Here is a 60948-nt window from a genome sequence, read left to right as displayed (position 1 = left end):
AGACTCAGAACTGCTGTTTATTTTCCCCCTGTGTGTTTCTTTTTAATTTGATCTGCGTTAAAGCTGGGTATTAAAGATTAGTGATCCATGTAAATGCCATACTGCATGGAGCCAACTGCATGGGCTTGGTCTTTCACCAAATAGGGCTCTCCTCTGTATACCAACCCTACCTTGTCACAATGCAACTGATTGGCTCAAACGCGTTAAAAATGAAATTAATTTCACAAATTTACTTTTAACATGGCCCACCTGTTAATTGAAATGCATTCCAGGTGACTACCTCATAATGCTGGTTGAGAGAATGCCAAGAGTGTGCAAAGCTGTCATCAAGGCAAAGGGTGCTACTTAGAAGAATCTAAAATCTAAAAAATATTTGGATTTGTTTAACACTTTTTTGGTTACTACATGATTCCATATGTGGTATTTCATGGTTTTCATGTCCTTACTATTATTCTACAATGTAGTAAAAATACATAAACACTCTTGAATGAGTAGGTGTCCAAACTTTTGACTGGTACTGTATGTTTAAGCAATAAAGTCAGAGGAGGTGTGGTATATGGCCAATATACCACGGCAAGGGCTGTTCTTACGCACAACACAATGCGGAGTGCTAGGACATAGCCCTTAGCCGTGGTATATTGAAATTATATCACAAACTCCCAAGGTACCTTATCGCTATTATACACTGGTTACCAACGTAATTAGAGCAGTAAAGACATTTTTTTGTCATACCCATGGTATACAGTCTGATATACCACGACTTTCAGACAATCAGCATTCAGCGCCCGAACCACCCAGTTTATAATGACATTGACATTTTTTACAAACATTGGACTAATACCAGCTTATATTTTGGGTTCTGATGGGGTACAACAATTGAACTAAGCTCCTGTGGCATTTATCCATAGCCTATTATAATATGCTAAGCATTCTGAGTTGTGGGAGGATCTCCTCCTACAACTTTGTGCAGATTTTCTTAATTTTAGGCTCAAAAGAAGTGTATCATTCTCTTACATCAGACTGGCCACTTTATATTCCACTGTTTTGTCTTTTGTACCCATAATGCTCATTGACTTGACATTCCAAAGTATTATTAAATAAAGCCCTGAGTGATTACTTCTACCAGGTTTCATTGAGTAGGCCTAAGAAACGGAATGCTATATACATTTGCTAAATCAAAAATATCATCCTGCCAACGCTACTATGACCTCAATGAAGACAATAGTTTAAACAATTCTTTCATTATTGTGTCATAATTTATCCCATGATGACGTCACTCCCGCACCCCTCCAGCCATATGAAAGGGACGCTTCTAAAAGTCATTCATAGTCCGCAGGAGGGGTTAGACTGGCCGGGTAACATACCTGACCTAACTGCCCAGTTTCGGTTCTCCAGACCCCTGTTAGTGTTAAAGTCTGCTTAAATAAAAGATGGGCTTTCAACTAAAACTGTTATGACTTTGACTTTTTATTATTTGTGTTTTATAAGAGTTTTAGGCAGTTGAGTTAATAATAAATAAGTAGATAATAGCCTAATCGGTTAGGGACATACATATACAATTTTAAATAATGAATAATTGTATGCCTATCTATTCCTTACAAAGAAATAAATACATTAAAACAATTTTATATTTAAAACATTGACACATTCAATCATCAACAGTCAAGTCAGATGGATTGCACCATAATGATTTAGTTTGCGCTCATTTACAGTATAAGTCCATCATTTGGGGCGGCAGGGTGTTTAGAGCATTGGACTAGTAACTGGAAGGTTGCAAGTTCAAATCCCTGAGTTGACAAGGTACAGAACTGTTGTTCTGCCCCTGAACAGGCAGTTAACCCACTGTTCCTAGGCTGTCATTGAAAATAAGAATTTGTTCTCAACTGACTTGCCTAGTTAAATAAAGGTGAAATAAAAAATTCTTGGTCCAACCATTATAGGCAAATCACTATAGCTATAATTTTGGACAACATTAACAGACACGGGAATATAAATTAAATAGGCTATTAGTTCATAGAGGTTCATTTCAAGATCCAACCATTATAAATAGTAAATCATCTATATTCTAATACAGTGAGGCTCTCAGCTGCTGTTACAGATGAGGCCTAAATGACATACCGTACAGGAAATACAGACATCAATATAAATACAAAAGAAAAACAAGGTCAGAAAAACCAAACACATTCATCAGTAGTAAGGTCCTCAGTCAGCTGTCTGAATTGACCTAGAAGCACCAAAACATCACATTTAACGTTTAAGAACATTTTGGAGATTGTTCCACAAATAAGGTGCAGGAAAACTAAAAACTGATTTACCTAACTCCGTAGAGAAATTTTCCCTGACACCGGGTGTGGTAACTCGTATGTCTTTTAGGTACAGTGGGACTTTTTGTAAAAAAGGCTTTATAAATGAAAACATATGGCAATGTAGCAACCTAGTAACATGAAAGAGGGCCAACTAACTTTCTGCTAGAGAACGCAGTGATGAGTTTTAGAATCAAAAGAAGGGCATCGCCCTCTTACATGCCACTGCCCACTTTATATTCTGTTGTGTTTTGTGTATCTGTTCATTTTCCCGGTTTTTGTTTTTGGAATGGCGCGTTTACTGTGGCAGATTCAGCTGTCTTAATGCAAACGTATATAGGCCCATTTTGAATCTGTAGAATGACTGCTACCATAACCAATTGACTGGACCTTCCAAATTACCATGGTAATTATGCATCACAATAGTTGTTATATTTATTTCTATGGTGAAGGGCCTTCTAAGTTCTAGGACAAGCCAGTCATTTTTGCAACCAAATTATTTTACTGTCCCTGGTCGCACACAGACTTTTATGGTCACACAAAGTGCAACAGGTGTATTCAAAATGAGTAGCCTAATTATTATTTACATTTTGCATTTGCAAACAAATATTTTTACTGTGCCTGGTCGCACACAGACTTGTATGGTCACACAAAGTGCAACAGGTGAATTCAAAATGAGTACACTAATTATTATTTACATTTTGCATTTGCAAACAAATATTTTTACTGTGCCTGGTCGCACACAGACTTTTATGGTCACACAAAGTGCAACAGGTGTATTCAAAATGAGTACACTAATTATTATTTACATTTTGCATTTGCAAACAAATATTTTTACTGTGCCTGGTCGCACACAGACTTGTATGGTCACACAAAGTGCAACAGGTGAATTCAAAATGAGTACACTAATTATTATTTCATGGCCCCAGTTGCATTTGCAAACAAACTGTTTCTGTATGAAATCAATAATAAGCCTATAGTGTGACAGTGAGCAAAATAACCATAGTTGGCATTGGCTTTTACTAGGCAAAAATACATTGTATTTCTATGGTTGCAGTCCTCAAAGATGGTATTGCATTGAATCAAATTAATCAGATCCAATGATTTACCGCCCATAGTAGGCCTAAGTTATATTCTTCAAGAATAAATGAGTGCATATTATTAATTTATAAATCCCAAAATTTCAGCGATGTAGCAACTAATGATTCTAGTTTATGCAAAGCACATACAAATTAGAATTGCTGGCAATCATGTTGCTTGTCTTATATTTGACATTTTCGTTATTTAACAGACAGTCTTATCCAGAGCGAGTTACAGGAGATAAGAGCCTTGCTCAAGGCAGGTGTTTCAGCCTAGCTCAGTGCTTTCTGTGGTTGTGGGGCAAGACAACAGAAAATAGGAGCATTGCACCGTGATTATGAAGTGTTCTGTCACTCATGGGGACACTACGTCATCGCCTTGTTTAAGTCCTTAGTAAGGGTAGACATCCAAAATGTCAGCCCTTTGGGTCCTGCATAGAGTTATACTACAAGTGCCCTTCCAAGAAGTCTCAAGGTCATTGGCAACAGATAAAATGACTCAAATCCCATTATGTGCAAAGTAGCTTTGAAAGGACTGATCAGTCATCATCATGAATCAAGTGAACAATATACTGGGAAATCATTTTTAATCCTTGTCATGTGAAGAGAAATAATGAAGAGAAATGATCGATAAACCCTATCGGTGCACATCGGCCATTGGTCATAAACATTACACAACAAGTTGGAAATCGCAAATTCAACAATGAGTGGTTTGGATAGAATCGGTGACAGTGGTTAACTGCAAGTGTGAAATCGGGAATAAATGAGCTCAAAATACATTTTGAACGGTCATCCAACTTGGAATTGTAAATCCTTTCTCTTTCTTTGATGACAAAATTTGCCCACGAAGGACCGCTGCGCCAACTTCCTGTTCAAGTGAGCACAGCACAAAAAGGTGAGCCCAAAAATGTCTTATATGCTGCTACATAAACTATGCAATATGCCAGGGAGACATGTATACAGTAGCTAAGAAAGTCATACTAAGTGTATGTTGTATGTAGTAAGCAGTTTGTAGCCCATGTGCCTCACCCTAATAATTTGGTCTATTTTCACCTCGTAATTTAGCCTAATGTTACTGTTCTGACTTGGTGGTGCACATGGAGTCAATAACCTGTTTTTGAGAAATGTCATAATCTAATATTGTAAGAGCTTTCATTGTCTGCTTATATGCCTCTTTTATTTATCTAACGGTTCTGACTTGGTGTACAGGGAAATACTTTAAGAGCAGCCCATGTTCTGCATTCTGTCGCTGTACATTTCAAAATTGCTGAACACATAGTTATATTGACTACGTCTGTTTTAGCTCGCTCATTAATGTCGTAATCGAATTTACAGAATGCCTCTTATCCGCTCATCATTCCCTTATGCCATAGTTTGTACATCTCAATTGTCAGTAGAAACCACATTTGTATAAGAAAGTCCGCCATATCAGCTATGTGTTTTTAAAAGGCAGTAATCGAGGCTGAATGAATTGTTTCGCTGCCAGACAAGGCTCCGCTGATAGCCAGGTGTAGCAGTGGTATAGTGCATTTTATGTATTGTTTAGTGTTGTAGTGGCTTTGCTGGCATGCGTCCCACTTTCTTTCTTTCTTTTTTTGCCCCACCAAGGTTTACATGCTAAAATCGCCACTGTCTAGAACTACACAATTACTAAACATTTACTTACTTTGAAATATAATAAACCATTTTTAAAAAATGGTTTTGTTTGCCCCACCAAGATTTACATACAAAAGTCGCCACTGAGTGTGAGACGATTATTTACACCTGCTACATTAGGTTACCCTTCATTCTGTCACAGTCCCATGTCACTGTCATCCTCATTGGCTCATGCTCTGGCTTCTAACCAAGCCCACAGGTAGACCAACACAAAGTACCAACACATGTTATTGACTATTGGGCTCCGCCCCTTACCTCGTTGTAGCCTAATCCAATCCCATGCCCTGTCACAGGTAAAACCGGCCACATATTCTCACTCTACACTCCAAAAGCGAGAAAAGCCGACAAAACCCGTTCGTTCAGAGACACCTTTGCCGTGGCCCTCATCGTGCTTGAGTTTTTCTGGTGAAAGTAGACCGATCGGATTTACAGTACCAACTAGAAAGTCCAGTTCCACCAACCGAGATGTCACAGGATCATGACAAGTAAGTGTTTTTAGTTACCACTGCAAGTCCAGCAGAACCAACGTGTTGAGCTCTAACAGTTTATTGAACTTTGGTGCAAAATGACCAATGGATATTTTTTTAGATGGTTTACCCGCGCAGGTGGATTCTAACGGAGTTTCCTGGACTGTGGGAAAGTTAACTTTTTTCCTGCCAGACAAAACGAGTATGATTCAATCTCTTTATTTATTGTGCTTAGTGATTCAATCTCTATTTATCGTGTTTAGGATCCGTGTGAGCGCCGTTTGGGGTTCATAGCTACAAGCGCTGTTTCTCTGGTCGGGTTCCAGCCTGCACAGCACAGGTGTATATCTCGCCACCTGTCGTGCTAGTTCAGGCGCCTGTTCCGAGTAACGTTCTGCCAACCCGTGTGTTATTGATGGGCGGTTCATTATTTGATTTGGCTCACAGTTATGTGGTTAGACTTTATTTTGTTTGTCGAAGATATTCGTCTTAACCCCCCACCCATATTATTTTCCTAGTTGAGGTTTGAAATGTGTTATCTGATGCCCTAATCCATGGTTGTAATGGCATATCTAATCGAACATGGTACTTGAATCGAAAGAATATCATACTTTTTTGTAGGATTTTTATCTTTGCTCCAGAGTGATAATGTGTGAATGTATTTTGACCGTTTTTGAGGGCAATGACAAGGAGACTGTTGACTCCAGTGAAATCGTACACCTTTTAGGCGTTGGCCCCTTTAGTCAGAGGAACAATGTAAGCAAGATTTTCTCCGTTGTATTGTAGACACAGTCACTGGACGAATAATTCATGTTGACATAATTATTTAATTGATTGAGATAGTCAATACGAAAATGTTGTATTAAGAAAATGGATTATAATATTCACAAATAGGCCCTTGTTAAGAAAAATGATACAATGATAAAGACGGGCTTTTTCGTTTTCTTTTCTTAATCTCATCATTTTAAAACGTTTAATGTAGGCCTTACTGCATAGGCCAGCCTGTTTCACGTGATATCAAAATACGGTGTGAGGCACATGGGTTTCTCTCGCTTCAACCTTTCAGGAAAAACAATTTAGGCTGTTTTTGTTCAGTATCCAATTTAATGATTTTTTTCCACATTGAAAACTTTTAGCTATCCTCTTTTGTTTTACAGTGGATTACATATCATCCAATTTTTCTTGGGGGGTGGGGGAATGCGGTGAATAACGGATCTATCGGGTTGCAAATCCCTAACGCCCCAATTCGACATTTTGTGAATGAAACAATTAGATATTGGATTACTAATAATACGTTTGCCTTGACCATACCGAAAAAAAATAATCTGCTGTAGCAACTATAGCTTGGAAACCATCCTTACATTCTGTTTGTGCCACTCTGGAGACGCTTTTGTGTGAATTGAGGACAGAAAAGGTATGTCTCTTATCACACACTAGCCTCTATAGCATTTTGTTTGTTCATTTAAGAGAGTAGATTTAAGGAATTAAACAAATAAGGCGTGTCTTTATGTCTAAGATGTCATCATTGTTTGCACTTTAAATATTGTGCTAAAAATTAAACCTCAAAGGTTCTGTTTGTGATTCAGTTAAAAACAAAGGCAAACTATTTATTAAAACAATATTTGTGTGATCATCATACACATGTATATAACATAGAATTACACCATGCATGTTAGCCTACATTCAAATCACTGAAATAATACAATCTAATTGTTCAATAATGTAGGGCTTGTGGGCTATGTAACACCCTCTCACATTCTATGCAATAAATCTTGGTAAAAATGAATTATAGGTACCAAAAACGTTGTTATTGTAATAATGGAATAATACGTAGGATCACCAATCCTGTATGCTCACTTGTACGTAATCGACCATGACTGACTGACTGTCTGATACAGTACAGAGAGGATGACTGATTCTCTTCGGCATTGAGTCAGTTAAGGGCCTATGATTATGATGATGACGATGATTGTTCCAAACAGGTTCTTTAAGAATAAAACAACAACCCAGTCATATAAACTCTGGAATGTTGTACTAGATCCCTCCCTGGAGACAACAGACAGGTAACCAATAGGAAACACTTAACAGCAGACAGATAACCAATAGGAAACGCTTAACAGTAGACAGGTAACCAATAGGAAACACTTAACAGCAGACAGGTAACCAATAGGAAACACTTAACAGTAGACAGGTAACCAATAGGAAACACTTAACAGCATACAGGTAACCAATAGGAAACACTTAACAGCATACAGGTAACCAATAGGAAACGCTTAACAGCATACAGGTAACCAATAGGAAACACTTAACAGTAGACAGGTAACCAATAGGAAACACTTAACAGTAGACAGGTAACCAATAGGAAACGCTTAACAGTAGACAGGTAACCAATAGGAAACACTTAACAGTAGACATGTAACCAATAGGAAACGCTTAACAGCAGACAGGTAACCAATAGGAAACACTTAACAGTAGACAGGTAACCAATAGGAAACGCTTAACAGCAGACAGGTAACCAATAGGAAACACTTAACAGTAGACAGGTAACCAATAGGTAGCCAATAGGAAACACTTAACTGAAGACAGGTAACCAATAGGAAACACTTAACAGTAGACTAGTAACCAATAGGAAACACTTAACAGCAGACAGGTAACCATTAGGAAACGCTTAACAGCAGACAGATAACCAATAGGAAACACTTAACAGCAGACAGATAACCATTAGGAAACGCTTAACAGCAGACAGATAACTAATAGGAAATGCTTAACAGCAGACAGGTAACCAATAGGAAACACTTAACAGCAGACAGGTAACCAATAGGAAACGCTTAACAGCAGACAGGTAACCAATAGGAAACGCTTAACAGCAGACAGGTAACCAATAGGAAACACTTAACAGCAGACAGGTAACCAATAGGAAACACTTAACAGCAGACAGGTAACCAATAGGAAACACTTAACAGCAGACAGGTAGAGCAGTAGAGCATCTTTTCTCTCACAGGTAGCTGAGATTTGTTGCACAATCGACTTTCTTGTACAACAGGTCAGGAAGATAAAGAGTGACGTTGTTGATATCTCCAACCTGTTCGTTGGTTGTGAACAATGCAGTGATTGTTGCTCTGACTGTCTGTTGATTTACGTGCTGTCAGTCTGGCCTATCCATCTGATGTGAGTGACTCTCTGTCTGAATCTGAAGTGAACCAGTTAGAGAAACAGGACCATATTAACTAAATATTTATAACTCAGTCCGTCTTTTGTGTGTAGCTTATAATTATGCAGCTCCTGGTTTTGACATACACTTTATCTAGCTAGCACATGTTACTTTCCTTCAAGAAATGTGTCACTGCACTCCTGCTAACATGTCTCTCTCTCTTTCTCTCTCTCTTTCTCTCTATCTCTCTCTTTTTTCTCTCCCTTCTCTTTCTCCCCCTTCCCAGTAAGAGGCCGGTCCTGTTGTTGCAGAATGAGCCCAGCTACGGTCAGCGTCGGCCCTACACCAACGAAGACGAGGCGTGGAAGTCGTTCCTGGAGAACCCCCTGACAGCCGCCACCAAGGCAATGATGAGCATCAACGGGGACGAGGACAGCGCCGCTGCCCTGGGCGTGCTCTACGACTACTACAAGGTAACACAGGACCCAGGCTGGTCGACTACAGGCTGGTATGACTACTACAAGGTAACACAGGACCCAGGCTGGTCGACTACAGGCTCTACGACTACTACAAGGTAACACAGGACCCAGGCTGGTCGACTACAGGCTCTACGACTACTACAAGGTAACACAGGACCCAGGCTGGTCGACTACAGGCTCTACGACTACTACAAGGTAACACAGGACCCAGGCTGGTCGACTACAGGCTCTACGACTACTACAAGGTAACACAGGACCCAGGCTGGTCGACTACAGGCTCTACGACTACTACAAGGTAACACAGGACCCAGGCTGGTCGACTACAGGCTCTACGACTACTACAAGGTAACACAGGACCCAGGCTGGTCGACAACAGGCTGGTATGCCTACTACAAGGTAACACAGGACCCAGGCTGGTCGACTACAGGCTGGTATGCCTGCTACAAGGTAACACGGGACCCAGGCTGGTCGACAACAGGCTGGTATGCCTGCTACAAGGTAACACGGGACCCAGGCAGGTCGACTACAGGCTGGTATGCCTGCTACAAGGTAACACAGGACCCGGGCTGGTCAAATACAGGCTGGAACGTGTACAGGACCCAGGCTGGTTGACTACAGGCTGGTATGACTATTACAAGGTGGCCTAAAACAACAAGAATCAGATGAGTTATTACTGATAGAGGAGCCATGTTCACCCACAGTTATTACTGATACAGGAGCCATGTTCACCCACAGTTATTACTGATACAGGAGCCATGTTCACCCACAGTTATTACTGATACAGGAGCCATGTTCACCCACAGTTATTACTGATACAGGAGCCATGTTCACTCACAGGTGTTGCGACACTGTTCCACAACAATCCGAGCCATATAGATCGACAGCGTTGGAGAAACTAATTGAATGAAGTAGCTTTAGTTCTTGCATCTGTGAAACAGCAAAAACTAGTAGTGTTGCCTATGTAGATATGCTTCTATTGGATGTGGTCAGACTCACAGCGGCTGTGTTTACCTTCCCATGCAGGTGCCCAGAGAGAAGAGAACAATATCCCAGACCAAGACAGAGTCAATGGGCTCTGATGTGGATCCCAACAAAAGGTCCATGTAGGTAGAACATCCCTTTACAAACCACTGGGGAGGGCAAATGTGCTGTGTGCGCATGTGTGCATTTATAGGAACTACTAGGAATGTAGAAGTGAGAGGAATACAGGTCCTCCACGCACCTCACCACACCTCGCTACACCTTACCTCACCTTGCCACACCACATCTCACCTCACTACACCTTACCTCACCTTGCCACACCACACCTCACCTCACCACACCTCACTACACCTTACCTTACCACACCTCACCACACCTCACTACACCTCGCCTTGCCACACCACACCACACCCCACCTCACTGTTGGTTTGGTCCTTGTGAAATTTCATCATAAACTGACATTTTACCTGCCGTGTTTTTTGTTTTTCTTCAGGCACTTGATGGCCCCCCTGCAGGAAGCTTCCATGGCGTCAGTGGAGAGCAGGATCCAGTTCCTGAAGGGCCCCATCAACATCCTGCTGCCCAACCAGCTAACTGGCCAGGACAACAAGAGAGGGGTCCTTTTCCCCTCCCCGGACACCACTGTCACAGTCTCCATCGCCCCCAACTACCCCAATGTCAAGATGGAGGTGCCCTCCCACAGCTTCCACTGTGCCGAGTCTGACAGCCACACGGCAGAGTTCGCCAGGCAGCTCACACACAGCCAGTTCAGCCCTAGCACCCAGCCCCGTACCCCCGACTCCACCTTCCCAGAGACCTACAAGGATGGTTCCCAAGAGGTGTGAACACAACAACAAGAATCCAATAGCCTCTTCTCTAGTCTAAAACCCTCACCACCCTCCTCCACACCCCCCTCTCAGATCTCTCTCTCCAGTCAGACAATAACCCTTTCACCTGAGCCTCTGGAGCTTACAACAGTGGGTCTCAGCCCTCCCTGTTTTTATTTGAACATTCCAAAATAGCAGACCAGTGTGTTATTATGCCATTGTCTGGCCCACACAATAAAGTGCTGTACTATTTCCCCCCTTCAATAGCCCAGGCCTTTATCTCTCCTCTCTCTCCATTTAACCTGGAGGGGGATTACCTTGGAAAGGGATAACCCAACACAACCCCCTTCACACGGGGAGAAGAGGAAGGAGTGAGGGAAGGAGAGAGGGAGGGCAGGATGGGACGTGGTTTGTTTCCACTTCAGTGAGAGAGAGAGAGAGAGAGAGAGTGTGTAACAGAGAAATATAATGAGAGAGAGAGAGAGAGAGAGAGAGAGAGAGAGAGAGAGAGAGAGAGAGAGAGAGAGAGAGAGAGAGAGAGAGAGAGAGAGAGAGAGAGAGAGAGAGAGAGAGAGAGAGAGAGAGAGAGAGAGAGAGAGAGAGAGAGAGAGAGAGAGAGAGAGAGAGAGAGAGAGAGAGAGAGAGAGAGAGAGAGAGAGAGAGAGAGAGAGAGAGAGAGAGAGAGAGAGAGAGAGAGAGAGAGAGAGAGAGAGAGAGAGAGAGAGAGAGAGAGACCTATACTCCCTGTAACCCCTGAGAGCGCTAGCTTACAACCCTTGTCATGGATGCTTGTCTAAATCCAGACCCTCTCTCCCCACTTCTCTGTCCTCTTTGTGTGCCACAGGTGTTCTCCTTCCCAGGGGATCTCCAGTTACGCATGGCCTCCATCTCGACAGAGGAATACAGCGTGTTTGACACCGTACCGGGGTAAGCCCTCCAGCCCGGCGCCTGCCCGCTGTCGCTCGCACCCTGCCATTCAGCCCCTGATAGGAGAATAACCACATTCAGTCAGCAGATTCCCTCAGTTTAAAAGCTACAATGCCAAACATAATGTTATCAGGGGCTCAGTGACACTACGAGGATTCGGGGTCACAATCTAACCAATGGGAAGGGACTGATGAAGGTGGTCTTATTCAAGGGGTGACATTTGCAATGTATTTCAGATGTGGAAAATATAGATAATCAATATTTGCATACGGTATTTTCATAAATACTGAAAACACATCTAGATTGTTTAGAATAAAGATAGATACCAGATAAACATCAGCTGAATACTAGATACATCACTTTTTCCATCTCTAGGCCTTCTCTTTCCCTAACCTGAAATCCAGGCCTGTTTTGTGCCAAACATATGACACGGAGTACAAGGAGTGGAATGTCAGCACAAAGCAGGTCTGGATTTCAGGCTACTCTTTCCCTAAAGTAAAATACAAATGTAGCCTACTGTGGTTTTGTCACTAATATCTATTTCCTGATTAGGAATCATTTTGAGTACACCCTGGATGCTTCCAAGTCGCTGCGTCAGAAGACAGGTGACGGTACCATGACGTACCTGAACAAGGGCCAGTTCTACCCCATCAGCCTCAGGGAGATCGACAACAGCAAGCTGCGGCACCCCATCAGCAAAGTCAGGGTAAGACCACACCACCAAGCTAGTTAGTTGTTCTACAGTAGTTCATGGTCAATAACAGAAAACTTTTAGATTGGTCCTTGTCTGTAACTAAATATGTGCAGATAATTTGGCTAGGTCTCTCATGTTAAAGATACATTTTTTGACAGAATAAACAGAGAAATCTTAGGCTAGTTGGTAGCTATTATGCTAATAGTAGCTAATGTACTAACAAGTAGGAACTTGTTAAGTGGAATGTGTCAGTTAAGCTAAGCATGATTGATGGCCCTGGGGTTGTGTGCACCATTTCAGAGTGTGGTGATGGTGGTGTTCGGAGAGGAGAAGTGCAGAGACGACCAGCTGAAGCACTGGAAGTACTGGCACTCCAGACAGCACACAGCCAAACAGAGGTGTCTTGATATTGGTAAGAGCCTATGCTACTGAAACCTACATGGAACACCAGTCCTCACACACTCTTGAAGAAGATGCTACACCAAGACATGAAGCCTAGTTTACGGTGCAAAGCACAAGTTACTACAAGTTTTCAACTGTTATTATCTAAAGCGAGGAAAGACAAAAAACTGGCTAAAACATGAGTTGTTTTACCCTTTAAGATTGTTCATGAAGCTTAAATGTTTTATTACCTCTGGGGAAATAACAGGTGCAAACTTCACATTACAAACGCTTATTAAATCAGGCCATAGTTTTTATGTCACATAAAGTCACCAGAAGTTCTCCCTGAATGGTTCCGAATACATTTCATCATATTTACCTGACACTCTTCTTACCATACAATCCTGCGCTGTCACGAGTCACTGTTGGTTCCTGAGTTGTTGTGCAACAGTCACCCTCCATCTCCTCCCCCGTGTCACATGCTGTCTCTGTCTCAGCTCAACTCTCATGACCTAGGAGGAGAAGCAGCCAGCTAGCCAAGGAGCCAGGCAGACAGACCCACCCAATGAGCCAAAACCTCTATGCCACCTTAAATAAATAACTTAGTAGAAGATCTAGGATGATCACGTCCCTCTTGTCCGTATACTCTTATTCTAAAAGGGAAAAATTATCCTGGATCTGATTGGATGAACCTTTAACAAACCTCTTTAGAACAATACATATGATTGGATGAAGGAGGGTGATAATTTGAGTGGATATGAGACAAGGCCAGTTTTCCTCCTATTTACATTTACTTCACCACATTCCTAAATAAATGAATGTACTTTTTACTCCATACATTTTCCCTGACACCCAAAAGTACTCGTTACATTTGGAATGCTTAGCACACAGAACAATTGTCAAATTCACGTACTTATCAAGAAAACATCCCTAGTCATCCCTACTGCCTCTGATCTGGCAGACTCTCTAAACACAAATGCTTAGTTTGTAAATGATTTGTGAGTGTTGGAGTGTGCCCCTGACTATCCGTAAAATGTGCTGTCTGGTTTGTTTAGTATAAAGAATTTGAAATGATTTATACTTTTACTTTTGATACTTAAGTATGTTTTAGCAATTACATTTACATTTGAAACTTAAGTATTTTTAAAACCAAATACTTTTAGACTTTTACTCAAGTAGTATTTTACTGGGTGACTTTTGCTTGAATCGTTTTCTATTAAGGTATCTATACTTTCACTTAAGTATGACAATTGGGTACTTTTTCCACCACTGCCTATTTGTTAATGATACCTGTGTCAACTGAGCTCTATGGTGGCTCCCTGTCGGGACAATACAGCAGCCTAATTCTCTGGAGGTAGACTGGTCAATCTTACTCTGCACGCACATACTGTGAAAGGAGAACTTAGTTCTGCTTGACAGAGGAAAGTGTATTGTCTCACTTGCAGTCTGACTTTGATGGAAGGACTGTGGGCGAAAGGTGACCATTGAGACAACCTGCTTGCTTTCGATTAAAGTAGTCAGTCAGCAACGTAGAGGTGCCCTACTAAAACAGTGTGGTTTATGGCATAAGGGCATAGGCCTAATAAGGGACTTTGATGGGGTTGGTCAGAACCTAAAGTTTGGAGGCAAGTGCCTCAATTTCCGAAAAATGGCATAGTGAAAACGTTTTCTGAAGGATTAGACTCATAGTACAACAACGCAAGACTACGAGACCAATACCACGGAGCAAGCTTTTTAAGCCGCACCTTTTGAGGACAAAAAGCTTGTTTGTTTATCAAACATCTAAGATGTGGGATGAGACCTCACCAGGGTGGGAGCACATTCTCAATGGTTGTATCTGATACAAGCTACTGACCTTCACGTCATTCTTATGCAAGGCTTCTAAAACCTTTAATTCAGCCCAGTCCTAATAATGATAATAATAATACTAATAAAATAGCCTTCCACCTCTCCTCACTTAGCCACCGCCGCCCTTATCTTAGCACCCTCTCTTCATTGAATGTCTTATGTCAGTGCTAACTGTACTAACAGTCCATTATGTGTTCCATGGTTCCCAGCTGACTACAAAGAGAGCTTCAACACAATCAGCAACATTGAGGAGATCTCCTACAACGCCATCTCCTTCACCTGGGACATCAATGAGGAGGCCAAGGTGAGGTATAGGAAACGTACCTTTTGGTATGAGGAATCAGAGAGAAAAGGTGAAGAGAGATGGAAAGATAGTTGTAAGCCTAGTTGTTTATCCCTAGATCACGTGATGATGCCAAGTGTTTCTGGAGGATTCGGGTCATCTGATCACAACTTCTTCATCAACATTCTGTGTAAATGTGGCTGAAGATTCTTCCAAAAATAGACTCCCTTCCCTTGCTCTGTAGGTTAGGGTGTGTTTTGGCCATCACAGAAAAGGTGTCAGGTGATGCTAACCAATTTGTCAGCAAGCGATTGTCACACGCTTTGTCCTTTGTTTTCTTCTAAATGCCTTTTATGTAAAGTGGTCCTTCGAGTTTTGATCGAAAAATAAAGACATTTATTGGCCATTGGGGAGTAAGGGGAGTTTTCCTAGTGTTTTGGGTCCTTTGGTTGCTTAGAGACCATAGTGAATAGGTACATGTGTAGGTGTTTGTCTGCCGTCGAGGCCCCATTCTAAACTCGTTCTACGTCACACCAATTGCTGAGCTAAAGTGATGCACGTACAATGGAGGCCTAAGGATCTAGGACTTGCCTACTGCCTAACAATGGGAGTTGGAATGAGGAAACGCGGCAGGGGGGCAGAACTGGATTTGACAGCTAGCGATGGAATCCCGTCCGACCGGGTACGAGGTGACAGACATAATCCACCGTCCCTGACCAGTTTGTTGGGTTGTGAGGGATGGCGTCAACAGACAATCTCACAGACTCTTTAGCTTGCGCTTTATGTTCATGGGGTGCTATGACACTGCTACTGTTGACTGTTGTACTGTTAGCCTGGGATGCACAGACAGTTCATCTATCCCTTCCATCTCCTTGCTCTTTGGTTTTCACTGAGGGACACACACACACACACACACACACACACACACACACATGCATACATATAACCAGAGTGTGGATCTTCTCATCTCATGACCTGAGGCCTGTGTCCATAGGACCGAGGACTTCCATCCTTGTGTTTGTACTGTGTATAATCACTGTTTGTTAGAACCACAGATGAGTCAGGTGTAAGGTGTCACAAGGATGGTTTTGTGTGTGTGTGTGTGTGTGTGTGTGTGTGTGTGGGGGGGGGGCTGCTCCCCTGATGATTTAATAACTTAGGCACACACAGTTTACTCAGAAGGAGGAAATGAAGCAAGGAAATGAAACAAGGCAGAGTAGGAGCAGCCTTTCTCAAATGTTGACGCGCTTTGGGCTTCTTGACAAAACACTCTCCAATGATCATGAGAATAGAGCATTATACGATGAGATCATCTTTACTGAAGATGAGCAATTGCAAAAATGTTGAAATGCAACATACTTACATATGTAGCTCGTGAAACTATGTTGCACCATACATGACTTTACATGAAGTTAGCAACATAGTTTCTTGCCACATTGGGTAACCAGCAGGCTATTTGATTAAACCAAGGATCTAATTTAGAAAGCTAGTTACATTCTGCTTAAAATGAACTGCAAAAACGAGTTACTAAATAGTTACTAGGTGGCTATTCCAAAAAATGAACAGTTCAGTCTAACTACATCAAATCTGTGCAACTTGCAGTAAAGGTTTTTCAGTATAGTGGTTATATGTTAAGTACGCATATTGAAATAGGTATTTCTCTAGAAAGTGATCTATTGAAATAGCTTTCCGCAATCTTGTTTTAATGGTTGGAAGTAGAACTAAGAGTCAACATGTAATTACCACTCTCTGCCAAAAGAGGGAGACACACACCAGTTCAGTGAAGACAGCATGTACATAACAAGGAACCAGACAAAGCGATCCTTTGCGCCTGAGAATTCAGTGGGAATGCTCATGAATAACTATTATCTAATTTACTGTGTATGGAAAATCAGTTAATGACAAAGAATGGAATTAACATTTTACCCATTTGCATTATTATTATTATTTTATTTAAAAAATCTATTTCTTTTTTTAATCTGACCTTCATTTAACTAGGCAACTCAGTTAAGAACAAATTATTATTTACAACGACGACCTACCCCGGCCAAACACGGACGATGCTGGGCCAATTGTGCGCCGCCCTATGGGACTCCCAATAACGGCCGGATGTGATACAGCCTGGATACGAACCAGGGACTATAGTGACACCTCTTACATTGAGATGCAATGCCTATATTCTGTATCCAAAATATATAAACACGGTATATGCCTGAAGTGTAAGATACCATACACTGTGCACAATCACTATAATGTTTAACATAGAGGCAATGCAACACATCTCTTTTGTTAATGTATGAAACTCCCCCTCCTCCTCCTCCCTTCTGTCCGCCCCATCCTCCTATGAGCCAGTCAGGAACCACCTCCTATGTAATTCCAATTTGCATGTTATGTGTTGCTATGCACAGTTTTAATGTACCTGAATTACTCCACAAACAAAATTTGAAAAACAAAGTCATAAATCTTGCTCCTCCTCTTCCGCCTTCATCATCCTCTTCTTCCTCTTCCTCATTTTCCTTCTCCTCTTCCTCCTCCTCAGATCTTCATCTCGGTCAACTGTCTGAGCACAGACTTCTCTTCTCAGAAGGGTGTGAAAGGCCTGCCCCTGAACCTGCAGATAGACACCTACAGCTACAACAACCGCAGCAACAAGCCCATCCACCGGGCCTTCTGCCAGATCAAGGTGTTCTGTGACAAGGGAGCTGAGAGGAAGATCAGAGACGAGGAGAAGAAGCAGTCTCGTAGGAAGGGCAAGAGCACCGACCTCAACCCCAGTCTGGGATCATGTGAGTTCCCACTGAGTACAGACACACACACACACACACACAGTCAAAGCATGTGTATACGCGCACATTTTGTGCTATATTTTTTGTGATCACACACACACGTCTATCTTGCAATGATGTACATCAACTAATCTCATTATTTGTCAATTTTGCCCCTCCATAGATGTGGACGTTAAAGTCCCTTTCCTTCAGAAGCGTAATGATGTCACAACCTTTAAGATGATGTCTGACTTTGAGACCCAGCCGGTTCTCTTTATCCCTGACATCCACTTCTCCATCTTCCAGCGCCATGTGAGTACCTAGCCCCTAAACACTGACATGTGGTCAGTTTTTCATTTGACCCTCTAAAGGTTAAGGTTAGGACTTGGGGAGGGTAAGCTGATCCTAGATCTGTGTCTAAGGGTCAGCATTCTGGGCCAGGTCACGGAAGACAGGGTTATGCAGAGTATAGCTACCACATAAATCATGTTAATCAACGGTACCTGTGACATTCAAACTGATATAAAAACACAGTTTGGTTTTCCTAGTATAGTGTAGTTGTGGTGATAAGGCTGTTATCAGAATCATTGGAACAAAATGATAAACCCCAACCCTTTTTTGAATGCATTCTGCAAAAATGTAAAAAAATAAAAAATAAATCATTGTTTTTATCTATGTACACTACCTTTCAAAAGTTTGGGGTCACTTAGAAATGTCCTTGTTTTTGAAAGAAAAGCACATTGTTTGTCCATTAAAACAACATCAAATTGATCAGAAATACAGTGTAGACATTGTTTATGTCGTCAATGACTATTGTAGCTAGAAATGGCAGATTTTTAATGGAATATCTACATAGGCGTACAGAGGCCCATTATCAGCAGCCATCACTCCTGTGTTCCAATGGCACGTTGTGTTAGCTAATTTAAGTTGATCATTTTAAAAGGCTAATTGATCATTAGAAAACCCTTCCGCAATTATGTTAGCACAGCTTAAAACTGTTGTCTGATTAAAGAAGCAATAAAACGGGCCTTCTTTAGACTATTTGAGTATCTGGAGCATCAGCATTTGTGGGTTCGATTATAGGCTCAGAATGACCAGAAACAAATAACTTTCTTCTGAAACTTGTCAGTCTATTCTTGTTCTGAAGAATGAAGGCTACTCCATGCAAGAAATTGCCAAGAAACTGAAGATCTCGTACAACGCTGTGTACTACTCCCTTGCACAATATTCCATTGGAACACAGGAGTGATGGTTGCTGATAATGGGCCTCTGTACGCCTATGTAGATATTCCATAAAAAATACAAATAAAATCTGCCGTTTCCAGCTACAATAGTCATTTACAACATCAACAATGTCTACACTGTATTTCTGATCAATGTGATGCTATTTTAATGGACAAAAAATATATATTTAAAAAACAAGGACATTTCTAAGTGACCCCAAACTTTTGAACAGTGGTGTATATTTGCACAAGTGGTTAACAACAGCCATACATTTAGATTACATAGTAGTTATATCTATTCAGATAATATACCGTACTTGGTGCTGATTCAATCATAAAAACCTTATCAAAGGGCATTTGAATGCAACTTCAACCAGCCTCTGACTACCAAAGAGTCCAGTCCACCCTCTCCGTGTCTCTTTCAGACTTCTAAAGAGCCACTCATTCTGGCAGTCCTTCACTAAATACCAGGAGTTCTTTCGAGAGTGGATATCCCTTAAGGCAATCTTACTTTAGGGTGTAGGGGCTTTTGCCTATTGTTAATAGATGAATTAGAGACCAAACCCTAGTGTTTGAAGTCTAAGCCCTGAACACCATTGATGTCCAGTGCGTTATGAGGGATCAGAGTTAAGACATTTCAGAAATGTTCCCAAAAATTCCAGAAATCCTGGTTGAATTGACAGAATAGTTTATTTTGGAACTCTACATTTATTTATTTTTTTAACCTTTATTTAACTAGGCAAGTCAGTTAAGAACAAATTCTTATTTTCAATGACAGCCTAGAAACAGTGGGTTAACTATCTGTTCAGGGGCAGAACAACAGATTGGTACCTTGTCAACTCAAGGATTTGAACTTGCAACCTTTCAGTTACTAGTCCAACACTCTAACCACTAGGCTAACCTGCCACCCAAGAGGGATGTGCTATGTCATTGCCATGTTATGACCTTGTATAGCCCGCCCAGCACTCCTCATGACAGTCATTCCTCTCCAGCTGGTTGGGCCAGGTGACTGGTCATTCCTCTCCAGCTGGTTGGGCCAGGTGACTGGTCATTCCTCTCCAGCTGGTTGGGCCAGGTGACGGGTCATTCATCTCCAGCTGGTTGGGCCAGGTCACGGGTCATCATCTCCAGCTGTTTGGGCCAGGTGACTGGTCCCAGACCTCCACACTCTGTCAGTCGCCGCCTGCAGAGTGGTGTTCTCTGGGATATATATATGATCACCATGGACAAGCAGCTCTTTCTGTTTTCAAGACCTATTAGAAAGAACGGACTAGTCGACTGGTGCCTGGCCAATATCAGTGTAACTTTGTCACTATGAGATCAGAGGGTTTGTCCCAAATGGCACCCTATTTACTATGTAGTGCAGTACACTACTGTTGACCATAGCCCTATAGGCCTCAGTCAAAAGTAGTATTTCATATATAGTGCACTACTTTTGACAAGGGCCAAAAAGTAGTGCACTATATAGAGAGCCTTTTCAGACACAACCATATAATTTGTTTTTAACTGCCTGTTCAGGGGTAGAACAACAGATTTTTACCTTGTCAGCTCTGGGATTTGATCTTGCAACCTTTCGGTTACTAGTCCAACACTCTAACCACCAGGCTACCTTGGTCACACCTTATATGGTTCCTGGCTGGTAAACAGTTTCAACTCCTACTCAGGACAAGGTGCAGGTCAAGGTGACTAAAACATACAGTGTAGACCTGGCAATTGGCCAGGATACTGTAATCATGTAATATCATGGGATCGGGTGTTGGTTATATAACCTGGGAGGTTCCAGTGTCATCTGATAGGTGGAGATGGCCTTGGGATAGATCCAAAGGTTTCTAGGTGTGTGAGTCAAATTATCTTACACAGTGCTTCAACGAATCCAAACATGTTTGGAATCACTCTCATATGCGTGAATATCTCATCATTTCAATATCATTGATTATGGAAGCCCAGTGGTTTCTTAATACGGCACCTAATGTAGTATGTCTAGAGTAGACTGCACCTGTTGCACTTGTGACTTGGCTTGATGTGAAGGGGACAGGAGACAGAGGGGAGTGTAGCACACGTCTGTCTACGTGTGGTATGTCAGGTCTCTCTCTCCATTCCCCAACAACACACCTCTTCCTGGCACTAGCAGTGCTCCTAGCCACGCCTGGACTCTGAACCCACCTTGGCTTAGCAGTGTGATATCACATGGCCCTCAGGGTGGTTGCTGGAAGCCTAGAGTGAATCATTTTCCCTAGACCTGGAAGATGGGCAGACAGTTGTTTTAATTCATCCCTGTGGCTCTGTAGAAAGTGACTGCCCCACTTTGACTGCCCCCTGTTGGCCACAGTGGCACCAGTGTCCGTTCATGAGGTTTGCGTATTTGAAAATATTATTGCTACTGAAAACAAACATGAGTGTTTCACATTGGACAAGTCCAGGTAGTCCCTCCCTGTTTCAGTCCATTTGGTGCATAATGAACATGACCCAGCTGAGCTGACTGAGTTCTCTGGTTTCTGGGCCACATGGTGTTGCTGACATGCAGGGTGGACTGAGCTGAAAATAAACCTTTACTGTTTACCATTCTGATCCAGCCTGGAAGGAAAATGTTTATTTTGACACACGATTGGAATAAAATGGCAACCCAGTAAATCTCTAGCCCTCCTATCAGTTAGTGATTAGCAGGGGACTTGGTTTCCTCTGAGAATAGACTATTGATTTGGCCTGGTCCAGGTGTTTAGTACATGCTCCTTAACTACATAGTGGAGTAGTACACACTAACAACCTGGACCAGAGCTAATATTGATTATACATTCCACAATTCCTCCTAAAATATGGACACTGCTTAGTTACAACACACGACTGCACTCTGTTACCTGTGAATGTGTTTAGTATTGATAAGACAATCAATGAAGGTATGGAAACCAGGTTGGAAGACAAGTGGGCCAATGAAATGTATCCTTCTAACCAGGTCAGAGGGCGAGTGGGCCAATTAAATGTATCCTTCTAACCAGGTCAGAGGGCGAGTGGGCCAATTAAATGTATCCTTCTAACCAGGTCAGAGAGCGAGTGGGCCAATTAAATGTATCCTTCTAACCAGGTCAGAGGGCGAGTGGGCCAATTAAATGTATCCTTCTAACCAGGTCAGAGGGCGAGTGGGCCAATTAAATGTATCCTTCTAACCAGGTTGCACTTATCTTGTGCTGCAAGAATGGCCTTTAGGATTTATGAATCGAAAGTGTTACTCAAAATAATCTGAACTGCTTATTACAGTAATAAATTAAAGCATGCTCTCATGTTGAGGGGAAAATATTTAAATCATATCCAAAACACTGTCATCAGTTTTGATTTAAGAGGTCCCTTAGGATTGTTGACACGGCCCACAAAGTTCAATAGACCTGTTCCATATTAGATCAAATGACCTCTTTCATATGTATGACTGTTTTTTCACCCTTAACCCATATCATTCCCTCCCCTCATTCTCTGTTCTCTTCCTCCCTCTTCACCCTCTTTCTCCCTCTTCACCCTCTTTCTCCCTCCATTCTCTCTCTTTCTCCATGCAGCCCTTCTCACAAGAAGATGGAGAGGAAAGGTAAGTTCCTGGAAACATTGACTTCACGCTAATTAGTTTTATTGGACAAGTAGATGGAAAAGGGCTGGAGTAAATAAAGTATGGCCACTCATATGGTAGCTGTTCGACCGAGACAACCTTTAGCTTGTCTAGTTTCCACCTTTAGCTCTTCCAGTGTCAACCTTTAGCTCTTTCAGTTTCCACCTTTAGATCTTTCAGTTTCCATCTTTAGCTCTTCCAGTTTCAACCTTTATCTCTTCCAGTTTCGACATTTAGCTCTTCCAGTTTCAACCTTTAGCTCTTCCAGTTTCAACCTTTATCTCTTCCAGTTTCCACCTTTAGATCTTTCAGTTTCCACCTTTAGCTCTTCCAGTTTCCACCTTTAGCTCTTCCAGTTTCCACCTTTAGCTCTTCCAGTTTCCACCTTTAGCTCTTCCAGTTTCCACCTTTAGCTCTTCCAGTGTCAACCTTTAGCTCATCCAGTTTCCACCTTTAGCTCGTCCAGTTTCAACCTTTAGCTCTTCCAGTGTCAACCTTTAGCTCTTCCAGTTTCCACCTTTAGCTCTTCCAGTTTCAACCTTTAGCTCTTCCAGTTTCAACCTTTACCTACACCAGTTACTTCTAAGAAAGACCCTGAGAGCTGTTTGTGTCATGGTCTATTACGTAGTTGTTAGGGTTGTTAAAGTGGTTGTTAGGGTGGCTGTTAGGGTGGTTGTTAGAGTGGTTGTTAGGGTTGTTAGGGTGGTTGTTAGGGTTGTTAGGTTGGTTGTTAGGGTTGTTAGGGCCTTCCTGCTATTTCTCTGGGAGAGGGCCACACAGGCTTAACTGGAGTGTGTGTGTGTGTGTGTGTGTGTGTGTGTGTGTGTGTGTGTGTGTGTGTGTGTGTGTGTGTGTGTGTGTGTGTGTGTGTGTGTGTGTGTGTGTGTGTGTGTGTGTGTGTGTGTGTGTGTGTGAGTGCATAAGCGCTCTAAACCAACCTGTCGTGTGTGTCCATTGCAGTTCGGGCATGAAGAGATCGCTCTATGCCGAGGATGAGTTTGGTTCACCTTCCAATAAGCTGGCCAGAATGGACAAGCCCAAGAAAGGTATGACGTGTGTGTGTGCCCGCCCCGCCCATGCGCTGTGTATACACTACTGATAAGGTCACTCTCTACCACGAAACCAGAGAGAGGGCTAGGTATGGAGAGGGAGGAGTGTGTTTGTTATGGCTTGCCTTGAAGGCCACCAACACCCCATCACACACAAATCAAATCAAATGTATTTATATAGCCCTTCGTACATCAGCTGATATCTCAAAGTGCTGTACAGAAACCCAGCCTAAAACCCCAAACAGCAAGCAATGCAGGTGTAGAAGCTAGGAAAAACTCCCTAGAAAGGCCAAAACCTAGAAAGAAACCTGGAGAGGAACCAGGCTATGAGGGGTGGCCAGTCCTCTTCTGGCTGTGCCGGGTGGAGATTATAACAGAACATGGCCAAGATGTTCAAATGTTCATAAATGACCAGCATGGTCAAATAATAGGTCTGGGACAGGTAGCACGTCCGGTGAATAGGTCAGGATTCCATAGCCGCAGGCAGAACAGTTGAAACTGGAGTAGCAGTACGGCCAGGTGGACTGGGGACAGCAAGGAGTCATCATGCCAGGTAGTCCTGAGGCATGGTCCTAGGGCTCAGGTCCTCCGAGAGAGAGAGAGAAAGAAAGAGAGAAAGAGAGAATTAGAGAGAGCATACTTAAATTCACACAGGACAGCTGATAAGACAGGAGAAGTACTCCAGATATAACAAACTGACCCTAGCCCCCCGACACATAAAATACTGCAGCATAAATACTGGAGGCTGAGACAGGAGGGGTCAGGAGACACTTTGGCCCCATCCGATAATACCCCCGGAAAGGCCCAAACAGGAAGGATATAACCCCACCCACTTTGCCAATGCACAGCCCCCACACCACTAGAGGGATATCTCCAACTTACCATCCTGAGACAAGGCCGAGTATAGCCCACAAAGATCTCTGCCACGGCACAACCCAAAGGGGGGCGCCAACCCAGACAGGAAGATCACATCAGTGACTCAACCCACTCAAGTGACGCACCCCTCCTATGGACGGCATGAAAGAGCACCAGTAAGCCAGTGACTCAGCCCCTGTAATAGGGTTAGAGGCAGAGAATCCCAGTGGAAAGAGTGGAACCGGTCAGGCAGAGACAGCAAGGGCGGTTCGTTGCTCCACACACACCTTACCCATAGATGTGAGGCACGTGATTCTTATTTACCCAGCCCCTGAAAACACTATAGTGTTATAAGAGACTCTGTTAAATGACCTAAAGGTAAATGTCAAAATGAACACTTGCAAAGCATGAGTATTATTCTAAAGCACTCCGAACCCGAAACTAGGCCAAATAAAAAACCCAGTGTGCTTTGCAGTTGATCATTTACATTTTGTTCATTTAGAGACGCTCTTATGCAAAGTGACTTACAAGTAGTGCATTTAACTAGGGTAGATGAAAAAACACATAGTCAGAGCAAGTAAAACATTTCTGTAACCCTTACTGAGAATGTTGTTGTTAAGGGAGTTGATTGCCAATTGCCAAATTTTGGGATTTCTTTATACAATTTAGCCAGTAGTTCTGAAAGTAGCACCCTCATGCCAAAAGTGGCCCTGAAAATTGCACATACGGTGATCTCCAAAAGTAGTGGGACAATGAGCAATCTATTTTTGTTTTGACTCAGTACTCCAGCATGATTTAAATCATGCAATGATTATGAAGTTAAAGTACAGACTGTCATCTTTAATTTGAGGGCATTTTCATCCATATCAGGTGAACCGTTTAGAAATGACATCACTTATTGTACATAGTCCCCCCAGTTTAGAGGACCAAAAGGACTGGGACAAATTCACTTATGTGTATTAAAGTAGTCAAAAGTGTAGTATTTAGTCCCATATTCATAGCACACAATGCTTACATCAAGCTTGTAACTTAACAAACCTTGTTGGATGCATTTGCTGTTTGTTTTGGTTGCGTTTCAGAGTATTTTGTCATAAATGACCTATAACTTCCGTTCTCAAAGCATTATTGAAACCTCTCAGGAAAACTTTCAAGGAACCAGAGTAAAACGCTCTCAGAACCTCCCTGCAACCTAAAGATAAAGGTTCCTAGAACAGGCAACATGTTCACTTCTGTTTTCAGAACATTTAAAAAACGTTAAGTTTTACTGGTCAGGAAACGTATGTCTTCGTTCCCACAACCAATGTCAAATCAACAACATACTATCCCAAGGAACCAAATGAAATCAAATTCTATTTGTCACGTGCCGAATAGAACAGGTGTAGGCTTTACCATGCAATGCTGACTTACTAGCCCTAAAAAGAAAAAAAGAAATAGTGATAAAATAACAACGAGACTATATACAAGGAGTACCGGTACCAAGTCAATGTGGGCACCAGGTAGTTGAGCTAATTGAGGTAGTATGTAGATGTATACTGGAGAAAAATATAAACGCAACATGTAAAGTGTTGATCCCATGTGTCATGAGCTGAAATAAAAGATCAAAGAAATGTTCCATATGACATGTGTGGCTAATCAAGAAACTGATTAAACAGCATGATCATTACACAGGTGCACGTTGTACAGGGGACAATAAAAGGCCATTCTAAAATGTGCAGTTTTGTCACACAACACAATGCCACAGATGTCTCTGTTTTGAGGGAGCGTGCAACTGGCATGCTGACTTCAAGATTGTCCACCAGAGCAGTTGCCAGAGAATTTGATGTTGTTTTCTCTACCATAAGCCACCTTCATTTTTGAGAATTTGGCTGTACATTATTTTTTTATGTAACCTTTATTTAACTAGGCAAGTCAGTTCAGAACAAATTATTATTTACAACGACGGCCTACACCGGCCAAACCCAGACGACGCTGGGCCAATTGTGCGCCGCCCTATGGGACTCCCAATCACAGCCGGTTGTGATACAGCCTGGCTTGATACAGTGACGTCAGAAACCGTCTCAGGAAAGCTCATCTCCGTTCTCGTTGTCCTCACCAGGGTCTTGACCTGACTGCAGTTTAGCGTCGTAACCGACTTCAGTGGATAAATGCTCACCTTCCATGGCCACTGGCACGCTGGAGAAGTTTGCTCTTCATGGATGAATCCGGGTTTCCACTGTACCCGGCAGATGCCAGACCATATGTATGGCATCGTGTGGGCGAGCAGTTTGCTGATGTCAACGTTGTGAACAGAGTGCCCCATGGTGGCAGTGGGGTTATGGTATGGGCAGGCATAAGCAATGAACACAATTTCATTTCATAGATGGCAATTTGATTGTTGGCATGCTCTGGACCAACGACTTGGCACAGCCATTGAAGAGCAGTGGGACAACATTACACAGGCCACAATCAACAGCCTGATCAACTCTATGCAAAGGAGATGTCTCGCTGCATGAAGAAAATGGTGGTCACACCAGATACTGACTGTTTTTCTGATCCAAGCCCCTGGGGTATCTGTGATCAACAGACGCATGTCTGTATTACCATGTGAAATCAATAGATTAGGGCCTAATTAATTTATTTCAATTGACTGATTTTCTTTATGAACTGTAACTCAGTAGCCTACCGGTTAAGAACATTGGGTCAGTAACCGAAAGGTTACTTGTTTGAATCCCAGAGCCGACTAGGTGAAAAATCTGACCATGTACCTTTGAGCAAGGCACTAAACCCTAATTGCTCCTGTAAGTTGCTCTGGATAAGAGTGTCTGCTAAAATTGTTGAATTTTGCGTTTATATTGCATGTGTGTGTCACTATGCTGTGTGAGGTATTCGCCACATAAAACTGGGACATAGTGAGATGCTCAGATGTCCAAACCCAAATCAAGGGCTTCACCACTGTTAGCTTCAGCAGAAAATATATCTGACATTGCGAAGTTAATGTGTTCTGTGATTCAGGGTGTGTGTCCTGCTATGACCATGTGTGTGTGTGTGTGTGTGTGTGATCAATATGTTTCACTGCATGCCTCCTCTCTCCTGTGTAGTTCTGCTGTACGTGCGTAGGGAGACAGAGGAGGTGTTTGATGCGGTCATGCTGAAGAACCCAACAATGAACGGGCTGGTGGAAGCAGTAAGTTCTTACTCAATATGAACAGGAAATTAACACTGCCAGACATATGGTGTCCGTTATGGGAGGCTGGTCCCATTGCATCCCTCCAGTGACACTGTTTGTGACACGGCCCACTCTGCCACACAGACTCCTCTATCCTGCAATTACCCATGTCCACTATCTTTCTCTCTCAGCTTGATGCTAATTCAACTCAGCATGAGAGAGAGGGAGAGCTATGACCTCAACTCTTTCCTCAAAATGAAGTAGAGGGACAGACTGAGAGAGTGAAAGAGAATGAGAAAGGAGGATGCTCAAGGAGGACAGAGGCATTACCATGTGTAGGGTCTCCGTTTCTCCGTATAGTCATTCAGCCTTCCCCTCACGTGGGGATGCTGTGGTTCTGATCAGGGGGGTCTGTCTGTCTGGCTTAGTGCATTAAGACAAAGGGGACAGAGGACATCCCTCAGCAGGGGACAACAGGGGCTGTGGGGAAACTAGACATGGGTCTCCAACCGCCTCCGCAACAGGCCAGATGAGTCGTGACAGGACTGGACCTGGCCTTTCAACAGGCCAAATGAGTCATGACAGGACGGGACCTGGCCTCTCAACAGGCCAAATGAGTCATGACAGGACTGGACCTGGCCTCTCAACAGGCCTAATGAGTCGTGACAGGACTGGACCTGGCCTCTCAACAGGCCAAATGAGTCATGACAGGACTGGACCTGGCCTCTCAACAGGCCAAATTAGTCGTGGCAGGACTGGACCTGGCCCTGGCCTCTCAACAGGCCTAATGAGTCGTGACAGGACTGGACCTGGCCTCTCAACAGGCCTAATGAGTCGTGACAGGACTGGACCTGGCCTCTCAACAGGCCTAATGAGTCGTGACAGGACTGGACCTGGCCTCTCAACAGGCCAAATGAGTCGTGACAGGACTGGACCTGGCCTCTCAACAGGCCAAATGAGTCGTGACAGGACTGGACCTGGCCTCTCAGTTTCTCTGGGAGGGAAGTGTGAACAGCTGGGGAGAAAATGTGGGCAAAGATACCGCACACCTCTCTTTTCTTTCCTGGTTGAATTCAGATTGTGTTTAATGTCTGCCATTCGACCTGAGTAATTGTTAGAGTGGTGTATTGTATATTTCATTGCCATTCTCTTCTTTCAAAAGAGAGACTACTGTATTACAAGCCTTTGTTGCTCCGCTTCTTCTAGATATCGGAGAAATACAACGTGCCGCTCCAGAAAGTGGGGAAAGTCTACAAGAAATGCAAGAAAGGGTAAGTTGTTCTCATCAACGGTAAATCTATTTACCATGATTTAAGAATTCTACAACAAGTAAAACTTTTATATTTGTGAAGAATCAGGCCTTTTATGTATTTTACACAACATAAGACTCTGACCATAGAAATGTAATGATTAAATTTTATTACTGTGATACTGACATTTGTATCTGTCCCTCTGTTAGGATTCTAGTCAACATGGATGACAACATCATCAAACACTATTCCAACGAAGACACCTTCCAGATCTCTATGGAGGAGCTAGGGGGCATTTATAAACTCACCCTGACTGAAATCTGATTGGCCCAAAGGGAGGGGTGGGGAGTGAATGACACTATCGCTGCTCAGTCCGCAAAGAGTGTGGCAATAGGGCAGCTTGTAAAGTTGTTGTAAATGTAAAGACTCTTAGTTTACAGATACACATGGCATTGGCCCAGGCACCAAAAATGGACAGAATGTCTCAGACATTAGCCATATCTACAGTCCACTAGCCTGGTCCCAGATCTGTTGTTAGGCTTACCAATGATCATCACATTGTTTCGAGACATCATAGACAGATCTGGGACCAGGTTTAAACTGTCCACCTGTCTGAGAGTCTGTGTTCTTCTTTATTTGTGATGTCACTGATCCAAGTTACAAAGCCACTGCTCTTATGCCATGATGACATTGTGTTGATGGCTTGATGTAGACTTTTCATACTTTTTTGATACTTTTGTATTTAAGAATTGAGTCTGACAAGAAGCCCTCTTAGCTATGTCTTATAGGTATGCTGAGGCCATTTGAGAATCTTTGTTTATTTGTGTGGCGTGTCTCTCAGTATCTTTGTGTTGTATATGGTATAAATGAAAGCATCAGTCTAATAGTGCATTGCTTTTGGCATTAGCGTCATAGTGATCTGGAGATGTATGCAATCGTTTAGCCTGGTCCTCGATCAGTTTGGTCTGTCTTGCCAATTCATGTGGGGATTGTCAAGCCAAGACAGTGAAAACACAACTATCCTTATGCCTCAGGCTGCATTCTATCTGCCCCCTTGGAAAGGGTTGTCACTAGTTACCACCGCCACAAAGTCCAAATTGGCTATATTGTAAAATTAATGAAAACTAAAATGCAGCTTTTTGGTCTTAATTTAAGGTTAGGGTTAGGAATAAGTTTAGCTGTGTGGTTAGGGTTAAGGTTACGGTTCGGATAAGGTTTAAAATCAGATTTTAAAGAAGAGAAATTGTAGAAATAGCCTGGGTTTAGTCATAACTATGACTATGTGGCTGTGGTAACTAGTGACGAACCTCGGAATGCCATAGTACTAAAGACAGATCTTAATCTATTAAATTAGGATATCTATTAGGATATCTATTAGGATATCTATTAGGATATCTATTAGGATATTTCGCACACAAGGTGAGTGCAAACGCGTATTGTAAATAGAGAGGATGGATTGGCCTGGTTGGCTTACTCACTGTATTGATACTAAACATCCAGACAGTATTTAGTATGTATGTAATGTACACACTACCACAGTCTGGCAGTTAGTATGATATAATCTGTGTTTGTTGCTACTGTATGTGTGTTTTGAGAATGAGCATGTAATGTATGTGTGTGTCATATGGATTCTGAATAGAATGGAGAGCAGACATTTTCCCTCATACTGCTTTAGCATATGGCCTCTTCATAAGTATTACATGTCAAAAAATTATAATAAGATAAAAATGTATCAACCCTTCTGTCACTCAGCTATGGTGTGAATAGGATTCAGACCACAGGAGGCTGCTGAGGGGAGGACGGCTCATAATAATGGCCAGAACAGAGCAAATGGAATGACATCGAACAACTGGAAACCACGTTTAATGTATTTGATACCATTCCATTGATTCCACTCCAGTCAATACCATGAGCTTGTTCTCCCCAGTTAAGGTGCCACCAACCTCCTGTGATTGACTATTAGTCTATTAGTACAAAGGAAGTGCAATAAGGCAGTGATTGAAGCTCAAACACATTCAGATGGACAGATTTTCCCTTTCTTTTCATACACATATCAGACACAGTAATAGTGTGATAACATGACATTTGTGTCCATTTGAAAAATGTGGGGGACATTGTTTTCCTTGTGTACCTTCACAGCTCCTCTTTGCACCAGAGAAACAAAGTGATGCTCCAGCGCTTATGTATAATTTCAGCCAGTAGTTTTAAAAGTAGTGCTCACCAGCCAAAACCTGTTCCCGGATATTGTCCACTATATGTTATCCATTTCGCATGATAAGTTACGCCCTGCAACAATAACAAAATGCTTTAAAATGTTTTATTCGTATGATATGTTAAGTGGTTAATATCCCGGATTGTATCTTTAATGTCTATATATTTATTATGAGAATGGGAAAAAGGGTATTTTTTACCATATACACTGAACAAAAATATAAATGCAACATGCGTGTTGGTTTTCATGAGCTGAAATAAAAGATCCCAGATATTTTCCATATGCACAAAAAGCTTATTCCTCTAAAATGTTTCGCACAAATTTGTTTACATCCCTGTGAGTGAGCATTTCTCTTTTGCCAAGATAATCCATCCATCTGACAGGTGTGGCATATCAAGGAGCTGATTAAACAGCATGATCATTACACAGGTGCATCTTGTGCTGGGGACAATTAAAGACCACTCTAAAATGTGCAGTTTTATCACACAATAAAATGCCACAGATGTCTCAAGTTTTGAGGGAGCGTGCAATTGGCATGCTGACTGCAAGAATGTCCACCAGAGCTGTTGCCAGATAATTGATTGTTCATTTCTCTACCATAAGCCGCCTCCAACGTATTTCTAGAGAATTTGGCAGGACACCAATCAGGCCTCACAACCGCAGACGTACACCACGTGTATGGCTTCGTGTGGGCGAACGGTTTGCTAATGTCAACGTTGTGAACAGAGTGCCCCATGGTGGGGTTATGGTATGGGCAGGCATAAGCTATGGATAACAAACACATATGCATTTTATCAATGGCAATTTGAATGCACAGAGATACTGTACCGAGATCCTGAGGCCCGTTGTCGTTCCATTCATCCGCCGTCATGACATCATCTTTCAGCATGATAATGTACGGCCCCATGTCACAAGGATCAGTACACAATTCCTGGAAGCTGAAAATGTCCCAGTTATTCCATGGCCTGCATACTTACCAGACATGTCACCCATTGAGCATGTTTGGGATGCTCAGGATCGTCATGTACGACAGCGTGTTCCAGTTCCCGCCAATATCCAGCAATTTAGCCCAGCCACTCAACAGGCTACAATCAACAGCCTGATCAACTCTGTGCGAAGGAGATGTGTCGCGCTGCATGAGGCAAATGGTGGTCACACCAGATACTGAATGGTTTTTTGATCCACACCCCTACCTATTTTTATGTATCTGTGACCAACAGATGCATATCTGTATTCCCAGTCATATCTGTATTCCCAGTCCATAGATTAGGGAGTAATGAATTTTCCAAATGAGTGATTTCCTTATATGAACTGTAACTCAGTAAAATCTTTTAAATTGTTGCCTGTTGCATTTATATTTTTGTTCAGTATATATACTGTATACATTGAGTGTACAAAACATTATGAACACCTGCTCGTTCCATGACAGACTAACCAGGTGAATCCAGGTGAAAGTTATGATCCACTTTAATCAGTGTAGATGAAGGGGAATAGACAGGTTAAAGAAGGATTTTTAAGCCTTGAGACAATTGAGACATGTGTTGTGTGTTCCATTCAGAGGGTTAAATGGGCAAGGTAAAATATTAGTGCCTTTGAACGGGGCATGGTAATAGGTGCCAGGCGCACCGATTTGTGCCAAGAAGTGCAACCGTTTCCTGTGTGTATCAAGAATGGTCCACCACCCATAGGACATCCAGCCAACTTCACACATCCGTCGGAAGCATTGAAGTCAACATGGGCCAACATGCCTGAAAAACGCTTTTGACACCTTGTAGAGTCCATGCCTAAGGGAGGGGGGGCATAACGCAATATCAGGAAGGTGTTCTTAATATTTTGTACACTCAGCATGTGTGTGTGTGTGTGTATGTGTGCGTGTGTGTGTGTATATATATATATATATATATATATATATATATATATATATATATATATATATATACAGTATATATATACAGTACTAGTCAAAAGTTTGGATACACCTACTCATTCAAGGGTTTTTCTTTATTTTTACTATTTTCTACATTGTAGAATAACAGTGAAGACATCAAAACTATGAAATAACACATATGAAATTATGTAGTAACCAAAAAAGTGTTAAAGAAGTCAAAATATATTTAATATTTTAGATTCTTCAAAGTAGCCACCCTTTGCCTTGATGACAGCTTTGCACACTCTTGGCATTCTCTTAACCAGATTCATGTGGTAGTCACCTGGAATGTTTTCCAACAGTCTTGAAGGAGTTCCCATATATGCTGACCACTTGTTGGCTGCTTTTCCTTCACTTTGTGGTCCAACTCATCCCAAATCGGGTGATTGTGGAGGCCAGGTCATCTGATACAGCACTCCATCACTCTCCTTCTTGGTCAAATAGCCCTTACACAGCCTGGATGTGTGTTTTGGGTCATTTTCCTGTTGAAAAACAAATGATAGTCCCACTAAGCACAAACCAGATGGGATGGTGTATCACTGCAGAATGCTGAGGTAGCCATGCTAGTTAAGTGTGCCCTCAATTCAAAATAAATCACAGATAGTGTCATCAGCAAAGCACCCCCACACCATCACACCTTCTCCATGCTTCACGGTGGGAACTACACATGCGGAGATCGTACTTTCAACTACTCTGCGTCTCACAAAGACACAGCGGTTGGAACCAAAAATCTCAAATTTGGAATCATCAAACCAAATGACAGATTTCCACTGGTCTAATGTCCATTGCTCGTGTTTCTTGGCCCAACCACGTCTCTTCTTATTATTGGTCTCGTCCTCTAATTACCAGGGAGCCAGAACCCTCGAAAGATAAACTATATGTAGTTTTTTCTTTTGAGGGTTTATCTTTGAGGGTTCTGGCTCCCTGGTAATTAGAGGACGCCCACTCAACAATACCAACCGACATTGGCCTGCTCATTTAAGGGGAACCCCTGTACTGAATAATATCTACAGTAATGCTAATGTGACAGTGATAGTTGCCTTTGTGTACATTGTGACTCAGACCAGAACATACCGGACCTATTTTTCTCTCCATATCCCCGGATTTCAACCGCAAGCTCTGGACATTTATACCTGGATCTCGCAGCTAGCTAGCTGCTATCCGTGTGAATATTGGCTTACGTCGATCCCGGAGCAAACATCAATTATTCCAGAGCTAGCCAGCTGAAGAGTTCCATCAGCCACTCCTGGGATACAATCACCTATCCGGACCCGTTTTACTGCCGATGCGGTGACCCACCGGGCCTTCACGATTGGACTACCGACGCTATCTGCCCGAGGGAGTTATCCAACTGGCCCCTCCATCGCGACGTTACCTGAACGCCCATCTGCGGCCCACTAATCGTCAGCTGTCTTATCGGCTGCTATCTGAATAGGTCTATCGGACAATTTTTCTTGGGTCACTATAACTATATCTATTTTGCCAATTGGATTGATCCCCTCTACCACACGGAACCCAACTAATCTACCGACGGAAACGCACGAGGTGGCTAAAAACAGACCTCCATCCTATGCTAGCTTGCTACCGATGGCCTGGCTAGCTGTCTGAATCGCCGTGACCCCAACCAACCTCACTACTCACTGGACCCATATGATCACTCGACTAAGCTTGCCTCTCCTTAATGTCAATATGCCTTGTCCATTGCTGTTCTGGTTAGTGTTTATTGGCTTATTTCACTGTAGAGCCTCTAGCCCTGCTCATTATACCTTATCCAACCTTTCAGTTCCACCACCCACACATGCGATGACATCACCTGGTTTCAATTATGTTTCTAGAGACAATATCTCTCTCATCATCACTCAATACCTAGGTTTACCTCCACTGTATTCACATCCTACCATACCTTTGTCTGTACATTATACCTTGAAGCTATTTTATCGCCCCCAGAAACCTCCTTTTACTCTCTGTTCCGGATGTTCTAGACGACCAATTCTCATAGTCTTTAGCCGTACCCTTATCCTACTCCTCCTCTGTTCCTCTGGTGATGTAGAAGTGAATCCAGGCCCTGCAGTGCCTAGCTCCACTCCTATTCCCCAGGCGCTCTCATTTGATGGCTTCTGTAACCGTAATAGCCTTGGTTTCATGCATGTTAATCATTAGAAGCCTCCTCCCTAAGTTTGTTTTATTCACTAGCACACTCTGCCAACCCGGATGTTCTAGCCGTGTCGGAATCCTGGCTTAGGAAGAACACCAAAAATTCAGAAATCTTCATCCCTAACTAAAACATTTTCAGACAAGATAGAACGGCCAAAGGGGGCGGTGTTGCAATCTACTGCAAAGATAGCCTGCAGAGTTCTGTCCTACTATCCAGGTCTGTACACAAACAATTTGAACTTCTAATTTTAAAAATCCACCTCTCTAAAAACAAGTCTCTCACCGTTGCCGCCTGCTATAGACCACCCTCTGCCACCAGCTGTGCTCTGGACACCATATGCTAACTGATTGCCCCCCATCTATCTTCAGAGCTCGTGCTGCTAGGCGACCTGAACTGGAACATGCTTAACACCCCAGCCATCCTACAATCTAAGCTTGATGCCCTCAATCTCACACAAATTATCAATGAACCTACCAGGTACCACCCCAAAACCGTAAACACGGGCACGCTCATATCATCCTAACCAACTTGCCCCCTAAATACACCTCTGCTGTTTTCAACCAAGATCTCAGCGATCACTGCCTCATTGCATGCATCCGCAATGGGTCAGCGGTCAAACGACCTCCACTCATCACTGTCAACGCTCCCTGAAACACTTCAGCGAGCAGGCCTTTCTAATCGACCTGGCCAGAGTATCCTGGAAGGATATTGATCTCATCCCGTCAGTAGAGGATGCCTGGTTATTTAAAGAACTGCAAAACATGCCTTCCTCACATTTTAAATAAGCATGCCCCATTCAAGAAATTTAGAAACAGGAACAGATATAGCCCTTGGTTCTCTCCAGACCCGACTGCCCTTAACCAACACAAAAACATCCTGTGGCGTTCTGCATTAGCACCGAACAGCCCCCGTGATATGCAACTTTTCAGGGAAGCTAGAAACCAATATACACAGGCAGTTAGGAAAGCCAAGGCTAGCTTTTTCAAGCAGAAATTTGCTTCCTGCAAGACAAACTCAAAAATGTTCTGGGACACTGTAAAGTCCACGGAGAATAAGAACACCTCCTCCCAGCTGCCCACTGCACCGAGGACAGGAAACACTGTCACCACCGATAAATCCACAATAATTGAGAATTTCAATAAGCATTTTTCTACGGCTGGCCATGCTTTCCACCTGGCTAAGTTCAACAGCGCTGCACCCCCCATAGCAACTCGCCCAAGCCTTCCCCATTTCTCCTTCTCCCAAATCCAGTCAGCGGATGTTCTGAAAGAGCTGCAAAATCTGGACCCCTACAAATCATCCAGGCTAGACAATCTGGACCCTTTCTTTCTAAATTATCTGCCGAAAATGTTGCAACCCCTATTACTAGCCTGTTCAACCTCTTTCGTGTCATCTGAAATTCCCAAGGATTGGAAAGCAGCTGCGGTCATCCTCTTCAAAGGGGGAGACACTCTTGACCCAAACTGCTACAGACCTATATCTATCCTACCCTGCCTTTCTAAGGTCTTCGAAAGCCAAGTCAACAAACAGATTACCGACCATTTCGAATCCCACCATACCTTCTCCGCTATGCAATCTGGTTTCAGAGCTGGTCATGGGTGCACCTCAGCCAAGCTCAAGGTACTAAACGATATCTTAACCGCCATCGATAAGAAACAATACTGTGCAGCCGTATTCATTGACCTGGCCAAGGCTTTCGACACTATCAATCACCACATCCTCATCGGCAGACTCGATAGCCTTGGTTTCTCAAATGATTGCCTCGCCTGGTTCACCAACTACTTCTCTGATAGAGTTCAGTGTGTCAAATCAGGGGGCCTGTTGTCCGGGCCCCTACAAATCAGCCTACAAATCAACTTCAATTACTTTGTAAACACCAATATTGGAATATAAAAGGTTATTTGTTGTGAGACAAAGACAGATATTCACAAGGAAAGAAGGCTAATCATGTTGTGAAGACTTCTCACAATGACAAACGTAAACTTCAGTGTCATTGGAGAGACAATCACATGATCTCATACCATCCCTAATAATCTATTTGATCCCCTGGCAGTCTCTATGAGGGTGCCACAGGGTTCAATTCTTGGACCAACTCTCTTCTCTGTATACATCAATGATGTCGCTCTTGCTGCTGGTGAGTCTCTGATCCACCTCTACGCAGATGACACCATTCTGTATACTTCTGGCCCTTCTTTGGACACTGTGTTAACAACCCTCCAGACGAGCTTCAATGCCATACAACTCTCCTTCCGTGGCCTCCAACTGCTCTTAAACATAAGTAAAACTAAATGCATGCTCTTCAACCGATCGCTGCCTGCACCTGCCCGCCTGTCTAACATCACTATTCTGGACGGTTCTGACTTAGAATATGTGGACAACTACAAATACCTAGGTGTCTGGTTAGACTGTAAACTCTCCTTCCAGACTCACATCAAACATCTCCAATCCAAAGTTAAATCTAAAATTGGCTTCCTATTTCGCCACAAAGCATCCTTCACTCATGCTGCCAAACATACCCTTGTAAAACTCACCATCTTACCTATCCTCGACTTCGGCAATGTCATTTACAAAATAGCCTCCAATACCCTACTCAATAAATTGGATGCAGTCTATCACAGTGCCATCCGTTTTGTCACCAAAGCCCCATATACTACCCACCACTGTGACCTGTACGCTCTCGTTGGCTGGCCCTCGCTTCATACTCGTCGCCAAACCCACTGGCTCCAGGTCATCTACAAAACCCTGCTAGGTAAAGTCCCCCCTTATCTCAGCTCGCTGGTCACCATAACAGCACCCACCTGTAGCACGCGCTCCAGCAGGTATATCTCTCTGGTCACCCCCAAAACCAATTCTTCCTTTGGCCGCCTCTCCTTCCAGTTCTCTGCTGCCAATGACTGGAACAAACTACAAAAATCTCTGAAACTGGAAACACTTTTCTCCCTCACTAGCTTTAAGCACCAGCTGTCAGAGCAGCTCACAGATTACTGCACCTGTACATAGCCCATCTATAATTTAGCCCAAACAACTACCTCTCCCCCTACTGTATTTATTTATTTATTTTGCTCCTTTGCATTATTTCTATCTCTACCTTGTACATTCTTCCACTGCAAATCTACCATTCCAGTGTTTTACTTGCTATATTGTATTTACTTCGCCACCATTTTTTCTTTTGCCTTTACCTCCCTTATCTCACCTCATTTGCTCACATCGTATATAGACTTATTTTTCTACTGTATTATTGACTGTATGTTTGTTTTACTCCATGTGTAACTCTGTGTTGTTGTATGTGTCGAACTGCTTTGCTTTATCTTGGCCAGGTCGCAATTGTAAATGAGAACTTGTTCTCAACTTGCCTACCTGGTTAAATAAAGGTGAAAATGTAACAGGTGTAATGCTCCTAAACTGATATGTGTATTAGAAGTAAAGAGTGGGGCTTTTTCCAGCTCAACGCAATGTAGAATCCTCACAGACTTTAGCAGACTGGATACTGTACTTCCATGTCACCTATTGCATAATCACAAACAGCACCTGGCCCTATGAAGTGGCTCATTATATCCTAGACAACAAGACAGACTGACAGAGAGACTTATATGGCTGTGGATGTGAATGGGCCTGGCCTGCTGTAACCAAAGCAGGACACTGTGAAATAAATCTAAATCTGGGGCTGAGTGGGTGGGTGGACAGGGCAGAGGTATACAACCATGACTGAGCCACTAACTGAGATTTCTGGGTATGAAGATAAGAGGCATGAGGCGAGGCGGACAGATTTAGTTAAACTTTATACACCCAGCGGAGCCTAGAGTGCTACCCATGAGCACTAGACCATCTGCTCTCTTCCACTCATCCTCCCTTTTTCTTGTCTGGCACAGGACTGGGTAGAGGAGGAACGCCCGATAAGAGAGGCAACGTAAAGTCTTTCTTGGCTGGGGTCCATAGACTGCCCTTAGAGAGTGAAAAACAGACTTGAATAGCTTGAGGGAAGTAGTGCCAGAGACTGACTGGGCCTGCTGCTGTAGACTGGTGGGGTGGGGAAGACATGGTTGCTCAGCAACTCGGTTGCATTTTTCTCAGAATGTCCTGAGACTCTTTCATCTCACCTGTTGCGCTCACAGGTTTGTTTTGAGCCACTATTTAGTTATTAATGATTACATCCTGTGTAACCCTGTCAGTCATTTTATTAATATCTTGAGTTTGTGTTTTAATTTCAGCTCTTTGGAACATATCTCAAAGAGCCAATGACGTTGAGAAATGTCTTTTCAAGAACATGTGTTTGTTTTGCTACCAGGGGTTTGTAACCCTGGACCGCTCTACTGTGGGAATACCAAGTGAAAGCATGACTGTCTAATGTTTCTTTGTTTGGTCAAGACAGTGAGACCTCAAATGCAGGCCAACACCTCTATTTTCATCAGTGATGGTTCTGTTTTAGTCTGCGTGTTTGTGCAAAATTGATCGGGATATTTATAGGGAATCCATTGAAGTAAACATCCCGTATCAGTTATATATTGCTGTTCAGTCTATCCTAATGTGTTGACTCATATTGAGGACTATTGACTCTGTGACAGGTCTTCATTAATGATTGGATGGTTCTTAGGCGTTTGTTCAGAGCTCACAAGTCATGATTAACAACACTCGTTGAAATACTTCTGGGTCACTAATAAAGTAATCTGGAAAGAATGGTATTATTGCTAGAGACGCAAGGTGCTCTCTTTATTTCGCCCGAGTCTATACAGTATACAATTATTAAGCAATAAGATCTGAGGGGATGAGGTATGTGGCCAATATACCACGGCTAAGGGCTGTTCTTACGCACGACGCAACACGGAATGCCTGGATACAGCCCTTAGCGTGGTATATTGGCAATCTTCCATAAACCCCTGAGGAGCCTTATTGTTATTATAAACTGGTTAGCAATGTAATTAGAGCAGTACAAATACATGTAAATCTTGCTGTGGCAAAAATAAAAAGTTTTATGCTCGCCAGCAAAGCCACCACAGAACACAACACTAAACAACACATTAATTGCACTATAACGGTGACAGACGGTGCCCACAAACTGTTAGGACCTACATAAAGCTGTCCCAACAGTAGAGTCCCAACAGCAGAATCCCAACACCTTACCACTGTTACACCTGGCTATCAGCAGAACCTTGTCTGGCAGCGAAACAGTTCATTCAGCCTCATTTGCTGCCTCTAAAAAACATTTGCTGATATGGCTGACTTTCTTAAACAAATGTGGTTTCTACTGACAATTGAGATGTACAAACTATGGCATAAGGGGACGACAAGCGGATAAGAGGCCATCCGTAATTTCTATTAAGAAATGAATGAGCGAGCTAGGACGGACGTAGTCAATATAACTATTTATTCAGCACTTTTGAAATGTGCAGTGACAGAATTCAGAACATGGGCCATTCTTACAATGTTCTCCCTGTACCTCAAGTCAGTACCGTAGGATAAATGCAGGGGGCATATAAGCAGACAATGAAAGCTCTTACAATATTCGATGATTAATCAAATCAAATCAAATTTATTTATATAGCCCTTCGTACATCAGCTGATATCTCAAAGTGCTGTACAGAAACCTAGCCTAAAACCCCAAACAGCAAGCAATGCAGGTGTAGAAGCACGGTGGCTAGGAAAAACTCCCTAGAAAGGCCAAAACCTAGGAAGAAACCTAGAGAGGAACCAGGCTATGTGGGGTGGTCCTCTTCTGGCTGTGCCGGGTGGAGATTATAACAGAACATGGCCAAGATGTTCAAATGTTTATAAATGACCAGCATGGTCAAATAATAATAAGGCAGAACAGTTGAAACTGGAGCAGCAGCACGGCCAGGTGGACTGGGGACAGCAAGGAGTCATCATGTCAGGTAGTCCTGGGGCATGGTCCTAGGACTCAGGTCCTCCGAGAGAGAGAAAGAAAGAGAGAAGGAGAGAATTAGAGAACGCACACTTAGATTCACACAGGACACCGAATAGGACAGGAGAAGTACTTCAGATATATTAAACTGACCCTAGCCCCCCGACACAAACTACTGCAGCATAAATACTGGAGGCTGAGACAGGAGGGGTCAGGAGACACTGTGGCCCCATCCGAGGACACCCCCGGACAGGGCCAAACAGGAAGGATATAACCCCACCCACTTTGCCAAAGCACAGCCCCCACACCACTAGAGGGATATCTTCAACCACCAACTTACCATCCTGAGACAAGGCTGAGTATAGCCCACAAAGATCTCCGCCATGGCACAACCCAAGAAATGATTACATTTCTCTAAAACAGGCTACAGACCACATGTGCACCACCAAGTCAGAACAGTAGGCTAAATTAAGAGGGGAATAATATACATTTTTTTTGTACATTGCAAACTCTGCCCCACCTTCCCTGAATGACGGGTCACCACTGACTGTACCCATACTTCGAGATATAGATCAGCCCCCCGCATTTCAACAAGTCCTTATGATTCAGCATGGTCTTGATAGATTGCATGAGTGAGTACCTCACCCCACTTATGAGGCCAACTCACCCTCCCCTTGAGTACCATGAAATGTTTCCCACATATGTATAATGATTATTTTGTTGCTGGTTATTTGACCTACACAAAAAACACTTACACAGAATCGTCAAACGAACCTCATTTGAGATACATTCCAAACCTGTTTGTCATGGGAAAGCCCCAGCTTTCCCCACTCACTGTTTGCATGTTTCCTTGAGGGTATTTTGGTATTTTTCATTAGTCAATTGTTGATACAGTTCCAAAATGTTTTGCAGCTCAGCAGTTCCGTTTGGAAGTTTTGGGACTTAAAAGAAGCAAAGTCTCACCGGCCACATCATCATGTGATTCATTTTGCGTCATCACGATGATGTGGCCAGTGACACTTTGCTTCTTGAGGCTGTGTCTGAACCTCTGAGGCTTACTTGGCCCTCCACCTGACCCATATTCCCAAGAATCTCTGAGCCTATCACAAAGACCCATATGTGTCCATACACAACACAGTGAGGGCAGTGCTTCATTTGTAAACCAGGAGGTGCCGTGATAAATCTGAGTGTGAGAATTTAGCCTTTTATAAATGCATTTCATGCAATTCTACGTCATTTTACATGACTGGAGACTTTGGCAGAATCTTTTATAATTTGTGAACAAGTTTTATAAATTGATATATTCTTTCTACAGCTTATTAGCATACACCTAATATGTTCCCCCTGTTGATGATGCTCATTATACATTGAGGTTGAACCAAAAGATTACAGGTAACAAATATGAAATGAAATACGACACAATTATGTGAAATTGAATTAAACAATAATGTGTATAATGTATAATATTCAATTATGTTTCTATTTGATAACAATAGCATAATATATTTAATATGCCATAAACTATTGTTTTTTTAACAGTTTCACAAATGAATTTTAATTAACTTAATCATTATGACAAACCCCTCACTATTGTCATTGGTTGCACTAATTACACTGTTTGTCTACATAACCTGGTGAAAGTATTCATGACTTTACCCTGAGGAAGGCACAGTAATGCCGAAATGTTGGTAAATACCCATTAAATTGCTGGCAGTTTATACGTGAAGTGTGCGACTTTCTTTATTTTGATCATTTATAGTTTATTCCCCGTTAGTCAGCAGCTCCACACAAACTAGTTTTTCTGGGTGTGCGCCAGCTCATGTTTTTTAATCTAGAATCTTTTATAATACCACACAAATTATCGAAATGACAGGATCATTTGACATTGACAAACTGAGAATCTGAAATCAATAAAAACAACCTTATCTTCAATCCATCAATAGGCTAGGTGTATGGAGACACATATTGTAATCTACAATAAGAAGAGGAAATTATAGTCCTAAAAATGCTTTCCAGTTTCACTGACTCACCCAATGATGTGCAGCTCACTCTCTGGTGATGGCCGATATGCCCGTGCTAGTGCGCTTTAATTTTGTAAAACAATATTTGGGAAGTTGATCAAATATTTTGGTAGCCTGAAACAGACAATCTTCTCTCTTCAGCAGGAGTCATTTGCTTTCCAACCTGTGTTTCCCAAGATTGCATTTGAAATACTGTTTTGTCTGCATGCTGTTTGTTGACTGACAGATGTACCGCATGTTCCCGACTGTAGGCTAGGCTTGGACTAAACTCCACAGTCAGACTAAACTCCACAGACAGTCATATGTTTTTTTAAAAAGCTATTGATCCTCTCTGGCTAAATTACAGGCTTTCTCAGGGTGTAGTAGGCTATTATGAATTATTTCATTTCTTTCTGAACAGATGTATTTAAATCTATCAGGGGTGCTGCAATGCTAGAGAGATGAGAGTTACAGGCTCGTGTCTATCAGAGTAGAGAGATGAGAGTTACAGGCTCGTGTCTATCAGAGTAGAGAGATCAGAAAAGAAAGTACATTTCATTCTAGTTCTGTGAGAGATACAGGCGGACTTCTCACACAGCCACACGTTGGTCTCAAACATAGTTTACAATGTTGCGCAAACCATAAACCAAAAACTACTTTTTCACATTACGTTTTCTTTGGAGGGCAGGAGAATTAACGAAGAGGCAACTCAAATGAACTTTGATCACTTTTATTATACATTTTAAGGGAAAAAATCATACCACGAGAGGTACTGGATCCGGTCAAATAGGTTCCTGAACAAAACAGTCAAAAATTGAGAGGTGCTGGATCCTGTTCCGGTCCGCTCAAATTACGCACTGAGGGGAGGCATTATTGGACTTAAGTGAAAGTGCACATGGCCAAAGAGGGAACTTCACAGAGTGGGATCTGGAAAAGGCATCCATGTAAATGTGCTTAGTGGTCACAGTTGGACTATAACATGGATAGATTATTAGAGTGCACAATTAGATTCCCTTTGCTGCATAGCACCCATCTTTTCCAGTTGTTTTTGAGATTGTAGGACCAAGTAGAGTGCAGTGCATTCAGAAAGTATTCAGACCCCTGGACTTTTTCCACGTTTTGTTATGTTACAGCCTTATTCTAAAATGGATTAAAAGGATTAAAAATAAACAACTGAAATATCACATTTACATTCAGTATTCAGACCCTTTACTCAGTACTTTGTTGAAGCACCGTTGGCAGCGATTACAGGCTCGAGTCTTCTTGGGTATGACGCTACAAGCTTGGCACACATGTATTTGGGGAGTTTCTCCCATTCTTCTCTGCAGATCCTCTCAAGCTCTGTCAGATTGGATGGGGAGCGTCGTTGCACAGCTATTTTCAAGTCTCTCCAGAGATGTTCGATCGGGTTGAAGTCCAGGCTCTGGCTGGGTCACTTAAGGACATTCAGAGACATTTCTCCTGAAGCCACACCTGTGTTGTCTTGGCTGTGTGCTTAGGGTCGTTGTCCTGTTGCCCCAGTCTGATGTCCTGAGCGCTCTGGAGCAAGTTTTCATCAAGGATCTCTCTGTACTTTGCTCCGTTCATCAACTCTGGAGAGTGACCATCAGAGTGACCATTGGGTTCTTGGCCAAGGCCCTTCTCCCTAACCAAGGCCCTTCTCCCACGATTGCTCAGTTTGGCAAGGCAGCCAGCTTTAGGAAGAGTCTTGGTGGTTCCAAACCACTTCCTTTTCAAAATGATGGAGGCCACTGTGTTCTTGGGGACCGTCAATTCTGCAGAAATGTTTTGGTACCCTTCTCCAGATCTGTGCCTCGACACAATCATGTCTCGGAGCTCTACGGACAATTCCTTCGACCTCAAGGCTTGGTTTTTGCCCTGACTTGCACTGTCAACCGTGGGACCTTATATGGACAGGTGTGTGCCTTTCCAAATCATGTCCAATCAATTGAATTTACCACAGATGGACTCAATCAAGTTGTAGAAACATCTCGAGGAGGATCAATGGAAACAGGATGCACCTGAGCCTAATTTTGAGTCTCATAGCAAAGGGTCTGAATACTTATGTAAAATATATATATTATATATATATATATATAAATAAAATTGTATACGTTTTAATAAATTCCCAAAATCTGTTTTCGCTTCATCATTATGGGTTATTGTGTGTAGATTGATGAGGGAAATGTTTTATTTAATCCATTTTAGAATGAGGCTGAAATGTAACAAAATGTGGGAAAAGTCAAGGGGTCTGAATACTTCTGAAGGCACCGTAGATATCAACATCTCTTCAACCTTCCACTGACGGTTCAGTTACTTTTTTGCAACTGCAGATAAAGCTTGAGTGTTTATAGGGAGACATAAGCAGCACAGATGGATGGTAGACACTACTATCTTGTTGTATTGATCCTGGTGCCAGAATCCCCTATTTTCAAAGGCCACAAACAATAAAAACAGGCACTGATCCCAATACCTTGTACAAACACAAATTACTCCAATTCTCTCGAATTTCAGAGGTACAATACATGCCCAGACCGTCTCAATGGAGCTCCACTAGGGAACCGCCAAGCCTTCAAACCTGCCTCGCCACTCGCAGTTACCTAGACAACAGCCGGCAAATTTAGCAGCTAATGTGTTCATGTGTCATAGTAACAGATCGGTTTTGGCATCCAATACGCACCAATCCTGAGTGAGTCCTGTTAGGAATTGCACTGCTATGTCTTTGGGGGGTGTGTCCTGTTCTCAGATGATTGATAGACATTACTCCCACAAAAGGAAAATGGCCAACTTGAACAGATAGCCAAGTATGGAATATGGTTCACCTGAAAACAGAGATTGCTGCTTAACCAGCATTTCACATTTAAATCTGATGAGAACTGCTTATTAGCATTTGTTTGCATATTTATTTGCTGTCAATTGTGCTTATTTTGATGAGTCTTGATCTTATATTAATAAATCAATGTAAAATATATAGTCAATTTAGAGGGACAAAGAAGCTTGGAGTCAAATCAGTCAGTATTGATAAGGGTAACACTTAACAACAACAATACACACACACACAAAGAGACAACCTGTTCTTCTGTGAGCACCATGGAAAAACGGCATAGCATAAGCCAAAACCTTTTTCGAAAATAGATAGGCTAACACACTGATTGACATCAAAATAGAGCATAGGCTAACAACTTGTCAGCAATGTAAAAGGAAGTAGTACAACTAACCCCCTACCTATGCCAGGCATGGCATGGCATGGCACAGTGGCTGTGCCCCACAGGGCAGGTTGAATTCTGTATGCCAACAGGCACAGTGACAGGTCATAGGACCATTGGGACATGTGCCACTTGGTGACACGGTAGGTAGACGGTCTCACTTGCTGTTGTCCTTTCACCCAGATGCCAATCCCCTTGTGGCTTCGATGACTGTCATGACTGACTGTCAGCATGAAATGTCATCTCTCCGAGGTATTTTAGGCAGGCCCTCCTCGGAACCTCATGGTCCCATGCCCAGTGAAGCTTCCACTAAGGGATGAGTTCCGCATTCCTCAGACACACAAACAAACACACACTAGGGCATGGGTTCAATGTTTCTCGTGGCTGCCTGTCTGAATTGACAGAGCAGAAGACAGGTGTGTATGTAGACCACAGGAGGTTGGTGGAACCTTAATTGGGGAGGACAGGCTCGTGGTAATGCCTGGAGCGGAATAGGTGGAATGATATCAAATACATCAAACACATGGTCATTATGGCCATTATTATGAGCCGCCCTCCCCTCCACTGATGTAGATTCAGGTGCTGCTGCCGTATGTTTCCTGGAGGCCATAATGAAGTTCTGGAACCCAGAGTCATACTCAGAGTTCTCACCATTTAACTAGATGTTGATAACATCTGAACAGGACATCATTTTAGAGGAACACACATTTAGTTTACTATGAAAAAGTATTTCCTTTTTTATAGTACACAGCAATTAGTCATAATAAGGACTTTGCATTTATGGTCACAATTTATTTGGATAGTCCCCTATAGATCATCTCCGGATGGTCATACCATCAAAAAACTATTATTTATTAACCAACTTTAGGGTATTGGTTCAAATTAGAACTCAATGCAATACATGTCATTTGTGCCTGTGGGATCAAATTTGCCCAATGGTAGTTTGTTATAATGCTGTCATGCACAATGTTGATACCATGATCAATCATTTTGAGGCCCCTTGTCTGTTTGTTCAGTTGAGGCATTTAATCATTATCCTCATGTTACTGCCAAAACAAAATTCCTGTCCATTGTGCCATCACACCAGCTGATTATATCAAACCCTCTCTTTACAAATCCAAACAGGCTTGATATCATTAATACACTATTTGGTGTATAGTCAGCACAAGTTTGCAATAATGCATGGCAGCAACCTGGTCCCAGAGCATTTGGTATTATTCTGTATGTAAATCTGGGAAACTTTAGTATGATATGTTACATTTCGTATGGTATGTATTAATTTGTGGATGTCCATCATCCATTCCGTATGATATGTTACAAATTCAATTTCGAATGATACGTTCCCGAGTTAGCAAAATGTACAATATGTTACACTATGTTACAAACATATGATATGTTACAAATTCCAATTTGTTGTGGCTAACGTTAGCTAGCTGGCTAATACTAATGTTAGCTAGCTGGCTAACATTAGGGCTAGGGGTTAAGGTTAGAAGTTAGGTTAAAGAGTTAAGGTTAGGGGAAGGGTTAGCTAAAATGGTTAAGGTTAGGGTTAGGCTTAGAGGAAGGGTTAGCTAACATGCTAAGTAGTCGCAAAGTAGCGAAAAAGTAGTAAGTATTTGAAAAGTTGCTAATTAGCTAAAATGCTAAACTTTTCCGTGATGAGATTAGAATACGCAACCATTGGGTTGCTACACCCTGACTAACCACCTCCTTTTGTTTTGGCCTTAAGTAACATTCTGTCTTATGTAACCATGCCAAATGTAACATATCATATGAATTTAAGTGTCCTGGATTTTCATGTACTATGTTACGTCTAGTCTATGAGACCAGGCTGATATCTGAGAGGTGCACTTCTGTGAGAATGACTATTTCTCTACTTGACTCTGCTCCCCTGTCCGAAGTGTCCGCATTTCAGGGCTTGGGGGTGGGAGTGAGTTATAGCCTCTGGGGTGGTATATCTAACTCTCACAGGGTGATAGCCCTCAACTCCCCCTTCCTGTGTCCCCTCATGGAAGTTCCTGAGAGGAGGAGTTATCAGGCGAGGGGAGGTGTGAGCCTAGATTTGACCAGCGTTAACCTTTCCTCCAGTTTTCTTGTTGGCCAAGTTCATACGGTTCTACCCCACTTATATCACAAACAGTTTCTGTTGCTGCTGCAGCCTCTATCTCTAGCCCTGCTCCTCCCTCTGCACCTCTCACAGCTTATGCTGTGCTGCTGGCACTGGGTTGCATTGTACAACCAAGCCCTACTCAGCCCTGCTGCCTGAGGTCATTCTTATGTGACTGGAAGTGGAACACAGCCTCCCGGGTTGCTCCTGACATACCGGGTCGTTTGGGTGGGAAAACTGGTTGATTGAACTACAGAGAGAATGAAGATGACCGGTTTCATTTGAATCTTTTCAGAGGTTCAGAGAATGGGGAATGTAGAAAACATTTAAAGTCTTAAAAATAAAAAATGTGTTAAGTGTGTGTCAGAGATCTTAGATTGTAATCTAATTACATAGGCTACTGCAGTTGCAGAGTTTTTGACATACACTATAGTTTCTTCCATCATGTAAACAATTTTGATGATGCAATGTTTCGGAGATGTAGGTCAGCACTCATTTGAATTTGTGACATGGAATTCTGAGAAACCATACATACACAGGAGGCTGCTGAGGGGAGGATGGCTCATAATAATGGTTAGAATGGAGTGAATGAAATGGTATCAAATACATGGAAACCGGGTGTTCGATACCTTTCTATTTATTCCATTCCAGCTATAAAGCCCGTCCTCCCCATTTAAGGTGCCACCAGCCGCCTGTAATGTAGAGACATGTACAATAACTGCAAAAACAAAATTATATTTGGATATTTAATACAGTTTCGATATTACATTAAATGTGTTGCCCATGGTTAAAACACAGCTATGTTCTTGGTGCAATGAAATGTTGAGTCCAGGGCTACAGTAAGCCTTCTCTGAAGTCATATGATGCATTGTCTTTGTTATAAGTTCATGACATATTTCATTATGTATTAGACCTACACAACATCCTGTGATTTTGACATGATATATCCTACATACTGGTACTCTGTTTTTCCGTACCATAACAATGGGGCCTGGAGCAAAATGTTGGGCTCTATGGACAAAAACAGAGGCTAGGTTGCTCACAAGCTCCACCCTAGAATTCCTCTAAAGATGTTTTTTATGAGCCCATATAAACCATATGGGGTTGAGAGGGGTGGGTCTAAAAACAGTATTTAACTCAAATATGACCCAACAATGTTTATATTACTGTGGGGTGTTGAATTTTCAATGTGATTTTGGATTGACATTTGTTATATATTTTTACGCATTAGGCAACCTGAGACCTCTGAAGTTCACAATGGTCTCATGCAGTATTTGAAAACAGAAGTGTCAAAATAAATCCAACATTAGCTACATAGTAATATATCTACTAGAAGTAGCAATAAGTAGAGACGTTTTGTAACAGATATAATATGAATGTTACTAAGGTCTGATACAATGTTCATGTTACGCCTGCTTTGTTAGGTAGATACGATGTGACAATGGTGTAGCTTGAAATTGCACATCATTAAGGTGGTAAAATAGAGCATGACTTTTTACTGAATTTGAAAAGCATTGTGATTTTAATAGCTGACAAACTACTAACTGACAAAAAACGAGAGTATTCATTGGCAAACTCTAAAAGCTTTAGATATCCTGTAAAAAATAATAAACATAAAAGTATGTCAAAAACATATGGGAGAAACTCAGGAGTCCCCTCATCCGGCACTAGTTCCGCGTTCAAAACTTCTTGGAACTCGGAAAATACGAGGTCGAATCATGACGTCAGTGATCTTCATGTCGGAAAATTGGAGCTCTAGAAAGAGTCCCGAGTTGGAATTCTGACCGTTCAAATCGATTATTCCCAGTTGAGGCTAGTTTTTTCCGAGTTCCCAGTTATTTAAAACGCATTTGAAGTCAGAGATTTCCGAGCTCCCAGTTGTAATGAACGCGGCATAAGACCTTTCACCTAGTTTTCAGACTTGCAGTTCATCGGGTTCTTTCTGACACCGATGACCCCTTTGCACGCCCACCAACAGCCACGCACCCTATTTCCTCCAATCGTCCGGCCACCATGCACTGATCACGCGTCGTCTCGCCTGCTATTGGCTAAGATCTCACACACATTTGTTTTTCATTGGTGGCATGTTGCCATCCGCCTGTGTGTTGTGAATTTTGTTTTCCTTTTTTTATCCTGATGTTTTACACAGCTGAGAGAGGACGTAGTGAAAACGAATTGAACAGCCAGTCTCTACTGATCGGGCGGAGTGACACCGCTTCTTTTGTTCCATATCCGGTTGACGCTAAACTTAATTCAAATATACCTAAACAATGCCGTTACAAAAATGTTCAGACATTGAAGTCTCGTATGGGGTAAGAAGATTTATATATTTTTTATTAATATTATTATTTCAAGTCAACATGCGTATTATTTCATGACAAACGTTTGAATAATGGGTCAATAGGATACTGTATTTGTTTGTCACTCCAGTTTATAAATTTCACTTTGGACTTTTTACTTTATAATATAATTCAGTTGGTAATTGAGTCATGTTAGTTCAAAATTATTGAGAAAAAAAAAGATTCATTGAGATTTATTTACATTTATACCATCCAATCATATTATCCAATGACTTCGCAATGATTGACTGTTGGTCCAATATCTTTAATTCAACAGTGCCCAGTTGACAGAATTGTGCAATAGTGTAGCATTTGTTTTATTGACCTGTGTTAATGGTACCCAACGTCACCCTATGATAACCAGGTAGCCCTGTAGAGTGGTATTGTTTGTGCCTAGGCGGGCCACGCTTTCACTATGTGAAACTGGTCACATTATTTGATGTTGGGAGTGGCCATACGATCACTGATAGTGTCATTGCAGACAAAGCACTTCCTGATGCAGCGTTCACACTGGGTAACATCCCCTGTGCATGCGGGTTTCGGTCTCACGTGGCAAGTGGTAGGGATACATTACTAGTTGGTCTATATTTGGCAATGGGAGGTTACTTGGCTCGTAGGTTTAGGGCAGATGGGATGTAATCTCAAAAGTCTGCTCCTTCAGCACTCTTAACGGCCACACTGTGACAACCTCGCAGCAACTGGCACTTGACATTAAGCTAATGACTGTTAAGAATAGAAACATTTCACACATTTATTTGAGGTCATTTGGATGCAAATGAATACATCTAGCTGTATGGTTTTGATTGGGTCTCATTTCCCAGTTATCATTGTGATTAGTCCCTATTGTGACTTACAAGTCTTCTATTATACCATCATCAGAAAAACTTTCTTTCCTCCAGATGAATGGGATGGGGATGGACTATTGCGGCTCCTATCTGAAGAGGAAGAGGCACTACAGTGAGCAGTCCTCCCCAGGCTGCAGTCTGGAGTACACAGACCTGGAGGCTGCAGAGGCTCTGGTCTGCATGAGCTCTTGGGGCCAACACCGCCCCAACCCCTGCAAACCCAGACCCCTTACCCCCGCCTCGGACTCCTGCGACTCCCTTTTGCCTCCGGACCCACCGGAGACCCCCAAAGACTTTGTCTCGCTCTCCTCCCTGGTAAGAGTGTATTCTCTATGGACAACCATAAACCCCACACATCCCAAAACAACCATCACACATAAACATCTGTGAGTCCTAGCTTTGACTTACTGTGTAAACCAGCTTTGAGACAGTGTCTTTATCTCAGGTTGGTGTGTTTGCTAAAAACTTTGCATGGCTTATAGGGGTTGGAGGGGTTAGGGAGGTTGTTGCACAGGTGTCAGGAAAGAGATAAAGAGATAGTCGGTTTCAACTTCACCCAGTGCTCATCTCTCTCAGCTGCTGGTTGTAAAAATCACTGTTTTACAGCCATCCATCTCGAACTAGTCATTAGTGTAGTGTGCATACGTGCCTACTGTGGTCACGTATCTCTCCTAACAGCTACATTAAACCTCCAATTTGAAACAGAACACACCCAACCTAGGACTTCTGTACTAGAACACCACAGTGGCTGTACTAGAACACCACAGTGGCTGTACTAGAACACCACAGTGGCTGTACTAGAACACCACAGTGGCTGTACTAGAACACCACAGTGGCTGTACTAGAACACCACAGTGGCTGTACTAGAACACCACAGTGGCTGTACTAGAACACCACAGTGGCTGTACTAGAACACCACAGTGGCTGTACTAGAACACCACAGTGGCTGTACTAGAACACCACAGTGGCTGTACTAGAACACCACAGTGGCTGTACTAGAACACCAGTGGGTCTTTGTTCTACAAAACAAGTTCTCATTAACAATTGTGACATGGCCAAGATAAAGCAAAGCAGTGCAACAAAAACAACAGTGTTACACATGGGATAAATAAACATACAGTCAATAACACGATAGAAAATCTGTATACAGTGTGTGCAAATGAAGTAAGGAGGTAAGGCAATAAATAGGCCATAGTGACGAAGTAATTACAATTTAGCAATGAACACTGGAGTGATAGATGTGCATATGAGGATGTGCAAGTAGAAACACAGGTGTGCAAAAGAGCATAAAAAAAACGTAATATGGAGATGAGGTAGGTGGTTGGATGGATGGGCTATTTACAGATGGGCTGTGTACAGCTGCAGCGATCGGTAAGCTGCTCTGACAGCCGATGCTTAAAGTTAGTGAGGGAGATATCACCAACTTCAGTGATTTTTGTAATTTGTTCCAGTCATTGGCAGCAGAGAACTGTAAGGAAAGGCAGCCAAAGTAGGTGTTGGCTTTGGGGGATGACCAGTGAAATATACAGTTGAATTCAGAAGTTTACATACACTTAGGTTGGAGTCATTAAAACTCGTTTTTCAACCACTCCACTAATTTCTTGTTAACAAATATTGGTTTTGCCAAGTCAGTTAGGACATCTACTTTGTTCATGACACAATGTTTCCAACAACTGTTTACAGACAGATTATTTCACTTATAATTCACTGTATAACAATTCCAGTGGGTCAGAAGTTTACATATGCTAAATTGACTGTGCCTTTAAACAGCTTTGAAAATTCCAGAAAATGATGTCGTGGCTTTAGAAGCTTCTGTTAGGCTAATTGACATAATTTGAGTCGATTGGAGGTGTACCTGTGGATGTATTTCAAGGCCTACCTTCAAACTCGGTGCCTCTGATTTTCCCATGATGTCAAGCAAAAGAAATTAGCCAAAATTGTAGACCTCCACAAGTCTGGTTCATCCTTGGAAGCAATTTCCAAATGCCTGAAGGTACCACGTCCATCTGTACAAACAATAGTACCAAGTATAAACACCATGGGGCCACGCAGCGGTCATACCACTCAGGAAGGAGACGCGTTCTGTCTCCTACAGATGAATGTACTTTGGTGCGAAAAGTGCAAATCAATCCCAGAACAACAGCAAAGTACCTTGTGAAGATGCTGGAGGAAATGGGTACAAAAGTATCTATAGCCACAGTAAAACGAGTCCTATATCGACATAACCTGAAAGGCCGCTCAGCAAGGAAGAAGCCAATGCTCCAAAACCGCCATTAAAAAAAGCCAGACTACGGTTTGCAACTGCACATGGGGACAAAGATCGTACTTTTTGTAGAAATGTCCTCTGGTCATAATGACCATCGTTATGTTTGGAGGAAAAGAGGAGGCTTGCAAGCCGAAGAACACCATCCCAACCGTGAAGCACGGGGGTGGCAGCATCATGTTGTGGGGGTGTTTTGCTGCAGAGGGGACTGGTGCACTTCACAAAATAGATGGCATCATGAGGCAGGAAAATGATGTGGATATATTGAAGCAACATCTCAAGACATCAGTCAGAAAGTTAAAGCTTGGTCGCAAATGGGTCTTCCAAATGGACAATGACCCCAAGCATACTTCCAAAGTTGTGGCAAAATGGCTTAAGGACAACAAAGTCAACGTATTGGAGTGGCCATCACAAAGCCCTGACCTCAATCCTGTAGCTTATAGGGGTTCACATTCTTAAATCAAAGTGGTGATCCTAACTGACGTATGACAGGGAATTTTTACTACGATTAAATGTCAGGAATTGTGAAAAACTGAGTTCAAATGTATTTGGCTAAGGTGTATGTAAACTTCCGACTCATCTGTACCTGCTGGAGCGCGTGCTATGGATGGGTGTTGCTATGGTGACCAGTGGGCTTAGATAAGGCGGAGCTTTACCTAGCCACGACTTATAGATGGTTTGGCGAGGACCAGCCAATGAGAGCATACAGGTCGCAATGGTGGGTAGTGTATGGGGCTTTGGTGACACAACAGATGGCACTGTGATAGACTGCATCCAATTTGCAGAGTAGTGTTGGAGGCTATTTTGTAAATTACATCGCCAAAGTCAAGGATTGGTAGGATAGTCAGTTTTACGAGGGTATGTTTGGCAGCATGAGTGAAGGAGGCTTTGTTGTGAAATAGGAAGGCGATTCTAGATTTAACTTTGCATTGGAGATGCTTAATGAGTCTGGAAGGAGAGTTTACAGTCTAGCCAGACTCCTAGGTATTTATAGTTGTCCACATATTTTGTCGGAACCATCCAGAGTAGTGATGCTTGGCGGGCAGGCGGGTGTGGGCAGCGATCGGTTGAAGAGCATGCATTTAGTTTTACTAGTGTTTAAGAGCAGTTGGAGGCCACGGAAGGAGTGTCGTATGGCATTGAAGTTTGTTTGGAGGTTTGTTAACACAGTGTCCAAAGAAGGGCCAGATGTATACAGAATGGTGTCGTCTGTGTAGAGGTGGATCAAAGAAAGAGCGACATCATTGATATATATATATACACACACACACACACACACACACACAGACACACACACACACAGACACAGACAGAGAAAAGAGTCGGCCCGAGAATTGAACCCTGTGGCACCCCCATAGATACTGCCAGGGGTCCGGACAACAGGCCCTCCAATTTGACACACTGAACTCTGTCTGAGAAGTAGTTTGTGAACCAGGCAAGGCAGTCATTAGCGTACTTTGATTGACAGTCGAAATCCTTGGCCAGGTCGATGAAGACTGCTACACAGTACTGTTTTTTTTTTTATCGATGGGCATTATGATATCGTTTAGAACCTTGAGTGTGGCTGAGGTGCACCCGTGACCAGCTCGGAAACCAGATTGCATAGCGGAGAAGGTACTGTGGGTTTCGAGATGGTCGGTGCTCTGTTTGTTCACTTGGCTTTCGAAGACTTTAGAAAGGCAGGGCAGGATGGATATAGGTCTGTAACAGTTTGGGTCTTGAGTGTCTTCCCCTTTGAAAAGGGGGATGACCGCGGCCGCTTTCCAAGCTTTAGGAATCTCAGACGATACGAAAGAGGTTGAACAGATTAGTAATAGGGGTTGCGACAATGGATAATTTTCGGAAGAGGGTCCAAATTGTCTAGCCCAGCTGATTTGTAGGGGTCCAGGTTTTGCAGCTTTTTCAGGACATCAGCTGTCTGGATTTGGGTGAAGGAGAAGCTGGGGGGGCTTGGGTCAGTTGCTGCGAGGTTGCAGAGCTGTTGGTTGGGATTGGGGTAGCTAGGTGGAAAGCGTGGCCAGCCGTAGACAAATGCTTATTGAAATTCTAGATTATCGTAGATTCATCGGTGGTGACCGTGTTTCCTAGCCTCAGTGCAGTGGGCAGCTGGGAGGAGGTACTGTTATTCTCCATGGACTTACCAGTGTCCCAAAACTTTTGGGAATTAGTGCTGCAGGATGCAAATTTCTGTTTGAAAAAGCTTCCTAGTATGGTGCACATACACTGATTCTGTCTTGCCTTTTTCTCTCTGGTTTCCAGTGTATGACACCTCCTCACAGCCCCAGCTTTGCTGAAACCTCCACCAGCGCTGCCATCCACACAAGCACCTCTCCTCTGAGCCGGCCCAGCTCCAGCCTTTCTGTAAGGGTCTGTGGGGTCCCACGACCGCCCATGGCCTCTATTGCTGAGTCCCCAAACACTGGAAAGACCCCAACACCGGCACCGTGCCGAGCAATGGTAACCAGCGTCATCCGCCACACCGCAGACACACAGCCCTGCGAGCAAATTCCAGCACACCCCACCGAGCAACAGAGGATCTCAGAGCTGGTGGTCCATCAACAGCACACAGTAAAGCCTGAACAGAGCAGCAAACCTCCCTTCACACCCAACCTCGCCCTCATCTCTTCCTGTAGGGAACAGCCAGTCAAGACTGAGAAGGAAGAGCCACAGGCTATCCACTGTAAGGAGAGCCCCTCCCCTCCTCCCGCTAACACCCAATCACAAAACAGCCTGCCCACACGCCTCTCCCCGCCCCCCACCTCCATTCCTCCAATCATCTGCCAGATGTTCCCGGTGACCAGCCAATCAGGGATGATCTCAGCGTTCATCCAGGGCCCGATGCAGACATCTAGGACCCCCACATCCATCCTGCCCCAGTCTGGCCCTCTAGGGGCCCTCCAGCAGCCCTTCCTCATGGGCCAGGCTATGCCCCAGGGCACGGTGATGCTGGTTCTCCCCCAGTCCCACATGTCTCAGGCACCCCACTGCTCCCCACAGACTGTCATGACCCTGGGCCACACCAAGCTGCTACCTCTGGCCCCCGCCCCGGTCTACGTGCCCGCCGGACCCTGCAGTGCCACAAAGATGGACTTCTCCCGCCGGAGGAACTACGTGTGCAACTTCCCCGGCTGCAGGAAGACTTACTTCAAGAGCTCCCACCTCAAGGCACACCTCCGAACACACACAGGTAAGCGAGAGTTCACAGTGCTTCTCATGGATGAGTGGAAGTGAGAGAGAACTTGACATTTATGGGATAAGATGTTAGGATCTTGATTTGTGTATCACGATGTAAACTGAAGATTATAAGGTCATTTATTTGACTCAAAGTATGTTGGGGTTTGTTGGTGACTAAATGATAATGACTTGCTCACTTACACTCTCTATTTCTAATTTTCTCTCTCAGGTGAGAAGCCCTTCAGTTGCAGTTGGGAGGGCTGCGACAAGAAGTTTGCGCGCTCCGACGAGCTCTCGCGTCATCGGCGGACCCACACGGGCGAGAAGAAGTTTGTGTGTCCCGTGTGCGAACGGCGCTTTATGCGTAGCGACCACCTGACCAAACATGCCCGCCGTCACATGACCAGCAAGAAGACCCCCTCCTGGCAGGCCGAGGTGCGCAGCCCCAACAAAATGTCCTGTCCCAAGCCTCTGCCGTCAAACCCTGCCTCACTCTCCCTCAGTATGCGGGTACCTGCCTTAAACTAGACTCTGCCCAACACTACCCACTAGTGACTTCTTACCCCAAACCCCCAAACCATGACATGGATATGGGGGGCAGCCAAGCACACAAGGCTGCCATTTTACTCATGGAGAATGTCTGAAGACATGCACTGGACTCTGTATTTTTTTTTATTTTACTGCTCATTTGTACATTTTTGTTTTGCAAAAGGCATTGTTTTGTTTACTTTTCAGATATTTTACACAATTGTATGTATGTACGCACTCTTTTGCCAAAGCCTTTGTAATGAAGTTTGTCTTCTACATTTCACCTGTCTTCTTTGTATGTATATTTGTACATAATATCTATGTGATTGTGTTGTATTTCAAACTACATTTGTTAATTTGGGAAAATGACTTAATTGTGTAAAAAAATCTATGTGGATAGTAATCTATACTGTGATAATTACTTACTGACTTTTCATATTATTTAATACACATTTGTAATAAAGACATATTATTAACTGATGTGTTTTTAGCAAATCTCCCTTTGATCTTAGATGGTCCTTTATAAAAAAATCAGAACAGCCCTCTAGTTAGTCAGCATTCCTTTCCAGTCACTCCCCCAGTTATATGGTAGAGGAATAGAGTGGTGTCTTGCCACATCCTATGTGAGTCAGTCAGCTGAAACACTTCCTGTTCAATATGCTGACTGATCACAGCTCTGGACTGGACCACATCCTGTTGGTTTAGTGGAACGTGCAGGCCAAAGGACTTTTTGTCCCATTCAGCAGTTCTAATCCAAACTATGCTATGAGGCAGCGGGATGTATAGGCACTCCTCCTTGCCTCTGTACCTATAAGCCTGGCCGACTGGTGTATGCCCTGTGATCCAGGTAAGAAACCTCACAAGTATTGTTATGAAGTAGTGTTACATTATTATGTGTCAATTGATAACTCTGGATTGCTTTAATAATACAGATTATTATATAAGCCTAATAAAGATGTAACCAGTAGTCATCCTTGTAGGTTAGACATTCAGTATTACATAAACACCCATCAAGTAACTATTTTGTCTCTCTTTGGCCATCACATAGCTTATATAGCCACAAAGTCATAATTATGGCTAAATCCCACCTATTTTCAGAATGTATATTCTTAAAATTGGAATCTAACCTTAACCGTATGCCTAACCTTAAATGAACATCGAAAAACATATTTTTATCACAAATGTTGACTTTGTGACTGGTAACTAGTGGAAACCCTCTTGCCGCCACTGCGGTTCCATACCCGGTAACAACCGTCCTCCAATCAGATTGTGAGAAAACTGAACTGTCGGGAGGTGCGACCAATAGACTGGGTCCCTGAATACCCGCCCCTTTGCCTTACCGATCGAGTTACACAATACTGCCTCTATGGGTTGAATGGGTTCATACTATCTCACACTCTCGAACAGTGACACCTTGTGGACATAAGAAACATTATCTGACTTCACAAGTGCCACCCTGTGGACAAAAGCTGCACTGTAATTTATTTTCCCGGTTATGATGCTGATCTAAATCTCCTGTAGTTTTTGTAGACTACAGTTTTTCCTGGGATTTCATGAAAACAGGAATATCTGAGGTTTGCGTCGGTAGCCTTCAGCCTACTGCGCACGGGAATAGCTGGAAAGAGAGAGTCTGGAGTTGTGTAGCCGAGTAAGCTAAATAATAAACTAGATATTAGGATCCTCATTAACTAAATATTTGGGCTATAAATATATTCACCTGTCAAAGGGCAAGAAAAAAAAGTGTACATATGATGAAATGTCCGATCTGTGCGTTCCTCCAGGCTGAGCTCTAGCAGTCGGTCACGCAAAGCTCCGCTATTGATTAGGCCTACATTATAAGAAAATAACAATTCTACCTAGGCTACAACAACACAGTACAATGAGGAATGTGGTATTGTTATCAAGTGAATATACAATTATTGGCTATAGCTGTAAACTGTAGGGATGTAGGCTAAATAGAAATATATATTTTTGGGATCCCCATTAGCTGGGGTGATTGCAGCAGCTACTCTTCCTGTGGTACAAACAATACACGATACATGACATAATACGGAACATCAATAGACAAGAACAGCTTAAGGACAGAACTACATACATTTTAAACGTCACTCATTTGGTGGGGTTAAGTGTGTGTGTCAGTGCTGTGGGTAAATTTACTATGTAAACAATTTGGAATATTCAACACATGATGCTTCTTCTAAAAACAAGAAGTGATGCAGTCAGTCTCTCCTTTACTTTTAGACAAAATAGACTGGCATATCTTGTACAGATTGATAACAGCCCTCTGATAATAGTGAAGAAAGAGCAAGACCGCTCAAACGTACCGTTTTGAATGCTTCATGTCGAAATAACTGCATAAAATCTAATTCAATTGAATTTGTCACATGCCCTGAATACAACTGGTGTAGATTTAACCTTGATTATGAGCCATTCCCAACGATGCAGTTTAAAAAGTAATTACAATAAAATGGTAACATACACAAGAATGGAGCTATATACAAGGAGTACCATACAGCCTGATTATGCAACTATTTCGATCACTTATGGCTATTCTCAACTGTTTGCATACAAGGTCCAGAAGGGTACATTATCAGGCTACTCATATGGGGGATTTTGATCACACCACGGTGTGTGCGCGCTCTCTCTTCCCGTTTCGTTCCGTTTAAGAAATATTTTTTAACAGAATCAGCGAAATGTAAATAGGTTTTCCTTTGGTTTCTGCATTTTACATTCAGCAGCCAAGAACAGACTGTAGTAGTAAATAAAACAATTGAAATAAGTGAACAATAAGCTATTGCAAGTCTAGTTTTTTCATGGGACTCCACGAGCTAAAGAGGATTTATTAGGAATACTACTACAGGCCTACCCAATGAATTTACACAGTGAAATATCTGGTTTAAAAAAAATCAGATTTATATGAAATTAGTCAGCCTAAGATAAACATATTGCTCAAAAACAGAGGAGAACAACTCCTATGCACACAGCTACTCCAGCCATCCACATGGACTGTTGTCCTCCCTATTTGATAGCAACTCAAACGTCGATTGAATTTTTATTTAACCTTTATTTAACTAGGCGAGTCAGTTAAGACCAAATTCTGATTTACAATGACGGCCTACCCCAGCCAAACCCTAACCCAAAATTGTAACGGGTTTCTTCCTGGGAAGGAGAGGAGGACCAAAATGCAGCGTGGCTATTGTTAAGCATCTTTAATAAAGACGAAAACACTATACAAATACAAAATAAGAAAACGTGGTAAAACCGAAACAGTCCTAACTGGTGCAGAGAACACAGAGACAGGAAACAATCACCCACAAAATACTCAAAGAATATGGCTGCCTAAATATGGTTCCCAATCAGAGACAATGATAAACACCTGCCTC

At 42.7% G+C, this 60948-nt stretch overlaps 2 protein-coding genes across 5 annotated transcripts; both read left to right on the top strand.

Moving 5' to 3' along the window:
• Positions 1 to 5326: 5326 nt before the first annotated feature.
• Positions 5327 to 31456, top strand: LOC112247275 (grainyhead-like protein 1 homolog). 3 transcript variants are annotated; one of them, XM_024415984.2, is made up of 15 exons: positions 5327 to 5523; positions 8943 to 9129; positions 10159 to 10238; positions 10610 to 10955; positions 11788 to 11870; positions 12423 to 12576; positions 12865 to 12976; positions 15003 to 15097; positions 17616 to 17862; positions 18026 to 18153; positions 22607 to 22635; positions 23614 to 23699; positions 27635 to 27720; positions 28909 to 28973; positions 29162 to 31456. In XM_024415984.2, the coding sequence occupies exons 1-15, from the start codon at positions 5504 to 5506 to the stop codon at positions 29274 to 29276; spliced, it is 1833 nt and encodes a 610-aa protein (XP_024271752.1). In that variant the 5' UTR covers positions 5327 to 5503; the 3' UTR covers positions 29277 to 31456. The 3 variants fall into 3 exon arrangements, with proteins under 3 accessions (XP_024271752.1, XP_024271754.1, XP_042175176.1); XM_024415986.2 differs by lacking the exon at positions 5327 to 5523 and adding an exon at positions 5555 to 5707; XM_042319242.1 differs by lacking the exons at positions 5327 to 5523; positions 8943 to 9129 and adding an exon at positions 9196 to 9480.
• Positions 31457 to 50548: 19092 nt separating this feature from the next.
• On the top strand, positions 50549 to 58045 carry LOC112247276 (Krueppel-like factor 11). 2 transcript variants are annotated; one of them, XM_024415987.2, is made up of 4 exons: positions 50549 to 50728; positions 51655 to 51915; positions 56123 to 57050; positions 57267 to 58045. In XM_024415987.2, exons 1-4 carry the CDS (start codon positions 50687 to 50689, stop codon positions 57563 to 57565), a joined length of 1530 nt encoding a protein of 509 aa, XP_024271755.1. In that variant the 5' UTR covers positions 50549 to 50686; the 3' UTR covers positions 57566 to 58045. The 2 variants fall into 2 exon arrangements, with proteins under 2 accessions (XP_024271755.1, XP_024271757.1); XM_024415989.2 differs by having other exon boundaries at positions 50621 to 50728; positions 51635 to 51915.
• The last annotated feature ends 2903 nt before the right edge of the window (positions 58046 to 60948 follow it).

The sequence above is a fragment of the Oncorhynchus tshawytscha genome, unplaced genomic scaffold, assembly GCF_018296145.1.
Source record: "Oncorhynchus tshawytscha isolate Ot180627B unplaced genomic scaffold, Otsh_v2.0 Un_contig_1824_pilon_pilon, whole genome shotgun sequence".
NCBI classification, from domain to species: domain Eukaryota; kingdom Metazoa; phylum Chordata; class Actinopteri; order Salmoniformes; family Salmonidae; genus Oncorhynchus; species Oncorhynchus tshawytscha.
Note: the sequence above shows the minus strand (reverse complement) of the source record. Positions and strands in the feature narration are given on the sequence as shown.

Excerpts from the sequence above, each read along its gene's own strand:
- LOC112247275 (XM_024415984.2), top strand. The coding sequence starts at position 5,504 with ATGTCACAGGATCATGACAA. Across the intron at positions 10,956-11,787 it reads ACAAGGATGGTTCCCAAGAG|GTGTTCTCCTTCCCAGGGGA; the intron begins GTGTGAACACAA and ends TGTGTGCCACAG. Across the intron at positions 11,871-12,422 it reads GTGTTTGACACCGTACCGGG|GAATCATTTTGAGTACACCC; the intron begins GTAAGCCCTCCA and ends TTTCCTGATTAG.
- LOC112247276 (XM_024415987.2), top strand. The coding sequence starts at position 50,687 with ATGCCGTTACAAAAATGTTCAGACATTGAAGTCTCGTATGGG. Across the intron at positions 50,729-51,654 it reads ACATTGAAGTCTCGTATGGG|ATGAATGGGATGGGGATGGA; the intron begins GTAAGAAGATTT and ends TCTTTCCTCCAG. Across the intron at positions 51,916-56,122 it reads TTGTCTCGCTCTCCTCCCTG|TGTATGACACCTCCTCACAG; the intron begins GTAAGAGTGTAT and ends TCTGGTTTCCAG.